Source organism: Halichoerus grypus, chromosome 11 (genome assembly GCF_964656455.1).
Source record: "Halichoerus grypus chromosome 11, mHalGry1.hap1.1, whole genome shotgun sequence".
NCBI classification, from domain to species: Eukaryota; Metazoa; Chordata; class Mammalia; order Carnivora; family Phocidae; genus Halichoerus; species Halichoerus grypus.
In genome coordinates, this window is record NC_135722.1 from 15,969,041 (window position 1) to 16,039,131 (window position 70,091).

General features: G+C 52.3%; 1 protein-coding gene and 1 long non-coding RNA gene across 5 annotated transcripts; one reads left to right on the forward strand and one right to left on the reverse strand.

Annotated features, from left to right (window-relative positions):
- Window positions 1-24,451: 24,451 nt before the first annotated feature.
- On the reverse strand, window positions 24,452-34,412 carry LOC118539292 (uncharacterized). The gene is made up of 4 exons (XR_004919098.2): window positions 33,293-34,412; window positions 32,997-33,091; window positions 30,534-30,749; window positions 24,452-24,625 (listed from the first exon to the last, which is right to left on the reverse strand). It is a non-coding gene; the product is annotated as an uncharacterized LOC118539292 (long non-coding RNA).
- CHST1 (carbohydrate sulfotransferase 1) lies at window positions 31,828-48,828 on the forward strand. Of its 4 annotated transcripts, none has more exons than XM_078058126.1 (4): window positions 31,828-32,230; window positions 44,563-44,745; window positions 45,417-45,513; window positions 46,663-48,828. In XM_078058126.1, exon 4 carries the CDS (start codon window positions 46,705-46,707, stop codon window positions 47,938-47,940), a length of 1,236 nt encoding a protein of 411 aa, XP_077914252.1. In that variant the 5' UTR covers window positions 31,828-32,230; window positions 44,563-44,745; window positions 45,417-45,513; window positions 46,663-46,704; the 3' UTR covers window positions 47,941-48,828. The 4 variants fall into 4 exon arrangements, with proteins under 4 accessions (XP_077914252.1, XP_035953618.1, XP_035953617.1 ...); XM_036097725.2 differs by having other exon boundaries at window positions 44,618-44,745; XM_036097724.2 differs by having other exon boundaries at window positions 44,624-44,745.
- The last annotated feature ends 21,263 nt before the right edge of the window (window positions 48,829-70,091 follow it).

Genomic DNA, 70,091 nt, shown 5'->3' on the forward strand with positions numbered 1-70,091 from the left:
CTTGCTCTGGGAACCGCCCGGCCCTATTTTCCATCTCGCTCATCTTCCTTCTCTTTATCCTCCTCCTCCTAATTTTTACCTTGTCTCTAAGCCTGGAGGGACTTCAAACTCCCTCCTGTTTTTCTAGGATAGGCATTTCAAATTCCAGGCGAGCCACTGGAGTTCTGTAGGCCTGTTCTTCTCAGTCATTAATCTTGAACTGCTGGGTTGCCAGTGAAGGGCGGCAGGGCCCGAGTTTAACTCTAGTGACAGCCTGTCTCAGCAATGCCATACTGCCCCCGCCCCTGCAGCCAGGAAACACGGCCACGTCTTCTTGTCAGGTTCATTGTGCCACTTGAACTAAGGTCCCTTCAGTGGCATTGTTCCTCTGGGGCCGACGGAGGACGGAGCAGGGGAAGGTCGGAGGAGCTGGAAGGCCTCCTGGGGGTGGAGGGATGGAAGAGCTGGAGCTAGGAAGACACTCTGAGCCCCTCTCCTCTCCAGGACTTCTCTCCTTCCTTGGGATCCCTACTCCTCTACTGGGATTCTAGGTGGCCTCCTGAGCCAGAAGATGTAAGGGGCAGGCAACGGTAACCTTGCCTTAAAGTAGATGCCGTTGAGCCATTTGTAATTGTTTTGAGTTTGAGGATTTGCTAGGACCCTCAGACATTGGTAGCACAGCTATCCTTTAGAGCCCGCCAGGAGCGTTAGCTTAGGGTCTGAGTTAAGTTTTCTCATTCCTTTGGGAGGGGTGATGGGCTTTAAAGGGGAGTAATGGGAGAGAGGATAAGAGCTTCAGGTTGACCCTGGTGACTCGGGGACGGAGACATGCCCGGAGGAGGGTGGCTTATGGGTCAAGTTAGCAACCTGAGTCTCGTCCTGGGCTCTAGGACATGTTTAGCTCTCTGTGGCAATCCTTGTGTCTTACCGGTGCAGAGTGGATGGTCCTGTCTGTCCTCCCAGCGCACCCTGGACCTTAGATCTTATGTGGAGAGAGTGGGTTGGATCCCGTGGGGGCAGGAGGAGGGCTGAGGTTGCTATCTCTACTCCAGGGTCTCGGGGGAACAGGACTGGGGGTGGGGGCAAGCAAAGGGGGCTGGCCTAGATGTCTGCTGGGGTCTCTTCTGGCGGTCACGTTTTTGGGGTTTATAGAAAAAGGCTGGAGAGAAGGGCAAAGTCTACACCCTCTGTCTCTTCAGTTCCTCCTTTCCAAAGACAGGCACTGGGTTGACACAGTGTGATAAGGAGTCAGGCCCTGGAGACTCCAGAAATTGAAAGGGGACATTGGTGGAGGCCAGCGTGGGCAGCAAGTGGTGCGGAGAGATAGCAGGTCCACTAGACCGGGACTGGCCCCCTGGGATCTGGAAGGGGGAGCTGGGCCCAGGGTAGGAAAAAAAGAAAAAATAGAAACCAGACCCAAGGACCTGAGGATGGAGACCGGGGTGGAGGAGGAGAGAGGGAGAGGGGAGGTTGGGAGCTTTCTGGACCGGAGGCTGCTTACTTACCAGAAAGGAAGCTGCCTTTACTGCCCAGCCAAACTCCCCTTTTGCCGCCTGTGAGGGAGCACAGAGAGATGAGGTTGCAAGATGCGTGTGTGTGCACGTGTGTGTGTGTGTGTGTGTGTGTAGAGAAGCCAGGGCTTCTCTTTCGGGATGTGCTCTGCATAGCTGGACGCTGGCTCCTGGTGATGGATGGCATTCTTGTCCTACCATGCAACAAAGAGGATGCTGGGGCACAAAGCTTGCGGAAGTGGGGTCCAAATCTCCTCCTGTTGCCCTCTCCCTTCAGTTCCCCTCTAGACTTGAGAATAGGCCCTAGTTTCCATCTCCAGCCTCCACCTGTGATTCAGCATGTCCCTGTCCCCACCTAGGTCGTCTAGTCCCCCCGCCCCCCCAGCTGAGCGGGGCCACGAAGATGTCCTCGTTCTTCCTCTGCCAGGCACTCTGCTCGGCTTCCCGCTGCCCATTCTTCCCTTCTGACAATGACCCTCTCATCCCGACTTTTCTCCTTTGCTCCCTTTTTATATGATTCCTATAATCTAAAAGGACTATATGCTCATTATAGGAAACTTGGAAAAGCGCTCATAGAAAAGTGCGTAAGAGAATAAACTCAGAAGCTCGCTGTGCAGAGATAACACAGCGCTTTGATCTGGGTTCTTTTTCCTGATCTGGTGCTTTATGCAGTTAAGCCTGTATCTACTGTCCATATGGTAATCTGTCAAGCCTTTTCTCTTTATAGCATATGGATTTCCCTATGCCATTAAAGATTCTTCAAATAGATTATCAATAATAACCTATCCTAAGGAGTTGCCACTATTTATTTGATTGTTCAACTTTTATCAGACAGTTATTACATTTTTTACAGTTTTTTATCATGGTAAATTATGCTGTAATGAGCCTCGTAGTACATAATTCTCTGTCTGTAGTTTGGATAATTATTTCCTCCCCTCTGTTTCAGCCTGGGAAGTGTTTCTACCTAACTAGGGTAAACTCTAATCCAGACCCCACCTACAAGGCCAGCTCTGGGCAAAACTGCAAAAAATCTGCATACTCCCTTTTGTGTCTGAGGTATCCAGTGCTTTCCTGAGACCTGTCCTTCCTTTAGCAAGGGGCCAAGGAGACCCGTTTGAGTGGGGGGGTCTTTCCAGCACCAACTATTGCTCCCTTCCCACCAAAAAAAAAAACCCACAAAAAAACACCCCAGAAAAACAAAAGCCCGACCCAACACACCCAAAAGCTATCTGACTTTTGGTGGAGGTAGATTCTCTTGGCCTGGTTCTGTTCAAGGTGGGTTGGTTAATATTCTCTATTACCCATCTCCCTTGGGCCCTGACCGGGCACGAAACTCCTCTGTCTAGCTGGACAGATGGACCACAGCGAGGCAAAGGCCACATTCTTCACTCTCATCCCATGCCGCAGTGGGAGGCTCTTCCCCTGTCCTCCTGACGAGCTGCTGCCCGTGGAAAGCCCCACACTTGCCTCGAGCAGATCCCGGTTACAGGTCCACGGGGAGGGACCCACTGTCTATTGGGGCCAGAGATATACATTGTGAGCCAGAGGCTTGGGACCCAGATCTAAAGGGCAGGGTGGACACAGCCCTGTCCCGGTGGCTGCGAAAGGGTCCAGGAGTCCTTGGTACGGAGAAACACCGGGTCCAGGTTCATCAGGGAAAGAAGCCTTTGCCGTTTGCTATTTCTGTGATGTTTGACTAGAGCATGTCAGTGTGCTTGTTCTTTGTTCATTTTCATTCATTCATCAAACATATATTGAGTGACTACTATGTGTCCAGGCCCCGGGCTAGATTATGAGCAGGTTTAGGAAAAGAAGTATGACCTGGTTTCTCTTGAAGAAGCAGATCATTTGAGGGGGGATTGGTAGGCACACAGATTCCTCAGATAGAACCAGGAGATAATCATGGGAGTTATAGGAGCAGGTGTTCCTTCCAGCTTTGGGATGGAGGTTCTTCCCACGAGGAAGCAGGATTCCACTAGGGCCCTGAAGCAGGCGGGGGCGGGGGGCAGGGGTTTGAGTTGAAGAGGTGTGAGAATAGGCACTCCAGGCAATAGGGGCCGAGGTGGGAGGAGGGAGTCTGGCCAGGGCCCCGTGAGAGGGGAGGGGCCTGGGGGCTTTCTGGAGTTTGTGTCCTCAGGTTGTAGCTTCTCTGACGAAGCCCGTTCTCATAATACAGGGATGTGCTGGAGCTTTGGCGTCACGAGGGTGAGGGGGGAAGACGACAGAAGGAAACGTGGGGAATGGATTTAAACCTTAGTGAGTAGATCCCTGGCTGCGGGCCTCGCGGAGCACTTCGACGGCTGAGCCCCCTTTGACGTCTGGCCCCAAGTCCCACCTTGGGAGGAGGCTGTTTCATCCATAAACCGCAAGCACTCGAATAGTGTACCTACCCTGGCCAGGCTCCAGACCGGGAGCTTTCCGGGTGTCCCCCTGAGTCCTCCCGACAACGCCCCCCGCCCCCCCCCCCGCCAGCCGCAAGCCCCACTTCACACATGGGGAAGCCGGGGCTTGAGTGTCTTACATGGGCTCACAGGAGAACCCAGGTGGCTTCTCAGGCCCGCACCCTGGTCATTCGGCCAGAGTGCCTCTTGATCCGGATGTGAAAACCTGATGCCCAGAGAAGCCAGGAGGTGACTTTTGTCTGTGAATCTCTTCATACCCAGGGTGGGTGGGGGTGGGGGGCAGTGAGCCGGTGAGAGCAGGGTGCCAGGAAGGAAGGGAAAGCGAGGAGAGGGGAGGACACCAGAGAGCTTTTCCTGGACATGACAGTGTTGCCAAGCCTAAGGCCCTACGGTGTCCGTCCTTGAAATACTTGAGAACCAACACTCAGTCTCATCGAATGGAGGCCACTTGATTCTGGACCTCAAAGACACGACAGTCTTGATATGTCTTCCGTGGAAGTCCTATGCTTGCCTCCTCACCTTGTGAAGAAGGCAGGGGTGGGGGGTGGTGGACGACACTGTCTGGGGGGTGTCTCCTCTGAGGTGACAGGGTTGAACAATGGTGCTTGAGAGCATGGATTCATGCACTCGGCTTGGGTTCGAATCCTGGGTCTGCCACCCACCAGCTCTGTGACTGTGGGCGAATTCTGCACCTGTTTCCTCATCTGTAAAATGGGGATAATAGTGCCTACCTATTGGACGTGTCGCCAGGATGAAATGAGTTAATGTGTGTAAAGTGCTCAGAATGTCACTGCCCATCGTGGAGAAAATGCTGGGTGAGCGTTTGCTATGATTTCTCCACTCTGGTTGAGTGCTTGCTTCTCAGGGAAATAACTTCAGGTTTTTCCAGATCTCTGTGAAGCTGAGACCTGATAGCCACCATCAAAGTGACTCCTCTGGGCTTTGAGGAACCTGCCGTTGTGGCTGAAGCTCCTTTCACCCTGCCCTCTGTCTTGAACTCACGTATCACAGAGTATTCAAGTACTCTTAATCCTAGACTCTTCGACCCAAAGGGTTTCCTGAGATCGTCTGTCCAAATCTTTTGTTCTTCAGAGACTGAGATAGGGAACATGACTTCCCCGGAGATGCCTAGTCAGCTTGGGGGCTTTTGCTGCTCTAAGCCTTTGGGTTCTTAATCCTGTGATGGTGCCCCCCACAACCACAGACACTTGGCATCAGAGGTGTTGGGGGCCCTGCAGGTCGGAAGCCTCAGGATGGAGGGGAGGCCACCTGGGTAACCAGCAGAGGTTTAATTAGGTAAACCGTGCCACTGAAAATGCTCCTCACGTTGGTTTTATAAGGCACATTAGCATGCTGGTGGGCAGGGCAAAGAGGGGCAAGAGAGTCCCTTCTTTTCTTTGTCTGGGGGCGGAAGAAGCTGTTTCAGTCAGTGGAAGAAGAGATATGGCACTTTGGGGAGGAAGGGAGAGGCTGACTGAGGGCAAGAGCAACTTTCAGCCCTACTGGGCTGGTGGGCGGGAGAAGGGGCAAAAAGGGGAGAAGTGCCAGGTCGGGGGGAGGTCAGGAGGCTCGTCTGACATCGTGATGTGCTTACAGGAAGATGGAGATAAGCGCTGGGGCCTGGCAGGGATGGTTAGCAGGGACTGTTGACAGTCTCCTCCCCCGTCCTCCTCCAGCCCCCGCCCATCTCCACCTCAGGCTGCTTAGGGGAGCATCCGAATACTCTTGTTGCAAAAGAACTGCTCCAGAGTCTGTCAAGCTCGGGCCAGAACGTGGGAGCCCCCTGGAATTACACTGCCCAGAGGTTTGATCCCATAGGTCCGGGATGGAGTCTGGAAACCTGCATCTTTAACAAGCTTGCTGGGTATTTCTGCTGCCAGTGGTCCGTGGACCACATTTGAGAAGACTGCTTTCTGGAATCTATAGTGTCGAACAGACTGTCTGGGGGAGGGCAGTAGGCAGCCACTTGGAAGGAACGACGGATGTTTATTCGACATCTCACTGACGATCTAACATTTGTTGACCCTGTGTTTCCTGCCCTGTGCTAGGCCCTCTAGGAGCTGCGGAGGTGCTCTGCCCCCAAGGAGTTTGGAGATGAGCTGGGAGGACAGACCAGGACCAAAGTATTCGAGTGTGACCCGGAGTGGGACAAGTGCTGTAAGAGACGGACCGACAACACCCGGGCTCAGGGCTGAGCGTCAGGGAGGGTAGGCTGGAAAGTCTTGTGGCACTGGCTCGGGAAGGCCCGGGCTGCCAGGCTGAGGAGTTTAGGCTTTGTTCTGCAGGAGGCTCGGAGAGGTCAGATTAAGCCCCATGGAGGTCAAGTGACTTGCCCAAGGTCACACAGCTAGTTAGCAGGAGCAAGACCAGTCTCCAAACCCACTCATGAGAAACCTCTCAAGGAATTTCAGTAGGGATGGAGATGATATGATTACAAGGGCTTTGGGGACCTTTGTCTTGCATGTAAGATGGATCAGGTGTGAGGGTTTTTTTTTATTATTATTATTATCGTGGAGGATGGCTGTGCTGGGGGTTGATGGCTACTTTAGGGAACAATTGTAAAAGCCCCTGTTGTAGGGCCTTCCGCTGCAGTGGAGGGACTCCGTGGTGTTAGACTTCCTTGAACCTGCCACAGCACGTGGTATAGGACGAGTGCCACCAGGCCTTCGCTGAATGACTTTTTAGTAGAATCTAAAGAGAGATCTTGGTCTCCCTTGTTTATTGGTGGTGGAGAGAACAGGTGGCCTGGGACAGGTGAGGCCCTCGAGCCACTTGTGCCTCTGACTCTGAGGTCAAAAGCAGCTTTCAGCTCTGTCTGGAACATCTACCCCTCCCCTCCCCTTTCTCTCCCCAATTCATCCTCCATGGTTCACTAGGAACTCTAGAAAATTCATGCCTCACGGTTCACCCGCGGGAATCCACAGTCTGTGAAGGGAATATGCATGAGTGAGGGAGAGTGAGAGTGAGAGGGAGAGCCAGTGATGAAGAGCTGGGCTGCTAACCCCTCCTACCTCTCCATAGTCTAGGACAGCTCTGTGGGTGTATGTGGGGGAGGGGACGAGGAAGTTTTCCTCTTGGCTGTCCAGAGCCTCTTGCTTACCTTCCAGAAGAGCCTTGGTCACCGAGTCAGTACCTTACTGGGACAGCAAGGGAGGTAACAAACATCCTGCTCCTACCATTCCTAGAGGCAGATGAACTTGTTCGGGATGGCTGGGGCAAGGCAGCCAGGAGCCGGGGCATGGCGCAGACCCCACAGTGACCAGAGAGATCAGCTCTTCCTCTAATCCTGAATTGAGTATAGAGAAAGAGCCCTAATAGATGATTTGGGTTTGAAGTCTGGTCTTGGCTGCTAACTAGCAGTGTAACCTTGGGCAAGTCATTTGACCTCTATGGGGCTTAGTTTCTTCATCTGAAATATTTGAACAAGACGTAGTTGTACGAACCTTGGGCTCATTTTCTCCTTACCAAAGAGGATGGGCCCCACACATGAGCTTGGAGATGTGCTTTGGGAGCTTGGTGGTGAGGGGCTCTGGCTATTGGCTTGGGAGGGTTGGAAAGGTGAGATGGTTTCTCCCAGGAATCTCACCTCCTGATCAGGGACCTAAAGAGGAAAATGAAAGGGGAAAAAAAGAACTTGCAGAGTTTACTTCTGACATGCCAGCCTGGAGCAAGGACCTATCCTCCAACCTTATGCCACACCCTCCCTGCCCTGGAGGCTTCTGGCTTGGAGCTCTGGTGGTGGGGAGGCTCACTAAGGAGATAATGGGAGGATGGAAGGTCAAGGTGTGGAGTGGGGGTGGGGTCAGGAATAGAGTGCCTGCAATACCCTCAAAAGCAGAGAAAATACTTTTTTCTCACCCGGGACGTGTGTTGGTGCAACATCTAACCTTCCAGCTGCTTTCTGAATTGCCCCTTCAAATCCATCCTACGCACCCCTTCCAGATTAATCTCAAAGCCCTGCTTTTACGATGAACCTCCCCCACTCCGCCACACAAACCAAAACATTTTTGATTCCTTGCAAAAGCCAAACCAAAATAACCTGTTCTGGTTCATAATGCCTGACACTGAACTTCTAAAACACTTACTATCTCTCTCACTGGTTTGGCGCCTCTCTACTGTGTAATCTGTAATTGTCTCTTCAAGGTTTCCAAGTAAGTTGGAAACCTATTGATTCATTTTCTTATTCATTGCCTTGACAAACACGTATCGAGTCTTTATTGGGTGCCAGGCCGTGTGCTCTGAGAAAAATGTCTCCTTGTGCACAAGGAGTATGCCTTATCTAGAAACAATGACAGACAAAGGGAATTACAAAGTAGCGCGATCACCAGACCCTTTCTGGACGCTCTGCTAGGGAGTGCACGGGATGGGAATGGAGTCAGGGGCCGAGGTGTGTGGTGGTGCGGATGGAGGTCTCACAGGGGAGGAGATGTTGGAGCAGGGCTCACCTTGAAAAATGCATGGGGAATTGACCAGGTGGGGCACTGTGGCAAGGGGGGGGTCTTGGTGACCCAATGGAATATTCAAAGTGTGGAGGGGGTGAGAGAAAGAGGGAGGGCATCAAAAGGGAATGGCAAATATCTGGAGCATGGCGTCTAAGTGAACACAGCAAGTTATGAACCCGAGGTGAGGAGGGGCCGCATCCTTAATGGTGTGTCTTCCTTCCCCAGAGCTCAGGTTCTGAAGGCAGTGGGAGCTCCTGAAGGTGCCTTCAGTTGGGAGTTGGGGTGGGGGTGTGGGGGGAGTGGAGGTTCATATGGTACAGGCTTCTTAGGGGACCACTTTAGCCATCTAGGCCAGACATGATGAGCGTTTGAGCTACCTTCAGCTGTGGGCAGGCAGGAGCCAGGAGGGGTCTGAATGGCAGGAGTCAATCTGACAGAAAGGATCTCCAGTGGTTCTTCCTCCCTTGAGCTTCTCATCCCGCCTCTTAATCCAAATCATAGTATCACAGACACAGAACAAAACCTGGGGATCCTGTGGATCAACTTGTCTTCCATCACACAGTTGGGGAAAATGGAGGCTCGTCAAAGGACATGCTTTGGCCAAGGTTAAGAAGAGAAATGGGTGCTGGAAATGCATGGGGCCCATGATGATGTGCTGGTTGGATCTGGAGGTTGAATCTACCTACTGGTGATTTTGTATCTGAGGGCTGTCTCCTTTCCAGTTCCTGAAAAAGAGTGAGGCCCAATTCTATTAAGGGGATAGGAGTTCAAGTTGGGCCTGGTCACGGGTAGAAGGGAGTTAGATAATGTGGAAGCAGCTCCTTGTGATGCTATGAAGGCACCATCTTGCTTTCTACTGAGGGAGGCCGAAACTCAATTTTAAAAAGGTGCTTTTAACAGAAAATCCCTATAGCGCTTTTGCTCTGTCTAATACTAGGAACAGTGATAAAGAGTCCTAGTTTGAGCTTTTGAAACTACGATCTAGAAATGCAATCTGAGGTCTGTTAGATACTTCCTGAAAAAGAATCCAGGAATGAAACCACGATGGTTCTCCAACTATCCCCAGCTAGAAGAGTCAGGAATTTCTGCCGTAGTCAGAGTGAGCTTTGGAAGACAAACTGAAAGCTAGGTGGTCCACGGCCATCGAAGGCCCCTGAAATAGAGCTGTGGCGTGAGAAAAATCCAGGCTTGGGTGTGGCTTATGAGGGTTTTAAATGCCTATAAGGTGTGAATGAACAGAACTCTCAGAATCCCTGGAGAAGGGCTCTGGCCCACCCAATGATTTAGTTTCTTGATTACCATAATTACGTATCCATAATGCATGCTATAGGAAGGGAAAATGGCAGCTGGGTCCTGGACTATAATAGTCTAGGTCGGGGTAAGCCATGTGCAGCCTCTGACATGTTTCTTAATAGCAAAGGTGTTGGGCACCCAGTAGACTGCTTACCTAGGCTGTCACTTACAGTTTTTTTTTACCCAGCGTTTTCCAACCATGCTATCACATGGCAGAGAGAAGGCAAGCGCATCCCAATCTAGACCATGCAGGTTTTCGAAGCCATAGCGCAGCTGATGTGATTGGAACAAACACACAAATGACTGGATCTGGAGTTAAAGATCCCAGATTGGATATTCCAGCTGTGGTTGGCTGGGTCACATTGCTAGGCCTCGGTTTCCTCATTTTGTAAAATAAGTCTTTGTAAGACGAACACTCCTTCTGCTTCAAGGTCATTCGACAATTACGCGCAAGAGCGCTTTGGTACGGTGTTGGTCTTTGGTGTTTGGCAGGGTGAAGGTGAAGGCCGGAGGGAACATTAGTTAGGACAGCTCAGCAAATGAGTCTAATTAGGTGAAGTGCCTTGTGGCCCTGTGTGTTCAATGAGTGGTAGTGTTTGTGTCTTTCTGGAGGGGAGAGCTTTTAGTCTGGTTGATTTTGATTTGTTCTCTGGACACCATGGAAGGCATGATTTCCCTCAAACCGTGTCCCGGCATTTTCTCATCATTCTCTTTTTCTCCTTTGTGCTTCTGCATGGTTTGGTACCCTTGTTACTTTCTGCTTTGGGAACACAGAGCCCTGTAGCCTCACTCCCCGTCACTCCCTGGGAGAAAGAGGGTGGGGTGGAGTGTCCCCTCTCTGGCAGCAACAAAGGACAGAAGAGCAACCAGGAGAGGGAGATGGGCTGCCACCCTCATTTACGAGATGAGCTAGCTGATCCAAGGAGACTGGTCAGACCAGTGAGAGAGCAGAGGGCAGTCCTGCTTGGGACTGAGCTTCCGAGCACTCAGCCTCAATACACTCTTCCTAATCTATGACCCAAGCCCTCCCTGAAGGGATCCAGGTATTGCCCTCTGATCCAGACTCCTTCCAAGCACTGTCCTTGGCTCCCTCTCTGTGGCCAGTCCAGGAATGTCCACACTGACAATGTCTTCCTCTTCCTCCTATCTGGGTCCCTAATTATCTTGCTGATCAAGACATGTTTTCCTGGTGGTCTGAATTGTGCTCATATAGTGTAGTCTAGTCTCCTACTTCTAAAAAACAAAACAAAACAAAACAGAAAGCAAACTCCTCCTGCCTCAACATGAGTGATCATATCCAGAGATGCTTACGAGATACCTTTCTCAGGCACGGTATTTAATGATTCCTCTCTAACTTAATAGCATTTCCCCTCGAGTGAAGCTGTGTCTCATAGCATGTCTCACCACCTTCTGCCTCTTGTCAAGTCGCTTATATACGTGTCCATGCCCTCCAGCCAAAGGTCACCGGAAACACACCTCTGGTTACACAAACTTGGTTTATTGACTCACTGCAACAACGGAGAAAAGCACTTTATGGGGAATAAGGGCAGTTTCGGTAAGAAGATGTTAGAAAGGACTTATTATAGGATTTGGGACTGTTTAAGTGATTTTGGGAAGAGAGTTAAGGAAGTGAGGCTTTGCTTTAGATTCAATGCTGTCAGAAGACACGTTAATTCTATGATTGGTATCTTAATAGATTTGATCTAGAGGGAATGAAGTGAGACTCAGACCATAATTGGGAAGGAAGCAGCAGTTACTTATATTAATATTAGCCAGAATAGGATGTCCGATCATTGCTGTGGCTTGGAAAATATGAAGGGCCAAGTGATAGTGCCAAGTCAGGACCTGTCAGGGGCTACTTTTCCCTTCCTTGGTCCTCTTGTTTGGCCAAGGACAAAGTAAGAGTGCAAGACATTCATCTATGATATTCAGGTCTTCACTGTGGCCAAAATTCTGCTGATTAGGAGGCTGTTTAGAGAATGTAGTTTGTAGTTGGACCCAAGTTAGTGTCTCCTGCTCCTTTGTGGCAGGGAGAGTTTCTTAATCTTCTGATGTGACACGGGCTACACAGTAGCTTTCAAGACTGCACAGAATACACCAGGCAGCTGTAACACAGGCAGTGATCAGAAACAGAACTTCTTGTTGGTTCTTGTAATTGGCCCTGAGGACAGGCACCTGGATTATTAAATCCAGGCAATGAAAATGTGTCCCAAACCCAACTGTTTTTTTCTAGAGATTTGGGTGACTTTTTCCATTTAGCCTACTTCTAGATTGTTCTACTTGAGCCTATAGTGTTTATATGGTGTAGCCAGAGGGTTTGCTGTAGTGTGGATTCCCCTGGGCTATCTAAGAAGAAATTAAGGGCTATGTGATCATCCATGACAACTCTGGCTAATACATTTCCATTTAAAATGGTTGGTTTGGCTTCCAGAGCAGCAGTTGTTAAATTGATGACATCTTACTAGGGTCGGGGGAGGTTTTGGACCATCTTTTCCAGCTGAACTATCCCTTCTGTGGGAATTGCAGTTTGCACAGTATGCATGAAGAGTGAGTCTGCTGTCCCCTCTGGCAGTCCTCCCAGGTAGCTTGTGTTTGTCTCTTTTTGGAAGTTTGTGGACATTCTTTTCAGGGAAACATGATCCACTGAAAGGCTGGTAATGTTAAACATCTGAAAATCTCTCAGATTTGTCCGGAAAAGGAAAACTTAACGTGTGGCAGGTGGTATAAGCCTGATGTCCACAAAAAAAGTAATATCCTGGCGGGGCACAGACCATATTGGCAATGTCATTTATCCCAACAGGAGAGAGCCAGGTATTTTTTTTTTTTTTTTTTTTTTGGCCTCAGGGTGGGAAGCTTTCCTGAGCGGAGTTAAACAGCTTTTGCAAAGCACGATGGGGTGTCTCTGGAGAGAACGAACTATTGCAGCAAGAAAATGCCCAATATTAGTCTCCATTTCTGATGGGCTAAATTTTGCCGATAGGGTTATAATGACCTAAACAGAAGCATATTCCTGACCGGGGCCAAGGTCCAATTTTTTTAAACATTTAAATTTGGGATTAATTGTATGAGGATCAGAAGGACTTGTGGAAGAAGATCTATCTTCTGTAGTATTGAAAGGAACAGTTGTTAAATGTTTGTCACCTAGCGTCAGCAGTAGTTATAGGCTGAGGAAAACACAAGGGAGTTTTATTTTTTTCTTCAGGGGCAGAAGACCTCAGGGGGTCAAAAATAACAGGATTTAGATAGGGAGGTCACGTTGAGAAAGAAGTCTTTTAGTTAGTTAATAGAGAGTGTCGAAGTATAGTCCTATACAAGATTATCGGTAGAGGAAAACAAAATGGCGCCAAAGAATCCGAATTAATCTTGTTTGGTGTCTCAGGTGGCAGTTATCCACTTCTTTGGTCAGCAGCCCGTCTGTTGTCTCAGGCAGAAGCTCTCCTTTTCTGCAGGCAGCTTTTTTCTTGAGGTTTCATAAGAACACTCGGTGTGACATCTTCCAGTGGAATGGGTGTCCAGTTTGGTGACGTCTGTCTTTGAGTAGGGAAACACAAAACCAGTGATCAACAGCTTGGCATTTTCCTGCTGTGTTAGTTGTTAACAGTACTTGATAAGGTCTTTCAAGGCTCCAAGGCTATTTTTGCCTGGCTACTTCAGAATACAAGCACCCTGGACCTCCTGCTTTCCGGTCACACAGAGATTGCTTCAGGGGGGGGGGGCGAGATCCAGGAGTCCTCGATGTTTGCCCTATTATGGAGTCCAGGGTCCTGGGCCAAGGCAGCGAGAGCTTGAGCTGAATCTCATTTGAACCTCTATTTCTGTTAATACACCATTACCAACATACAAACAAAGTTGGGTTTATTGACTCATTGCCGTCAAAAAGAACACAGATCATGGACAACGGTGGTGTTCCTCAGTGGGCTTTTTTTCTTTCCCATAAGTCCCCCTCGATTGATCTGGAAGCTTCAGGAAGACAGAACCTATGTGTGGTGTTCCTCATTGTGTTTACTCAATGTGTGACTCAGCAGATGCCCTTAAAATTAGCAGCTGGGTAAGGAAATGAAGGGATTTTAGCCTCTTATGGAGAGGCCTGTTACCTGGCAGCCTGAGAACTTACCGTCACTCCTCTTTCTCTGAGGCTGAAGGGGCTGAAAGGAAGACAGACAGATTCATCGGTGGGGAAGATGAAGATAGCACTCCAGAGAGAGCAAATCCCAAACTGGGACTCTCTTTCCAGTTGTTTTCCAAGAATGGGAAGTTGAACTTCTACTCCTGGACTGAACTGGGACCATGGAGACTGTGCAGGGTGCGGCTCTTACCGGACAAGAGAGGCGGTGCCTGAGAAGGAAGGGAACTCACAGAGCTGTCTTTCTGGAAGAATTGATGTGACAACAACAGCAAGAATAATTACACTATTTCTCACCTGTTGGTCTTGCTTTCGATTGCTCCTTCTTCCTTTCCTTCCTCTGCTCTTGAAAAATCAACAATGCCATAAAATATTTGTGCCACTTTCATGCCAGGCATTGGACTTGGGTTATAAAGATGAGCAAGGCATGATGCCCAAGGCTCGCTCTTCAGTGATTTATGGGGTCGGGGGCAATGGCAGAGAAGTGATAACCAGATTACAACTTCCTGTTCCAGACTCTCTGAGCTCCAGATGACTTTTGGCTTCTTCTTTGGTTCTATGCAAGTACACAGAGAAAGAGGCATCATTTTGCTCCTTGATAGCCAAGGCGAGAGGCTCCTGGTGGTGACTTCTGGCCATCTGGAGGGAGAGAAAGGACTCACATACTGGAAGTGTGGCCTCAGCCAGCAATGAATTTCCAGCGGCCCAGCACCCAGGGCTCTGGAGGGATAGAAGGGAGGCAGGGTTGGAACAAGGAGTAGAGTGGCTCAGCGGTGGTTCAAGTTGAGTCAAGGCCAAGGTAATTAGGCTGGGAGTGAAAAATGGGGCAGCGAGAGTGGTCTGGCAGCTCGTGGAAGAGGGACCTGTCCCAACAACCCTCAGGACCCCTGAGCCTGTCCTGATCCTCCCCCAACTCCCTGAAATCTGGAGAAGCAGAGCCTGGGTGCGGGGAAGCACACTCCCTGGGACTGAGCTGACTCCTTTCCCCCTGCCCTGCAAGACCCTCACGAGGCCCCCGGGCTTTACTTTCTCCCAGGGCAGTCGTGTCCCTCCTCTCCACGTCCTCTCCCTCCAAATCCATCTTCATTAGTAACTATAAACGTCAGAGTCAGAGCCGTTAGAAGACTGTTCCTAGATAAATAATGCTTTTCATATTTAATTTATGAGTAGTTCTGCAGCCTCTTTGGGGTGTGCTGGGTTAATTAAGAGCTGAATTAGATGGAGCTGCGTCTCCCTAAGGAGACTCCATTAAACTCTTTCTGACCAAAAAAAAAAAAAAAAGGGAGAGAGAGAGAGAAAGGTAGTTGAAGAGAAGGGTCCCTTCTCCAAGGACACCCCCTTCGTCATGGCCTCAAAAGAGAGCCAGTTGGAGGGGAGCTCAGGATGCTTGTAGTTCAGCTTTTCTTTCTTTTACAGTGTGGAGCTTCCTCCAGCCTCCGAGACAGGTGGTTCCCGCATGTGGGTGGTGCAGGGAACTCAGCGTGGTGAGCCAGGTCAGCTTTTCTGGCTGGCATGGGGTTAAAGCCCTGTAGCCGGGAAACCAGCCTGGAACAGGGCCATTTGCCTATCGGACCCTGCCAGGAGCTGGATGTGGTGCTGGGGGGAGCTGATCCCAGGTCTCGGGCCAGGACTGTGGCTCTGAAATTTCAACCCCTATGCCCAGCCCTTTCACCCTCAAACTCAGTTCCCTTTGCTGGGGCTGAGCAGATGAGGGCCGTGTTTGTCCTGAGCATTTCATGGGCAGTCGGCGAAATCTCACAGAGCTCTGCCCTCCCCCCGGGAGGACTGGAGGTCTCGCCACTGGGGGAGGCTGCTGTGGCAGCGTTTCCCTGGTGGCTCTGCATCCCCCCGCCTCCACCCCCACTTCGTGGGATCAACCTGCAGAGCTCCAGCGGTTTGGTCCACCCCTCCCATTTAAGGGGAAGCAATAAGGACAAACTCTTAGAATGAATGGGTTACAGAGGTGGACTCAGAATCCTAGGCTGCTGCCACCAACACACTCAAATACACGAGTGTGTGTGTGTGTGTGTGTGTACATGGTCTGTGCATTCACAAGCCCTTTCATGGGCTATAGATTCACAGAGGGCTCTTACACCCCACCAAGCTGGTGGTCCTCAGATCCTCGGAGGTCTGTGGGGGGACAGATGTACAGCCTTGGATCACAAGCAGACCCTCCCAGTCTCCTGTTTCCCCTCGTTGTACAGAGAAGAGTGTCCCCACACCCCTGGAGACCCTGTCGCAGACCATGTGGTCAGGTAGAGTCTGCACACTTTCAGAGTCCTAGACCCTGCCAGCACCCCTGGTGTCCCCAGACATGGTCACCGAGTGCCAGACGATCACAGCCTGTGTCCTGACCTCGTTGCCACATGCTCACGTTCCTGGTATAAGCTTTGGGCTGCAGAATCAGTCTCTCTACCAAACATGCTTGTACATGCGTGTGCATGCGTGCACACACGCACACGCACACACGCACACACACGCACACACGCACACACACACTTCAGCACAGGGCTCGAGTCCAGACTGCTACTTTGTTATGTAAAACAGATGGAGGGCTCTTTATGATGGTCCCTCGGCCTCCTGAGCAGTTCATTGTAGGATTGGCAGCCAATGGACAATGAACCTTCTCGTGAAGAATAGGAAAAGCAGAACGAGCGGAGCTGAAGGGTGCCCTCCGCACAAGCAGGCGCGCGACATCCCTCGACCCTGCAGACTCCAAGCACACCGTTTGCTCCTTGGTCCATCCCACCTGGCGCTGCGACATCTTGTACTCTTGAGGACCGCTTTCCCTCAAAGGGCGGCTCCAGCAAATCAGACAGAAACTTGGCCCCACCTGCCCCTTTACCTTTGCCAGACCTGCAGCTGGTGGGAAGAGGCGGAAGCTTGAACAGGCTGGGCATTGTAGAGATGGGCGGAGGGGCTGCTGTGGTGCTCTCTGCATTTACCTGGTGTCCGATTTGTAGCTCCCCCTCCAGTTTCGTGGCCAGGTTCATATCGGGGACAGATGTGGCTTCTCTGGCTAGTCCTGTGGGGCTTCTGCTTGGGCACAGTTTTGTGCCCCCCCAGCTCCCCCCACAATGCCTCGCTGGTGTTCACCTGGAGATGGACTCCCCAAAGCAGCATCAAGGACTTCAGTTCTGACCTGAGGGCTGGGAGGGTCTCAGAGGTTGTCTCTCTCCACTCTCCTGTGTACAGAGGAAGAGGAGGGACTTGACCTTGGCTGCAGCTCCAGACCCAGGACTCCTGGCTTCTGTCAGCCTTCTTCCCTGCCCTGGTGGCACACGCCACAGCTCTTTCTCGTCTTTGCTTTACTTACCTTGTCTCGTCTTTATCTTACATAGGTGTATCTTGCTTTATACAACAGATAAGTTCTTTTAAATGTTGTCTGTGAAGAGGGATTTCCACATCAAATCATACTGGAAAGTGCGTCTTCCCTCCCTCGAGGAGGAGTTTGCTCTTTAGGCCCCTAAGTTTGTAGAGCTGTCGTTTAAAAGGGGCTTTACATGTTGCCTTTGATCCTCGAAAGAGCCCCGGGGATGGCAGGGCGGGCTGCCTCTTGTCTGCCTTTCGGCGGGAGGTCTGTCTGTCTCACTTGATCGCTGAAACACTCAGCTTGGAAACTGGATCGCTCAGTTCCATCCTGTGTTTTCCAAAGCACATTCCACAGAACACTGGTCCTGAGAAATCTCTGTGATGAAAGGGTTCTTCCGTCAGAACAGTTCAAGAAAGGCTGCAGACTCTCTCTCCCTCTTGGAGATTCGCCGCCACGCATCGGAGCCCATTAAAGGCTCTGAGAAGTCTTGCTATAAAAACCTGCTTAATTCTGCTTTTCTGAAACTTCTTTGGCCATAGGATCCTTTATTTCTGGTAATACCTATTGAATGGAAAGCACGGTGGGAAACATTTGTCTGGCTTATTTTCTGAGTTATTCTGGATTTTTCACCTCTCAAGTTTAAGGGAGGCCCACTGCCATCCTCCCCTTGCTGGGCTCCTCTCCCTTTCTCCCTTGGGCATCCCTGTGCAACCTCAGGGCAGAGGCCAGAGCTGTTTTCTCTGGCTCCTTTAGACGGGACAAGAGCAGGGAGGGCTCACAGTGGGGCTGGGCAGCGTGACCTGGCAAAGCTCAGGAGACCTAAGACGGACAGCAGGCCGGTGGAGGTGAGACCAAGCCATCCTGGGGCAGTGGAAGGGGGGCCCAGGTCCAGCTTGCTGGCCCTGAGTGTCTGGCTGGGCTCCCGCACTGCTCCACCCCCCACCTGGCCTCTCAGCCACTGGCCGGTCTGCCCAGTGCGCTCTGTCACCATCCATCATTCTCTCGGGAGCTGTGAGATGCATCTTCAGGGTCTTCCTCTCTTCCTCTCCTTGTCTTTATCATTCCAACCATAGCTTGGATTTCTTTTCTTTCACCTCCTGCCTGGACCCTCGGCTGAGGGGCTGTGAGAAGTCAGGTTTTCCTGTCGCCTCCTTGCCCTTGATCATACTGTCTGAGCCCTCCCCCACAATGTCCCGTCCACCATGTCTTGTCCTTCAAGTGCCTGACCCAGGCGCCTGTTGGATGACAGGGGCGGTGCTCACTTTGTGACCCCGGAAGTGAATCCAGTGCTGGTGATGCGATCTGCCCCTAGAGAAAAGGAGGGGATGGTCTCTCATCTTTCCTGATAACTCCTCTTCGAGTGCATCAAGGCCAAGCTCCCTCTGCTAGAGCCCCTTATTGACCGATCAGCAACTTGGGCACAAGGTCATGTCTGCCGGCCTTCCCCAGGGTGCCCGCAGTTGGCTTTTTGAATGCAAGGGCAGGAGCCCACTCTCCCCCTGTGACTTACAATGCTCAGCCCATTGTCTCCTCCTCTACAACCTTAGCCTGGCCATTCATCACAATGTACAAGAGGACAGCAAAGTGTCCTGGGAGTGACACCACACAGTTTGGTCTTGGAGAAGCTACTTTATGCCTCACAGAGCCTCAGTTTAAACATCCTGAAAATAAGGGACCTGGGGCCTTCCTCACAGAGATCTAGTGAGGTTGAACGCGGTGTTAGGTACGAACAGCTCTTTATAAACTTTAATAAAATAAAGGCAGCTCGTCCACTCCCCTCGCTGGGAATGGAGGGTTTCCGTGCAGATGAACTGAGGATGCTTGGCCATTACAGGTGTTTGATAAAGCGAACTTCTTTCCATTGTTCTTACGGAATCTTCCTCCTACTTGACGTCAGTCCCTGGAAGACCCCGGTCTCAGCCTCTGCCCCGAGTCAGCCGCCAGCATCTGTGTATTCTTTGCCAAAAGCATAGCAAGATTCGTGTCCCACCTTCTGCCCTCCTGAAGCACAGGATGGTCCCCTCTAGGACAGTGCCTGTCCCCTTGGACAATGCCCCCCCCCCCGGGGCTGGGACTGTGACCCCTCCCTGGGCACTTCCTCTGTGTCGAATATGTGAATGATCCATCCAGAAAAAAAACAGTGCCCACTTCCTGCCTGAACACAGGGTCCTTCTCAGTTTGTCTCCCCTGGGAATCCCAGAGCTGCAGCTGAGGCTCTTCTCAGGAAAGCCATCTGTGAACATATGGGGCACCCTTGGTGTTCTGTTGGGTTTCACCCCAGCCTCATTCCCACATCTTGCCCTTGGAAACCCCCCTCCTTGTAGGAACCTTGTTCTCTCTCCCTCCCTGCTTTTTTCTGCGGGCTTCTGGTTCTGGGCAAAGCGTACCAATCCAGATCAGCGCAGGGCAGCAAGGGCCCCCGGCGCCGCGCCCCCCACCCCCGCAAGCAGGTCAGAGGCCCAGCCCAGCAGGCCGGCCCAGCCCCAGGGGGTGGGCGGCAGTGTGGGTGAGTGAATGCCATTTGGAGAACTGTAGCTTGTGTGGGTGTAGCTGGAACCTCAGAAGGACAGTAACACAGATGCTGGCATTTGGGGCTGAGTCTTTCCTAGCTCCCTGAAATGAAGGGGGCAGTGGATGTCGTGGTGAATCATCAGACAGACTTGTTTGCAGTCCTGTGTGCAGGGTTCTGTCCCTGGGACAGGAGGCTTTCTCCCCCTCCAAGGCTCAGGCTGTGCTTCTCAGTGCACTGAAGGATGGATGGACGGGAGGATGTGCTGGTTCAAGACCAGGATTTGAGTTCCCAGTGTCCTGCTTTGGGGTCGGTTGGGAGAACGCACTGACCAGGTCATGTGGACCCCTCATTCTGAGGTCACTTTCTGCAAGTCATTTGGCAGCTTGGTGGCGGCCTCCCATGAGCTGGGGCCTGAACTGGGTCCGGGGTTTCCAGAGATGAGGAGTTAAGCTAGGGCCGTGACCTCAAAGCACTCTTCGTCTAGTGGGAAACACAGGTGCATAGATGTTTAAAGGGGCAAAATGGTAACAGATGGGGGTGTGAGAAGTATCATGAATTCCACTTTCCCAGGAGGGAGTTGGGGCAAAGGGCTGGCAGGGTAGGGGACCTGAAGCCAGACATCAAAGCTGGAAGTGGCCCTCGAGACAGATGAGGGAGAGGTAGAGACCGTGGGAAGGCGTCAGGCCAGGCTGTGGTGCTTGGGGTACATGAGGCAGGGGCAGCTTGGAGGAGGAGGTGGTGTGGGAGAGCAGCGGGCCAGCCCAGACTCAGCCCTGACCGAAGGGCCGCTCTGGGGGCTGTGTCAAGGTTAGCTCAGGATCAGAACAGGTGCCAGGGTCACCGCTGAAAGCCAGATTGCTCAAGCCAGTATTTTAAAAAGGCAGGTGGAACATGAGGGCTTCCCTGTGATTTCTTCTGATCCCTGGGCTGCTTAGCAGGTTAAGTGGGACTTGGGATTTGGCCTTCTGGGGGAACTGTCAGCCCATCCATAGGCCCTGGGGTCCCTGTGCTGTCCCAGAGCACCAGAATGAGGGTCAGCCAGACAGCAGGCAGCTCGCCCTGCCTGAAGGAGTGTGCCCTGAGAGCTCAGCCCCCTGCCTCCTGCGGGAAGGGGGGGTCTGGAGTGGAAGGGATGAGAGCCGGAATTGGCTGAGAGGCTCTGGGAAGGTCCTTCCAGGTTGCATTTTTATCACGAGACCCCTCATTCTCTGTCCCCATGGAGAAGGTGCTCACAGTTCTCTCTGCATGACCTTAACATTTTCCCCACTTGTCGAGGTTCATTTCTTTTCGTTTTCCCTCCCAGGGGGACAGACTTGGACCAAGAGCCTCCTTATGCAGTGCGGTAGCGGGCCTACATGGGGGCCTCCCTCTCACCTGGCTTGGCCTAGTCTCTCTTTGCAGTCTCTCTCACAGACACCCGTCTGAGCCCGGCGCTGCTCGCTCAGCACCTCCTCTGCAGGCTCTGGCCCTTACCGGCTGCCTGCAGCTGTCCCTGGGGACCCAGCCAGGCTCCCTCTTCCCCCCATCTCCTCCACTCTCCACTTCTGGCTCGAAAGGCCTTGCACATCTCTAGACAAGGCCTGAAGTCCCCATTCTAGAAGCCCAGATTTTTTGTCTGTTTGTTTGTTTCCAAGGTTGAGCAGACATGTCATTGGTGGAGGAGCCAATAAGAGGGAGGGGGAAAAGTGGGGAAGGAGGGGGCAGAGGGACGCTTTTCAGGCGGTCTTAAAGTCAACTAGTAAAGCTAATAATGATAACAACTAGCATTTATTGAGTATCTGCTATGTGCTTGCTACTTTGTTAAATGCTTTGTCTAATACAATTATTTCTCTTACTCCTCTCAACAACCCAAGGACGTATATTCTATTACTACCCCCATTTAAAATGGAGGTCTGGACAGGGGGTGAGAAGAACCTGCTGTTTACCTGCTTCTCTGTGGGGAGCGGGGAGGGCTTCCTCACCAAGGGGGTGGACTCTCTAAAGGCCAGCTAGGTCATCCCCCTGCCTCCAGCCTGGATTGCCTTGGAACACTTTGCTGGGGAGGGCTCTGGACCAAGCTGAGGGGTCTTGGGTGAAAGTCGCTTCTTTGCTACTTTTTGGTGTCTTGTTCTGGGTCCCAGTCAGAAGGTTGTTCTCGTGGCCTAACAGACACCCTTCCTACCCCCAGTATATCCCTGGATGATAGGGAGTGGCAGCAGGGGCCAGTGGAAAGAAGAACAGCAATGTTTCTGTTAGTAGGGCCTTGACCTAAGTTTCCACCTGCTCAGTGGGTTGAAGCAGGTGTCTGTACCCCAACAACCTTTCCCGGGGACCCTATTTCAATGTTCTTTCTGTGGGTCCCCCCTTTGCCTCAATGTCCTCCCTCCGTGTCAGGAGCTAGATCCCGGGCCTGGGGGGCCCTATCCTCTCCATACTCACGTGCCAGCCAGTAGGCCAGTAGGGCCCTCTTTCTGGCAGTCCTTGCTTGTTCTCTGACCCCAGGAGCGGGGCAGGGAGCTCTGTACCCCAGAGTGTGTCTCTTTCCTGTTTCCACAGCCTGACTCAGGGCCCTGCAGGCTGCGGTTGGCAGATTTTGCCCTTTAAAAAGATGTCTTTCTTTGAGCGAGTGAGGAGCTAATCATTAATGTGAAGAGACCCTTCTAGGACAGATGTATTCTGTGCTTACTTGGAGAATGGCTGAGCAAGAGCAGCTGATCCACTTTGGAGAGGGACAGAGATAACTCACCTCCAGGGGAGATTCTTTATTTTATTTTTTTTTCTGGAACGCCCAGGAAACCAGATAGGCTGGTTGCAATAACTCTGGGTGTTTCCCCACCTGCCTCTTGGGCTCTAGGGGGATGCTTAGACCTAGTGAGAGCCTCCAGGGGTTAGGCACTCTGGGGGTCTTTTGGAGACAGCATTTCTGGTGTGGATTGAGCAGGGCTAAGGATAAGAAGCAGGGCTGTTTTTAGAGACTCTTTCACCCCAGAGAAGGAACTGCCTACAGCTCTCACCTGCCAAGGAATGATCTCTGGTCATGGGAAGTTTCTTACCCATGCAGAGGAGGCCGGGCCTGGCCAGTGACAGGGGAGGTGGGTGGACAGAGTGGCCACAGGAGTGCTGGGGAGCAGCCTGCCCTGGGAGTGGAGACTCTGGGCACCCATCTCTGTGATGAGCCCACTGCCCTCTAGGAGCCATGGCACACTTATCTCTAAAACAGAGGTGTTAACTATTTGTCCCACCTTCCTCCTGTGGCTACGAAGGATAACGTGAGCCACTGATGTGATGCTCAGAGCAGACCTGCTCCAGGGAACTTGGGGACCCCCTTTCTTAGCAGAATGAACCTCTTCCTCTGTGTTCCAGTGTATTTGCCCCCTCCCCATCCCCCTTATTTCCACCTTTTGTGATCATGTGGCCTGGTGCCTCCCTTTCTGGCTTGTCTCTGCCCCACCTCCACCACACTGGAATGTGAGCTGGCTCAGGACAGGGCTGCCGCCTGGCTGGTCCTACTGCTCGGGCGCCTTGCAGGGATGAGACCCAGGAGAGAGGCAGGCGGGCCATCTGTGTGATCCGGACAGGTAAGAAAAATGGGGCTCCGTGATCCAGTGACTTGCCCAGAGCCACTCAGCTTTCAGGCTAGACCTGCCCAGGTCGGTCCTAGCCTCCGGGGTCCACTGCGGTGGCGGGGTGTGAGTCGGCCCTGAAGGCCCGGAAACACAGAGCATCTGGTAAGGTGAAGAAAACCCGGTGGGCGACACCGCTGAGACACTGGCCCACACCTGTCCTGCCCAAACTCCCACTATTTTTGTCTTCGTTTTCTTCCCTGTGGTAACTCTTGGAGACCTGAAGATGGCCCCAGTGCCCCATGAGCCTTCCTGCCTCTTGTCCCCGAGATCTAGAAACCAGGTTTCCAAAGCCCTCGACCTCCTGGGGCCCTCCCTGACTGTCCCTTTCCGCTTTCTGGACAACCCTTGTGCAGGGGGGATCCCAGGAGGGACTCGGAGCCCCGGCAGGGAGGGGCAGGTCCTCCCTCTCGGTCACCCTGTCTGGGAAGCACTTTATGAATTTTTATACGGGCTCTGCTCAGAAGATGCTACTCAGTGGGAGGGAGCAGTCACTTTTTAAGACCCACCTACTTCGCTCCAGGCTCAGGGCTGAGGCTCCTCAGCATCTCATTCCCCCCACAGTCATCCTGATGGGGCCGGAGGCATCATTGTTTTTCATTTCATAGATGAGGACACAGAGGCACAAAGGGACGAAGTGACTGATCTGAGGTCCCATGGCCAGGAGATGGCGGAGCTGGGATTTGAACCCAGGCACTTTTGGAGAAGCACCCGCTCAGCGGCAGTGAGCTCCAGCCCTGCATTTCTCGGTGGAAGGCTGCCGCTCGCCGCCCTCCCCCAACCCAGCCGGGCAGGGTTCCGGCTGCACCTGTTGGCCTCCTCGGCCTGGGTCTTCACTGAGTTTGCCTGGAGACGCCGTGGAGGGGAGCCCACGAGGCCGTGACAGCAGAGCGAGGAGAGGGGGCTGCATGGGGACCTGGACAGTTGCCCTCGGCTGGAGGGCAAGCCCGCAGCCCCCAACTTCCTTCAGGGGGCCGTGGGGGGGCTGGGCTCTGAGACGTCAGCGGCCCCTCTGCAGCCCCAGCTCGGCCGGGCTGGCTGGCCTGACTCTCAAGCCACAGAAGGTTCTGGATGGTTCATGGTGGAGCCCAGCCATGAGCTTTTCCTAGCGGGGCAGCCACAGCCCGATGCAGTCTGGCAGGTTTGGAGGAGGGGAGGCAGGCTGGAGATGAGGAGGGGAGGGGAGGGGGCTTTGGAATGTTTGGAGTTTGACTTTGGAATTAAACACACTGAAGCAGTGGGCATGGTGGCTCAGGAATCAGCAACTCTGGTGCTCTTGTATCATTTGTTTTAATTGTGCTTGGTGTTTGAATTTGAAGAAGTGGTACACTCCCGTGGGTTAAGGAAGGGGTTTATTGTGGAAGGTCTTCCTCCAGCCTGCGTGTCCAGCAGTGTGACTTCTCTTCCCCGAGGCAGTCACGGTTTCTGTGTGTCTCTCCAGAGATGATCTAAACACACACAAGCAGATATGTATAGAGAGTATTTTAAGACGTGTTTGCACACTATCTGGAAAATCATGTTTTGCACGTCGCTCTTTTTCATTTAACAGTCTATCTTGGCAATCTACATTAGTATACAAAGAGCTTCCTTAGTCTTTAATTATGGCTGGGTAATACTCCCTTCTGTGGATGTACTGTCATTTTTAAAAAATGAAATATAATTTACATGGAACAAACTGCACAAATCTTCAGTGGACAGTGCAATGCATGTTTGCATATGTATATACCCAGGTGACTGCCACCCAAACAGAGTACTTTCCATTACCCCAAAAGTTCCCTTGTGCCGCTTCCCAGTCTAAAGCCCTGACTAGAAGTTCTCATTATTCTGACTTCTAGCTTCTCAACCTCACTTCAGGTTCCTTATCTTTAAAATGGGCGCAATGTTGGAACTGACTCACTTGCCCGGCATAGTAATTGTCCAACAAAGGATGGATGTCAGGTTTATTTAAGTCCCTGGTCGGTATTCATTCTTCTACCTCTGCCTGGGCTCTCCAGTTACCTTCAGACTCTCTCTCTCTCTCTCTCTCTCTCACACACACACACACACACACACTCACTCACTCACTCACTCACTCACTCCTACACCCTCCTCCTCACTCACACATCGTCTAGCCATGGGGATAGACCAAGAGGGTCATTGTGCAAAGGCCAGGCTGTGTGAATGGCTCCATTGTTCCAGGGCTGAGTGCCCAGAGCCAGCCTGTATGGCACTGACCAGGGCTGGGCTGTCCAGTGGGAGGTGCCCATGGGCCCCTGACCAAGGGCTGACCACACCTGGCAGGACACCCACTTCCCCTCCTTTCCCAGAGGGAGGAGGGAAAGAGCCTTGGTTTGATCCAGGCCTGGGTCGGGGGGAGCCCAGAGGATGCCTCCCATTCTCTACTTGGCCTCCTGACTGGAATGCCAGGGCCTGGGGCACCTGCTGACGTACACGGTGACCTTGGCTCTGAGAGGCTGGGGGCAGATGAGGAATGGGGATAAGGTGAGAAAAGGGAAGTGGGCATTGAATGCTTGCTTATTCCTTTTCCCCTTCTGGTGTGCATGAACGTGGGGATCCTGAGGGTCTGGGGGATGAACTGGCCTGTAGGGAACCACCTAGAAGCAGGCCTCCGCTGCCAGGTGGCTCACACCCCAGAAACTGGTCCAGGACTTAGGACTGTGTTTGCCTTTGGGCCGGACTCCCCAGTGTGGGACTTCTGTGTGCTGGCATACAAGATGAGTCTGTCCACTTACCTGCGGAGCTTCTCCCGGATTCCTCAGAAGTGATGGTCTTGGCACCTATCTCTTGACCTTATGCCCTTTAATGCTGCCTGTGAGATCTGATGCAGGGCCCACTCTTTCCCTACTCCTCACCATCTGCCAGCAGGGAATGTACCAGAAGGGCTTCCTACTTTCTCAGCAGCAGCCAGGCCTGGGGAGGGGGTTTGCCTTGGGGGCCAACATGAGGTGAGCCCCCATGAGCAAGAGGTAATGAGGGGTGCAGAATGAGGGCAGGTGAGGGGTATGGGGTCAGGAGGCAGAACAAGGAGGGGCTGGCCTGGAGGCAAGTGAGGGGATGGGGGGAACCTAGAGGGTGGGGGCAAGGGTTTACCAGACAAGGATCCAGACTTCCTAGGGGCTTGATTTCCTCCTGCCTCAGGTAAGTCCCCAGACTGGAATTCCTGGCTGCTCTGGGAAGCCCATGTCCCTAGAGTCTGGGCCAGATTCCTGGTGGCCTCCCAAAGTCCCAGCACACACCATTAGTTGCTCTTCCTTCCTATCCCTGCCAGCTTGGGCACCTGCCTCACAGAGCTTAGGTCTCGACCTGTGCCTTGCCAGTTCTCCGCTGGACCATGCGCCCGGTCTGAACCGTCCGATCCAGGGGCTGAGGCTACTGTGGGCAGGAGCAGGGGAGGGAGCCCAGCCCTCCCAGGATCCTGTCTCTGGGCCAGCCTCCCTTGCCATGGAAATACTCCAACAGAGGCCTGGGAATTACCCAGGATGTGAGTTTTAATTGCAGCCCATGATCCTGTTCTATCCGTCCCCAACTCTCACCACCTTTCCCAGTCCCAGGGCCTGTGAGATATTCCCTGTACCCTATTTTTAGATCAGACACAGACTCCTTAGGCCTTGTTTACCTTTGGTCAGTCTGTCCATCTCCTCATAGCTCTGTGGCTGGGTGTCTCCGGTGGGGTACCCGGTGGGGCCTGGGGTGAGGGGAACCTGAGGCGGAAGTTTCCAGATGAACACAGGCCCTGTGGCCATGTCTCTGCTTCCCCAGCAGGCAGGCTCTGGGAAGCACTGGCGCAAGCTGGATTCTAATAGCGCCACCTGATTCTCCTCAGCCTGGGCCTCCAAGGGTGAGTGTGGCAATGGCCAGCAGAGTGGCTTAGGGAAGGTCAACATCTATGCGGGACCTCTTCTTCAGAAGGCAGCTGGAGCAGGCTCCTCCCTCAGCAGGAAGTGGACATCTGGCCTTCTCTGACTTCACCTTCCTCCCCGGAAACTTTGGGGGACTTGGATGAGACTGGCCTTGGCAAGACCAGTGCTGGACCATGTGATGCCAGAGGAAGGATGACGGAGCCTGGGGGATTGGCTGAGGACCAACACGGACCACTCCTGCTTCCCAACCACCAGGCCCAGAAGGGCAAGAGCCCTGGGCTGGCCAGGGTGGTCTGGGCAGCAGGTATTTTGTGGCTTGGCTACTTACCAGAAGGAAATCACTTAGTTTCCCTGTTTCCTCCCCTCCACCAAGATTTGTTGACATCCTCTAATTTACTGGGGGCATTTTGTTCTATAACTGGAGAATGAGAGGGACTGTCTGTTGGGAGTGGCTCCAAGAAGAGAAGGAGTAAGGAGGGAGCGGTGTCCTCCTCTCTGGCCCCTTGGCCTGCCTTCGAGGCCAGTGGTTAGATGGCGCAGTCATCAGCAGGACAGTCTCTTTGTCGAGAGGTTCTGGGGCCTGCACAGTTGTGCTTCCTGGCCCTGGGGACCTCGGACCCCTGTGTTAAGTTGCTGCCCTCCTCGCCTCTGGCCACCCAAGGTCTGGGGCTCTGGAGGCATCAGGAGTCACCCCTTTGCCTGGACATTAGCTTCCCCACCAGGGTTCTCATCCGGGAGGTAGGACAACACCTCGTGGCATTTGGCAAGTTCTAGAGCAAGAGCAGACAAACTCGACAGATGGCCAGCGCATAGGCTGGTCTGGGAGCAACACTCTACTCCTCTGAGGGATTCACAGAAACCCCGGAAGGTGGGCCACTGGGGTGACTTCTCGAGGGGCTTCGGCTGAGGACTTGATTGGGCAAGAAAGGGCAAGAACAGGAATTTTGAATTTTTGCCAAAATGATGTGGTTTTCTGAATCCAGGACCCGGCAAGGCCTGGCGACCTCTGCGCTCAGGGATGCGCGGGGGTCTTATGAGGAAAAACTGGGATCACATATATCTGAGTGACCAGTCCAGTGCCTGGCCCACGGTAAGACCCTCAAATATTTGTTTTATTTCAACCCCCAAAAAGCTCAGGTCCCTTGATTTATCCAGAAGAGGAATTCATCCAGAGCAGGGTAGAAGTAGGGGATAAGAGGTATATAAGAGATGTATTCTTTGAAAAGTAGGAGACCCAACTGAAGGCTCAACTCACTTCCTGTGTGGCCATAGGAAGTGAAGGTAAGTCACTTAACTTCTCTGGGTCTCAGTTTGCTCATCTGTGAAATGAGGGAGTTGGGTGAGCTTGCCTCCGAGGGCTCCTCCACTCTCTCCCGAATGGCCCTCCTCAGCAGCAGGCCCTCCATTTCATCTGTGGGGAAACTGAGGCTCCAGAGGACAGGTCCACTGGGCCTGCCCGCCTCTACCCAGATTTTCTGGTCAGAACTCTCTGTATGGGAGCCGCGGGCTCTCAAGCCTGCAGTCTGGGAAGAGCCAGGAGCCATCCTCCCGGGGTTTGCTGCCTTGTCAGCGTCACCGGTGAGACAGGGGAAATTGAGGACCACGGCGGCACATCTTAAATCAAAGCCTGGGCCATCAATCTCCCAGAACAGACTGAAATCACAAGGTGGGTGGCACAGAATGCCCCCGGATGGACCGGCAAGAGATATTAAAAAACTGAAATCTTGAGCCCCCAAATCCCTTAACCAATTTCCAGACACCCAGGGGCCTGCATGCTGAGGAGAGGAAAGAGCATGCTTGATATTAGAATTCTCCAGGAGGGCCTGGGGGCTCTATTTCAGGAAAACCCCTCTGGGGACCTGGGGGCTTCTGAAGGCCCTCTCCTCCTGCTCTTCCCTGCAGGCACCCGCACTAGCTGGGCTGGCTGACTGTGGCCTGGCAGAGGGGTGAGTGTGCGCGGCCAGATGGCTCGCTCCGGGGTTGGCTCCATTGCTCAGCAGCTCTGCAAACCTAGGCAAGCTGCTTAAACTCTTTGGCCCTCAATTTCCTCATCTGTAAAGTGGGAATGGGAACACCTCCTTCCTAGGGTTGTTTTGAAGGTTAAACAAAATAATCCACACAAAGCAAACAGCACAGCGCGCCTGGCACGAGGTAAGACCTCAAACATTAGCCACTAATATTAACCTTTCTATTATCACACAGATAAGCCCAGTCTGGCTACTGCTGCTTCTCACAGGCTCTCCTGCTCTTTTGCCTTTTTATACCCTATCCATCCCTCAAGCCTCAGTTTAACTGCTGCCTCCTCCAGGAAGCCCTCCCTGAACAACTCCCCAAGACTTCATCTTCCTCTGACTTCCAAGGCTACCTATTGTGCACTTGATCACATTGGCCACGAAGGTTCTTTCCCACTTCACTGTCTGGGATCCCAATTCCCCAAGCAAAGGTCTCTGCTTTTGTTTTCTGCCTCTTCTCCCCCCCACCGCCCCCCCAGCATGTCACTTGCCACAGTACGGTGTGCACAGTAGGTGCACATGAAACACGCATGCTTGTTATTAATTGGGAGATTTCAGGAAACTGGAAACAGAATCTTGGTGTTCCTGAGACCAGGACCTATGTCTATTTTTAGAGTTTAAATATTCTTTAAAAAAAAAAATTCCAAATTCCACTCTGTCTTTACATTACAACCACACCAATCTTTTCATGTCAGCCAGATGTACATTTCCCTCCTTTCCACCTGAAATACACCAGAATTTGAAAAATGAGGCGCTGGATCTGAGAGTGTGAGATAGAGAAGGTGTTCTCTAAACCCTGACTATTCTTGTCAGGCCGAAGTCTCAGGGAGGGATTAGCTCTGGGTGAAAGTGCAGGTTCTGATGGCTCAGCTCTGCGCTGTTAGAAGCTGGTTTTCTACGGAGGGACAAATGGAATTTTGAAACACGAAGTCCTTGCTTCTGGAAGGTCAGCACTCTTGTGAGCCATCCCAGAGCACTGCCACTCTGTGGGGGGCTGGCTGGGCAACGGATCTAGTCACCTTGAAATCGGGTTGGAGGACCAGAACTGCCATCCTCCTGGCTGCGGTGGGTGGAGGGCAGGTGGGGCAGAGGCAGGGCAGGAAAACACACCAGAGGTGATCGGGGATCACACTGGGTCACACCCCGGCTTGATGGGGATCCGCTGCCAGACTCGAGGTGGGTGGGCTGGGGGGGTGGATTTACAATTAAGAATTTGCAATTGTGACCAAGACAAATGACCCTTGGTCTGGTGGGATCCTGGGGGCGGGGGCCTTCCTACCATCTGGTTCTAGGTGGAGAGAGTTTCTTGATGGTCTGAGTCCTGGGTGCCCCAGAGAAGTACAGGGCCCCCATGATCCCCTGGGTGGGTGAGTGAGTGACGGCTACCCTGAACACCCACCAGCCGGTAACAGTAACAACACGGTGCAACTATTAAGCACTCGCCATGTGCCACACACTGTGCTGAGTGCTTACATGCATCTTACCATCTGGCCCCAGGAGGTGAGGACCAGGATCTCCATCATCCGGACCACGATCTCCATTATCCCGACCAGGAAACAGGTGCCAAGGCTTTCCCAGGCTGCCTGGAGTTTTCAAACCCTCCGTGGCTCTGGGGCGAGTCTGGGAGTGATGGAGAGGCTACAGCTGGAAATCCGAGATTCAGATATGGGTGCAGATGGAAGCTGACTGCCTTTCCCGGCCTGAGAAGATAATTGTTTGGTCGGAGCTGAGGAGCAGCACGGGGTCCGGCGGTACAACCACCTACCCCTCTGCAAATGAGGAAACAGGCCTCCGTGGGGGCAGAACTGGGATTCTCTGCTCTGCTCTCCAGCCCAGGGGCCGCTGATCACGTGGTACTCGGCCTGCTTTTCCCTTCCACTCGGGAGAGGCCAGGGGTCCGTTTGTCTTGTCACCAATGAGTCCCTGGTGCCAATGTAGGCCTGGCCTTCGGGAGATGTTCAATCAATATTTGTGCAAAGAACGAAGGACTGAGGTGCTCAGCCTGCTGGCTCTGGCTGTGAGAGCAGATCTCCCCTCCGGAAGGGCCGCAGTGGCTGCACATTTCCACCTAGGAGTGCCCGTGGCAGTCTGGTGGGAAGGGGGTGGGACTGGCCTGGAGACTGTCCCCAGCAAATCCACCTAGGGGTGCCCCCACCAAGCCACCCCTAGACCCCGCCCAAGAGGCATAACTGGAGCAGGGCAGATGATTCATTTCCACATCTGCGAGGTAAAGGTGGAGGGTAACGGGCTAGGGGTGTGTATTGGGGGTGTTGGCACCGAAAGGTGGATGGCTCCCGTTCTGGGTTCTGGAGTCCCTCCGTTGTGCTGGCTGGGGACGGGGTAGAGGACATCTGGGCCCGGGGCCAGGTTGGGGCTCCAGCCGGACTTCCTGGGGGGCACTCAGGCCGAAGGCCCTCGGTGAGCGCCCTCGGTGGGAGGGCTGGGAGGGTATGGGAAGAGGTGTCAGTGGGCGGCCCCCGCCCTCGCCAGCCGACCCCCTGAACCCCGGGGTGTGGGTGTGGCTCTCTCCGGGCGGGGGTGGGGGTTGGCTCGGGAGCCGGCCTGCGGAGGGGGCGCCCGGAGCGCTGGAGGCTGGGGCCGCGCGGAGCTGCGCGGGGAGCGGGAGGGCGCGCGCTGGAGGGGTGGGGAAGAGCAGGGGGCGGGCGGCAGCCGAGGGGCGGGCGGCTTCGGGGGGGCGGAGCCCGGACCGCAGCGCCCGCCGCTCGCTCGGCGCTATAGCCGCCGCCGTCGCCGCCGCCGCTCCGCGCTCGGGTCGCAAGGCGGGCGGGCGGGCGCTCGGCGAGAGGCTCCCGCGCCTGCGGCTGCTGCTCTCCTCCCGGCGCCCGGGGCTGCGGCGCGCTGGGTCCCGGCCCCTGGCCCGGCGCCCCTCGGGCCCTCGCACCCCGGTCCCCAGTCCCGCGCCCTGCCCGGGAGAACGCTGTGCTCTGGCCGGGCCGCCCCGGGCTCGCGCCCCCGGGCCATGAAGAGGGGCCCGTGAGGGGCGCGCGGAGGCGGTGGAAGAGGAGGGAGGAGGGAGGCCGAGGAGGAGGGCGCGGAAGGCGGAGGATGCCGCCGCCGATGCCGCCGCCGCCACCCGCCGGCCCCCGGCGAGCCTGACTCCAGACCCGAGGATGGAGCCGGCGCTGGGCGCTGCAGCGGCTCCCGGTGCGCCCCCCACCAGGTATCGGCCGGGCCCGGCGGGCCCCGGGCGGGCGGGAGCGGACCCTCGCCGCAGCAGCGGGAGGGGCGCGGGCGCGGTGGGAGACGCCCCTCCGCTCGAGGACAGTCGCTGCCGGCGGTGCGGGCCGGGGGGGTGGGGCGGGGGTGGAGGCCAGCAGCGCGTTGGGCGCAGGAAGGGCTCCCCGGGGCCGGTGGCGGGTGAGCGCCGCGGCCACCCCAGCCCTCCCCGCCCCCATTCGGTGAGGGCAGCAAACTTGAGACGCGCGGCGGCCCCGAGGCGCCCCGCTCCCGGCGGCTGCGGAGCGCACTCGGGGGCTGCCCGGGGCTCACCGTCCCACAGTCTGCCCGGCTCGGGGCTGCTGAGGCGCCTCGAGACCCTGAGGTCCCACGCCTGCACCAACTTTCCAAACCAGGGCTGCGCCCGGAGGCAGGGGGCTGCCCCTGGCTTCCTGCCCCCGGCCCGGCTCCGAGCCCGCACCAATCACCCAGCGTTGAGCCGGATGGATGGTGCAGAGACCCCTACGCGAAGGCAGAACCACCCTTCTGCTCTTCTCTGGGTTACACCCCGGAGCAGCTCCTCCCAAGCTCCAGGAGCGCAATGCTTGCTTTCACAGTAATAGCCCTAAGTAGCCCTGGCCAGGATGCTAGGGGTTAAAAGGTAAGACCTGAGGATCGTCCTAGGGTGGCACCTTAGCCTGATTTGCCATGCCCCAGGGTGCTCCCTCCCCCATCCCAGACCTGCGGGTTCCCAGGATTAGGTTCCTCACCTCTGGTGCAGGTTTCCTTCCGATGGACTTAAACACTGTTCCTAAGCAGAAGGCTCCTGAGAAGGACAGCCTTGAGCCCTGCATCTTTTGGAGGGCTGGTAGGGCTGGGAGCAGAGGGGACCTAGGATTAGGGGCAGGAGGCAGGCCCCCTGGCTGCGAAAGTAGCTGCTTTGGCAAGGCAAAGGAACTGTATGCATTAATAGGAAAGCTGGTGGGGGCTAAGGGACCAGGTACCCATCTTTGGGGCTTTCTGGATCCCTTACGATGGGGCTGGCTGTCTTAGACAGAGCCCTTACCTGGGCAGGCGATTCCAAGGCTCCAGTCCTCAGCAACTGGGGACACTCACAGGCATCACCATGACCCTGTTTCTTTTTCCAAGTGTTCTCACCGACATGACTCACACATTGGATTCACCAGGGAGGTATCAAGCCGCCAACCTGTTCTCTTCCCCTCCTTCCTGGGTCTTCAGGGAGCAGCTGGGGAAAGGAGGGGGTGGATTTGCTGCCCTTGGGCCTTAGCCCCCTGTGGGAAGCCAGGAGCCTGGCACTGTGAACTTTCATTTCCCTGCTATGTCTCCACTGGGACAGGTGAGCTGCCCTAGGCCAGGCCAGGGTGGGGGCAACGGGGAGGAAGTCTCTGCTAATGATCCTCCCAACCCTGCCGGGGCTTTGAAATCCTGGTCACGCCCCCCCGCCTGGCACATATACTTAACAGCCTCCTCATCTCAAAGCAGAAACACATTTCCCCCCTAAAATCCGAATTTCCCTCTTTGCTAAATATTGCAGTGCTTTTGGCCAGAGGTTTCCTCCTCGGCATTGAAAGTCAAGCTCCTCTTGCAGACAGCTTTCCTCCTCCCTGGCCTCTCAGCTACCTCTGCCACGTTCAGGCCCCAAGTGGGAAGGATGCAGATCCCCCTTACCTCCCTGCCCCCCACCCACAGGGTCTTAGCTCCCGAGGAAGGGTGGTGCTCATGGTGCTGATGTAGGGGTCGTGTTTGCTGGCTGCAGACACAGACAGGTGGACATCTGTGCTCCCCTGAGTCTGCAGAGGGGCCCAGAAGGCTGGTTCTCACTGGGGGGCAGGCTTGTACCCCTCTGGGTTCCCCTTGCCCACGCCCCTGTCTCCTTCCCTTTGCCCATTGTGGCTCTCTCTTTACTTTTCTAACTCACTCTGCATTGGTGCGGGGAGGGAGCATTTGATATTCATAATCTGGTTCAGAGAAGGTCCCGAAGCCCTGAGTCACTGTATGGTTTCCATGGAAACAGACTTGTTCTGAGGACTCGGGTAGTGCAGCAGTGGTGGGGGAGAAGAGAAACATATAGTAAAATCGGGCTCCACAAGTGTGGCAGGAGTTGGGCCAACTCCCTTTGATGGGGGCAGGGAGAGGCTGGGCAAGGCTCTGGGGTCCCTGCAGGAGGGGCTGCCGCTCCCCACACTGGGGTCCCCCCATTGGGAGCTGCTCAGCTTTCCTTGCGGCTCTTGGCAGACTGCTACTTCTCCATGGGCCTCCTGGCTAGGTGTCCAGGCTCATCGCTGTCACCCTATGCCTCACTTTCCTCCTCTGTGAAATGGGGAGGAAAGAGCACCTACCTCTTGGGGGGCTGTGAAAGTCAAATATGTTGATATGAGGAATGCACTCATAATGGAGCCATAGCAAATGTTCAGTAAGTGTCATTATTATTAACTCAGGGGGTTGGAAGGAGCACCGCCTGTGTGGTCTCCTGGGTCCATCCTCTTGGGCAGGTGGTCTTGACATCAGGCAGGGCTGGCCTCTTGCTTTGGAAGAGCCTCCCCCAGCCGCCCCGGCTGGGAACCAGCCATCCATTTCTTCCTCCCACAAAGCATTTATTTAGGTTGCTGAGGGCCTGTCACCGTGCTAGGGAGGCCTGGCTCCTGTTCAAACCCCACCTGTCTAGGAGCCTTGTGGGAACAAATTCTCCAAGTCCAGATGGATGGGCAGCTTTCTGCCTCAGCCTCCTTGGGATCGGGCCAGAGGGAGAGGGACAGGACAGGTCCAGGCTCTGAGGATAGAGAGAAGAGTTTGGGATGGGGCAGCTCTTCCTGATCTTGGTGAGGCCCCTCCTTCCTGATGAAAGTGGGATCAGAAACTCTCCAGAAAGAAAACAGACTCTGCCCTCCCCCACTCCACCCTCCAGGTGAGAACTTCTATTGCTGAAGTGTTCCCAGCACACCCTGCGAGTCTGGACAGCTCGGGGCTCTAGCTGGGGCCCCTAGCAGATGTGTCATTGTCCAGCCAACTGGGAGAGGGGGCCCCCTTACCCCAAAGCACCTGCCCCGGCCGTGTCGGAGCCCTGGCTCGGGGACAGTGGGGGCACTAGGGGTGGCTCAGCCAGTCTCCCTCACCAGCCCTTCTCTGCCTTGCCACTGTCCTCTCCCTGACCTGCAGACAACCCCTGCTCCCCTCCTTTAAGGTGGACTGCAGCTCCGAGCTCCCTCCCTCACGCCCCATCACGACCAGCTCTCCGAGACCCCTCCGGATCTACCAGCCCTTTCTTCTGTTTTACAGATGGGAAAACGGAGATTCTGGTTTGCTCCTGTGACCCGCACCCCAGCTAGCTGCGGCCGCTCCCAGCTCCACCCCAGCCGTGGGGATGCCCTTCCCTCTTCCCTGGCTCTCCGGGTGGCCCCAGGTGCTGCCCAGCCCACACATCCAACCCCCCTCCCCCAAATAGCAGTTTCCTGCCAAGGTTCTTCCCCCGCCAGGTCTCTCTGGACCGCTTTGCTGTCCTCATTGGTGTTCACAACACCTTCCAATTTAATATCCTCTGCAAATTTCATTAACGGACTGTTTACTCCCTCTCTCAGGATCATTAATGAAGATGTCAGATAAGATCTGACCCAGTGCCGGGTCTGGGCAGCCCTGCCCCCACTCCCAGACTCTGTCCTGCAGCCCCTTCCCCCTGGGCTCGCCTCCTCCACTCAGGACCCTTGGGACCTGCCCCCTCCTGCTTTCGGCCCCATGACAAGTGCTTAGGGCCAAGTCTGTTTGAATTAATTTTGTAAGATTACTTGAGGCGCTGTATCAAATGCTTTGCTAAAAATCAAGATATTTTACCCTGCCTGCATTTCCTTCATCTACCGGTCTTGTAATTCTATCAAGAAAGCTATCAAGTTTGTCAGGCGTGATTTGTTCTTTATAAATCCCCACGGCGCCACGTGGGGGCACAGAGTTCCCGCGTTTTCTAAATGTTTAGAGATTCCCTCTTTGTGTTTGCTCCTTGATTAGAGCTGGAAGGCTGGGAGCTGGGAATTGTGGGGAGAGCTCGTCTCCTCCTCTGGGATGGGGGGCGGGGCACAGCTCTTCCCTTCTCTGGGTCTCTGCTGGGGGCGGCGAGTTGTTTCGTGCCCATCAAGTCCGGCCCGCGTGCTGCAGGCCCCAGGCTGGGTAGCGAGGGTGGGGATGGATGGAGGGCCTGCTGCTCTCGCTCAGGGATTCTGCAGGCAGATGAGCAAGACAGACAGACAAGTCTGCAGCCAGCATTCCGAAGGTATCATTAATTGAGTGATTGCCTTGAACCAGGCACTATGCTCAGATCTCATTTAAGCCCCTCCCCGGCCCTGGGAGGTGGTGTGGGCTCCCCTCCCCGGGTACCTGGGGATCAGAGAGAGTAAGGCTGTCCAGGACCCAAGGTCTGGGTTTTGCCTGCTGCTATGGTGCTCCTAACCACTCAAGGCATAAGTATAGGGTCAGGAGAGGTAATTGGGGTGGTTCAGACAGAGGGTTTTAGGAGGTCAGAGGGGGAAGGAGCGGAAGCCTTCAGGGAGAACCTGGGAGAGGTTGAGGACCTCACATACAATGCCCCATAGCCTGAGTCTAGTTCCCCACCCCGCCACTTCTGAGCTGTTGGAGCAAGTCACTTAACTTCTGGGAGCCTCTGTCTGTCACCTGTGTCATGGATCCGGCTGTAGTTCTGACTCCCAAGCTTGGAGAGAGGGTCCAATAAAGTGGGCATGAAAGGTTCATCACATGGGGCTAGGCCTTCAGCGAGCAGCCATCATGTCCTATCGAGGTACCTGTTGATGTGGGGGCAGAGACACTCATCCGATTTCAGATGGATGGCTCCCAGTGGGTGGCTCTCCCTACACGTCTTGTCCAGGAGACAGAAGGGTGACAGGGTGAGCCTCCCCAGCATCCTGGCACAGGGGCATCTGTGCATCCAGCTGTGGGCTAGTGGTAAGTTCTAGGCTTAGGGAGCAGGGAGACCTTATCCTGGTCTTGAGCCCAAACCCTAAACCCCATTCTAGACCATTTCAGGCCAGGTGGGAATAAAGACATTCTTTGGCATCCTCTTGGCTACGTAGGATTTGGACGTTCCTGGGCTTTCTGGCCAAGAAAATACACTTCCCTCTCCTTGCCTAGCCGGAGTGCTTCGGCTGCTGTCTGTCAGGTGTCGTACTGCACCAGCTATGTCCACACCCATGACCTCTTCCAGTCTTTATGATAATCTTCCTTTTTGTCCTTCAGCTGGGGAGGGAGAGCCCCCTGGGAAGTGGTGAGGTGGCACAGACCTGTTTGGGGTGCCAGGGAATCAGGCAGGCAGGGCCTTAGGCAGCCCCCATCCCGCCGGCTGACACCCCGGGGACCTGATCCTTAGAGATGGTCAACTGGTGTTGGGTGAGCCTAGGTCTGGGTCAGGGTGGATGCCCGGGACCCTGGCAGCCATCTTGGCCCTGGCACACCCTGTCCCTGCCCTAGTCTCCAGGTGCAGGGTGATGCTCTTACTCGCGGGCATGGCCTGGGAGCTTATGTATTGTGGTTAGGGCTAGAGCTTGGGGGTCCTTAGAGCTGAGCTCGAATCTGGACCCCACCACAGACCAGCTGCACACACCTAGATCGACCCCCTCATTTGTCCGTGCCTCACCGCTCCTCATCTGTGGAGGATGGCAGTGGTACCCGCGGGTAGCACCCACTTGAGGTGAGCCAGGACCGGGGTCATCTCTGGGTATGGGCTCCCACAGCCCCCTCCATCCTGTGTGAGAGGCTCAGGTGAGCCTCTCCCATGCCCAGCCCTCCTCCCCAGGGGCCAGCTGGGGAGGAGGCTGGAGACTCCAGCGTCTGGGGACAGATGGCCCCCCTGCCAGCCCCTCCAGCAGAAGCTGGGAGGATGGGCCGAAGCCCCGGTATCCAGGGGGTGGAGCCTCGGTACTATTCGGGCTCTGGCTGTGGCTGCTGAGGAGGGGTGGTGGTGGTGGGGGGGACAGGAAACCGGGGCCTTTCCGCCCAGTGTCGGGGCAGAAGGGTCCGCCTACCACAGGCCAGGCTGTGGTAGGACCAGCCTGAGGGAACCGGGCCCTTCTGACTCATCCGTCCTCCTCCTCTGTGAGGCGCCGGGCACACTGGGGCCTTGTGCCAGGTGGTCAGTCACTCTCCCCACTGCTGGGGAAAACTTTCCTCGGGTCGGGCCAGGACCCCGCCAACCCGCTGGGCCCACAGCAGGACCGCGAGGCAGTCTCTGCCACCCCGACAACAAGTGTCTCCAACCACACAGGCTGTTCGAGCTTTGGTGGAGGAGGCTGGGGCATCTGTTTTTACTTCCTTAAACATTTTCAGTCCATTACAGCTGGTCTGTAGGCTTGAGTAGCCCTTGAAAATCACACTCCTGGTTCTTACTTAATGAGCACGTGCTCTGTGCCCAGCACTGTGCTAGGCTCTTGATGTTTCTTGGCTGTCTCACAACCCAAATATTTGGAAGGTTCTGTGACTACCTTTCCCGTTTCACAGATAAGGGCAACTGAGGTCTACAGAAGTTACGTGCCGCGCTCGGGGTCTCGTAGCCATCAAGCCGTAGCAGTGGGGTTCAAACCCAGGCCTGTCCGGCCCCACAGCTGGGATGCCCAAATACCACCCAGTTACACCTGTGGGTAACTTTTCAAGGACGCTTGAGGCACCCAGGGGGTCTCCAATGTCATTATGTGTGGACATCAGAGGGATCTGCTCTGGAGATACCAGAGCTCCTAAGAGGCAGCTGAGTGTCTCTGCTGAGGGTGAAAAGTTGGTGGACAGTCAGTCACTTTCTGGAACCATGACTGTGAGAACTTGCCCCACTCAAGGTGCCTGAAGGAACTATGGGTTCTGCCTATGGGGTCCGTGGGTAGATCCAGGGCCCGGGGACTCTAAAGACTGTATACAACCACCCTGTTTGTGTTGGTGCAGATTCTGGGGAGAAAGTCTGCAGGCCTCCCAGTGTTTCAACTTGTGGGGGCATCACCCCAAAGGGAAGTACTATTACCTCCTATCTCCCCTGGGCTGACCCAGACCACAGAGGCTGATTCTGGACCCCATGGGATCTCCTTCCCTGGCAGGTTGCACTGGCTGAATTATGTGCTGGCATACCGCTCACCTTGAAGGATGTTCTGGAACACAGCCCCATGAAACTTGTCCTCGGGCTTATTAGGTACGAGCTCTTGAGAATGGCAGGCTGTGCTCAGGGCTCTCTCTAGGAGACCCCTCGGGAGAAATCTTTTACTGGATTTAGTACCAGGAATAGCTGGGCATCTCTTGAGCAGTTGGTGTAATTCTCATCTCATGGATCCTATGAAACATGAAATGAAATATTTCCCTTTTCCCGTTGGCCACCAGGTAGCTCTGATCCATCTGGGTAGCCCAGAAGTGTCTTGGCTCTTGTATGCTAATCTGGCTTCTAGTTCTTTCGGACTTTCATACCCTTGTTTTTCACTTACCTCATTTCACGACCTCACCTTTTTTTTTTTTTTAAGGAAGAAAAAAAAAAACCTTGCTGTTTTATATGTTTTAGCTTTAACTAAACAAACATCTCTGGTGGGTTGTTGGCTACTGCTTACCGCAGACCCAGGGATTAAGCACTTCCTTTCTGCAGTCTCTCCCAGAGGCCTGTTTGCCAACTCCTTCCTCCCCATCCTGTTCCCCCTGCCCCTTGTTCCAGTTCCTGGGGCTCCGGGGCCTAGGGCCCCTCCGTACTGGCTCCTGAGGCTGGTTGGAAATCTCATGTTCAGGATCTTTACTCTTTGCCCTCCCTATCTCCTCAGAGTTCCACAAGCTGTTTTTAGGAAGAAAAAGTGGGGAGGGGAGTCATTTCCCCAACTCAGGCTTCCGTTCCTCTCCGAAGCCCCACGTCCCCTGGGAGGTCTCCCTCTTTTTCAGCTCCTGCCCTGTCTTTCTCGGCAGCACCCACTGACTGCTGTCCTTCGCTGCCTGCCTGAGCAGACAGAGCCCAATTGTGGCCGAAAGGTAGTGACTTTGACCCTGGTGCCTTGGAAGTGGGGGAGGGGAGAGCCAGCTGGCAGTGCCCTGGGGGGCAGATTAGGAGGCACAGTGAGTTACCAGTGTGATTTCAGTGCCCCACCCCTCCAGGTCTTGCATGGGGTGGCTTTGCTCTCTCCCAGAAAGTTAATAAACTCAAATGGAACTGAGAGGCTCAGTGTGAGCTGCCTTCCTCCCACCGCGGTCTCCTCGCCCCTCCCACCAGGGCAGCTGGGGTTACCAGATCAGTGGTTGTATATGCATGTATATAAATACTCCCCCCACACGCATCCCCTTTTTAAAAACAAGAAGTAGCAACCTACCCTTGCACATGTGTTTTCTGGCTCTAGCTTTTTTATCTTGGGCGATGGCTCTGCATTCAGTGTATACAAATCTGTGGAGGCTTCCCTGGTACGGGCAGTTGAAAAGAAAATCCTAGGGCAGGGGAGAATACTGCTCGTAAGGGGGTTGAAACCTCTGAGGTGCCCATGGGTGGGCTTTAGGGGGTCCAGGAGCCTTCTGATTGTGTGTAAAGTTGTAGATACAAATGAATCTTTCTGGAAAGAGGGACCATGTCTCTCCAAGGGGCCTGTGGCCCAGAAAAGGCCAAAGCCACAGCTCTGGGTTGGATGGGGTTTTATAGAGTGGAAGCTGAGGCTGGGGGGGAGGCTAACTCAGCAGAGGGCGGAGCCCCTTGGCTCTTAGGCCCCATGGGGGCCGCCGTGGACTGGGCTGAGGGGATGGGGCCCAGCTGCCAGCCCAGCTATCTTGTTGGAGGATGACTGGGGCTTTCCTGCTCCCAAAGGAGCATCCCCCTGCCAGCAGTGAGGGGGGTCCTGACTCTGAAAATGGAGCATGGCGCCTTCCTGGGACCAGAGAACCCCAGTGGTCAGAGCTCGGAGGCCCTTAGAGTAGCTGGATCTATGGAAATATCGAGGCACAGAGGGGCCAGGGGATGAGTCCAAGGTCACCCAGCCAGAGAAAGCAGAGGCCGTTCCTGCCTGTGATACTAAGTTCAGTGTTCCTTCCTCTGGGATGAGGAATGAGACTGGGAGGACAGGCCTTCTGGATGAGGTGAGGCTGCGTGTTGCTGCTTGCCTCTTGGAGTGTGGGTGCACAGAGCAGAGGCCACAGCTCGGGTGGGGGTGTCATCACCACACCTCAAGGCATCCTGCAACATCACCTCCGCTGGCTGAATCCTCACACGAGGCCACAGCTAGAGGCCCCGAATTCCGAACCCAGCCAAGAACGCCCGGCTAAGAGGCTGTACTGCAGGATGTGGCCACTAGAGGGCAGCAGGCAAGCCGCTGCAGGGCTCAGCTGCAGAAAGTTCTCAGGCTGGGAGAGGAGCGGAAGGAAGAAGGGGCAGTGAGCAGAAGCCTGCCAGGCGGAGGTCTGGGCACCGCAGCCAGGAGGAGGGTCTGTCTCACTGTCAGAGTCGGTGAGATCTGTTCTCAGGTGCTTATGCGAGACACAAAGTGGACAAGACATTTAATGATGATAACAGTCATGTACATTTATTGAGTGCTTACTTTATGCCGGGCACTGTGTTAATTAGTCCTCACAATGTTAAATGTGAGTCCTCACAATGTTAAAATGATCCCCATTTTTCAGGTGAGAAAACAGAGGCCCGGAGAGATTCAGAAACCTGGCCATCAGTGGGGCTTTTGCCAGAGCCCATGTCCCAAGCAGGAGGCTGTGTCGTATTCTATGCCTGGCATTGACTAAATGCCTCAAATTCTTTAAATTCTTGTAACCGCTACTATGGTTATACCCATTTTATGGGTCGGGAAACTGAGGCTCAGAGACCGCTAGTGAATCCAGGTCCACACACCTGCTAAGTGATATCCGGGTGGGTGTGGTTCCATGGCTTGAGCCCTGAGGTCTGAATTCCAGTTCTCCAGTGGGGAGGTGTTTTTCACTCCCACCCTGTGCCCTAATCTGAACGTGGCTGACACTGAAATCTGAGCTTTCTGCTGGGAGTTCACCAACTCCCCGGCCTTCCAACACAAGTTACAGATTCTGGGCTCCTCTGTCTAAGGCTTGTCTGGATGTTGACTACCCAGAGATGGAGGAAGGTCATGCCAAAGGCTGCTCAAAGCCCAGGGAGGGGCCGTGGGGCTTGCAGGCTGGCTTGGAGGACAAGGGCATTGAAGAGTTCCTTGCAGTGGCCAGAGCTCCCCTGGGAACAGTGGGACCTGGCCCTGGGGCCTCTGGTTTTCAGGGCAGATGCCTCCAGCATACCAAGGAAGCTTGGCCAGTCCTGAGCCCAGCTCTGCCAGGCTGGCAGGAGAGGGAGGGGGGCATTTCTAGGAGGGTCTGACTTTCTTCATCTTCCTGTTCCCATGCCCTCGCTTTGCCCTCCTGGGAGGCAGGGGGATGGCCTGTGGCTGGGCCTTTGGACACAGTCCCCTCGTGGATGCTCAGACTATACCTTGTGAACCCGAGTCCCACTTTCTTAGGGATTTATACCATCGAGATTCTTCAGTTACTCCTGATTTATTAGCCAAGGCAGCAGTTTTGAATCTTGGCCTTAAAAGTTTCTCTGGGTTGGGGTGGGGAGAGGTGGTAGGGAGAGAAACTTAAATGCTCCCCTGGATGGGTGAATTCTCCTTTTGGTACCAGAATCTTTGAGTTAAGTGAAATCTCTTTCAGCCTTCTGTTTCCCGTCTTGGTGGAGACCAAAGGGGATTAAATGTAGTGGGTCAAGGAGGAGGATTCAAGCATGGCCTCCAGAGCACACTGCCTGGGCTGGAATCCTGGCTGTACCCCTTACTAGGAGTGTGAGCTGGGGAAATTCATCTAACCTTGCAGAGCCTCAGCTTCCTTATCTGTAAAATGGGGATATGACAACATCAACCACACAGGGTTAGTGTGAGGGCGAGAGGTGTTTTTCACTCCACCTTGTACCCTAATCTGTGATCCCCCCTGGGATAAACATCATGAATGCCCAGTAAGTGCTTGCTTCCTTCATGTTCCCCCCGCCCCCATAGTTCCTAGAACAGTGCCTGGATCATGCTCGATATCTGACAGATCTTTATGAATAAGTACAAAGAGAGTCCATCCTAATGATGTGCATTGGGGCGTTGCAACTGTAGACCCTTACTTAAATAACTTAAAAATATTACCTACACTATTATTAATGGTATTCACTACCTGTCTTTAGAGGCATTTGTTTTGGGGCACTTAGGCAGGGTGGGCCTGCATTTTGCAGGAGAATCTAATTTAATGCAGAGAGGCAGTTTTCTCTGGGCACCTCATCGAACCCTTTTGATGAAGTCAGCATTCTCTGTGGCCCTGGGGTGAGGTAGGGGTGGGATGAGGGGTGTGGTCAGGGCTGTGGTTTTCTCTGATCACACTGGAGGTTCCCAAGAGTCTAGACTGTGTCCTTCCCATATTTACTGCCACCTGGTGACATGGTACTCTTCCCTATAGGTACTGAGTGGAGTTTCAGACTTAAAATAGGACTCCTAGGATCCAGAGCCTCAGCTGGCTCACTGTCATCTCAGCTCAAGCTCTGCGCCCCTTCCAGAGGCAACCAGACTGCTTCAGCTCTGTTTCTTCTTCACTAAGCTGATGGTAAAGGGACCAGAGCACTGGCCTAAGAGTCTGACACAGAGGGATTCGAGTCTCTGCTATTCCTTATTTGCTTCTGCACATTTGCTTAGTCTGTGAGCCTCAATTTCTCCATCTAAAAAATGGGAGTGAGAACCCTGCCCTCCCAGAGGAGGCTGTAAGGAATAGCGTGGTGTCTGGAGTTGGCTGAGCCAAGCAGCACAGCGGGTTTGGGAAGTGAGGATCCACGAACCACTCCCCCAAAGGAGTCACGCCAAATAGCGGGATGTGGGAAGAATATTCACAAAGCACAAGTTTATCCCCTCAGCCATGAGCCTTGATCGACAAGACCTTGATCAACAAGGCCGGATAGCAAAGGGAAGGATCTGTAAGTGTTACATTACAGATCGTCTGTACCCTTGTAATACCTGGTCTCTCTCTTGCCGATTTACACACAGGCCTGGGACATTAATTGAATGCATGTTTGAAGGCCAAGTGCATGTAAGCTGGAGGAACAAGGTCAAATCTCCTCAGAGGGAAAGAGCGTGGGCTCTGGGGAACCTGTGAGATGTGCGTTAAACCAAGCATGTGAGCTCAGGCAGGTCACCCCACTCTCTGTGCCTCAGCTTCCTCGCCTGTGAAATGGAGCTAATCCTGGCTTCCACATGAAGCTCCTGTGAGGAATAAATGAGCGAATGAAGGTAAAGGGCTTAGGGAGTACTCGACGGATGCTAACCGAAAAAATGCTACAGTCTTGGTGTTTTAACTTAGAATCCGCGGACAGCATCGAAGTCAGGAACGCTCCCTGGTCCACTTTTGCTTTGAGTTTTAGGTAGCCGTTCTGCTCTCTGGTGTGGTTGGAAGAAGAGCCTCCTGCCCCAGCTGTCCCTCCCGAGCGGGCCTCGGTGTCTGGGCTATCTAGACGGAGCTGCCATTTCCACCTGGAGGTCTGGGGTGAGCCCCCCTGCCTTGTTGACTTCCACCGAACCCCTCTTGGGGAGTCACTGAGAAAGTCAAATTTTGAAGGGTCAGGCTGCTCTGTTGATTTGAAACGCAGAGCCAGTCGGGCCTGTGCTCCGGCCTAGTTTTCTGGAATAACTTTGACTCTCATACCATTCCACAGTTGGCTGCCGAGCACTGTGTCTGGTTGGGTCAGTCTGGTCACCAGAGCTGAACCGAGCTAGGGAGGCCTCAAGGTATTGGTGGCCAGTAGGTTTCTTTGCAACTCCCTTGGATGGCGGGTGTGGGGGATCCTCCCCGGGTGGTTGCCTGTGTGGGGCACCAACTCTTGGTCAGCTGGGGGTGCCGGCTTGCCAGCTCCCTGCCCACTGGGTCCTGGTGTGAGGGACTCGGACTTGCCAGGAAGGGATGCGTAGGGCGTGGGGGAGGTGGGTGGAGGGCTCAGGAGTCAGGGGGCCAGATCCCCTGGGATAAAAGGTGGCCCTGGGATAGCTGGAGCCCTGAATCGGTGATAGATCTGGGAGAGCAACCAGGGCCCTTGTCAGCCGGCCCTGGGGGGGGCAGTCTGTGAGGACACAGGACATAAGAGGGAAGGGGTGGGAAGGGCGATGTTGACACACTGACCTCCCCCCCTCAGAACGCTTCCCCTCCCTCTCTCTCTACAGTCTATTGCTCACAGGGCCTCTGCATAGGCTGGGACTGCCAGCTAGGCCAGGAGACCTGGCAGCTGCGGACTCCCCAGCTCGGAGCAGCCCCTCTTTGGTGAGTGGTGGAGCCCTTCCTGCCTTCACTCTGGGAGCAGCCCCAGCCCTCTGCCAGGGCCCGGGAGCTGAGCCAGCCTCTCTTGGGGGCGACTTCCAGATGCTCAGGCTGGCACCTTGCTCTGGACCTTCTCTGCTCTCCTGCCCCTGCCCCCCTGCCCCGCTCCCACCTTTGCTTTCTCCATTCCTTGAGATGCCCCTTCTGCTCCACCCCCTCATCTTCTCTCCATCCTGCCTGGTTCTCTGGGGCCATTGCTGGGTCATATGTGGCAGATTCTGCTCTGTGGACAGACAGCTGAGAGCTGAACGGTGGAGGCCCTTGAGGACTAGCCAGGGTGGGCCCCTCCCACCCCACCCAGGAGCCAGTTCACTCTGTTGTCAGTGGGGGTCATCTGCCCCACACCTGCCCCTTGCCCCAGTGGCCAGGAGCAAACCTGGAGGGTGCTTGGGGCCTGGGAAAGGATGCTTTTCAGCAGCCCCTGGGTCTTTCTCTGCTCTGGGCCAGTTGACTCTCGTTGACCGTGGGGGTCCCAGAAGTCCTCATCTGGGTAACTGGTCACCTGCACCCCTAAGTTGGGGTGGTGGGCTTGACAAGTTGTCCCCCTCTCCTGGCCCAGTGCACGGATCCTCATGGTGTGCAGGACAGGAGCTCTTTTTCCTCCTGGGGTGGGCAGGGGATGGAGGAAAGATGCCCAGTGGGGAACCCGGTGCCTGCTCGTGGGGGTGGAAGATGCAGGTGGGCCCCAGAGGTGCTGGCAGGGGTGACAGGCAGTGGCAGGAGAATGGCTCGAGGCAGGAACTGCTGGGCCCCTGAGTGTGTGAGCTGGGGAAGTTAGCTTCTTGCACAGTGGGGCCCCACTAAGGAACTCCAGGTTCATGATGGAAGTCCCCTGCAGCATTTGTTAAACTCTGCATGTGGGGAGTCTATTTGTTCCGTCCCCGGAAGCTCCCAGGAGTCCCCAGAGAATGTAAAGTCTAGCTTAGAAGCTGCTCAGTCCTTAGGCGCATGTATGAGCATCGGGCAGGGAATCCGGTAGGTCTGGGGACCCCCTGGAGACCAGCCCGTCCAAGGGAGCAGGCTGGGGCCCCTGGCGGAGTGATGCATCCCGTGGCAGGCTGCTCCCTGAATGCCGCCCACCTTTGCCCACAGACCTCGCATGGTGGAGAAGCAGCCCCATGAAGGTGCCTAGCCATGCAATGTTCCTGGAAGGCCGTCCTCCTCCTTGCCCTGGCCTCCATCGCCATACAGTACACCGCCATCCGCACCTTCACCGCCAAGTCCTTCCACACCTGCCCGGGGCTGGCGGAGGCGGGGCTGGCCGAGCGGCTTTGCGAGGAGGGCCCCACCTTCGCCTACAACCTCTCGCGCAAGACCCACATCCTCATCCTGGCCACCACGCGCAGCGGCTCCTCCTTCGTGGGCCAGCTCTTCAACCAGCACCTGGACGTCTTCTACCTGTTCGAGCCCCTCTACCACGTCCAGAACACGCTCATCCCCCGCTTTACCCAGGGCAAGAGCCCCGCGGACCGGCGGGTCATGCTGGGCGCCAGCCGCGACCTCCTGAGGAGCCTCTATGACTGTGACCTCTACTTCCTGGAGAACTACATCAAGCCGCCGCCCGTCAACCACACCACCGACAGGATCTTCCGCCGCGGGGCCAGCAGGGTGCTGTGCTCCCGCCCCGTGTGCGACCCCCCGGGCTCCCCCGAACTGGTGCTGGAGGAGGGGGACTGCGTGCGCAAGTGCGGCCTGTTGAACTTGACGGTGGCCGCTGAGGCCTGTCGCGAGCGCAGCCACGTGGCCATCAAGACGGTGCGGGTGCCCGAGGTTAACGACCTGCGGGCCCTGGTTGAAGACCCCCGGTTAAACCTCAAGGTCATCCAGCTGGTCCGAGACCCGCGCGGCATCCTGGCCTCCCGCAGCGAGACGTTCCGCGACACCTACCGCCTGTGGCGCCTCTGGTACGGCACCGGGAGGAAGCCCTACAACCTGGATGTGACGCAGCTGACCACGGTGTGCGAGGACTTCTCCAACTCCGTGTCCACCGGCCTCATGCGGCCCCCGTGGCTCAAGGGCAAGTACATGTTGGTGCGCTACGAGGACCTGGCCAGGAACCCCATGAAGAAGACCGAGGAGATCTACGGTTTCCTGGGGATCCCCCTGGACAGCCATGTGGCCCGCTGGATCCAGAACAACACGCGGGGCGACCCCACCTTGGGCAAGCACAAATACGGCACCGTGCGAAACTCGGCGGCCACGGCCGAGAAGTGGCGCTTCCGCCTCTCCTACGACATTGTGGCCTTCGCCCAGAACGCTTGCCAGCGGGTGCTGGCGCAGCTGGGCTACAAGATGGCCACGTCGGAGGAGGAGCTCAAGAACCCCTCCATCAGTCTGGTGGAGGAGCGGGACTTCCGCCCTTTCTCGTGACGAGGGCTCCGTGGGCGGGGGTGAGGGGCACATGGTGTCAGTTTTGATAAAATGGACCGTTTTTAACTGTTGCCTTATTTCCCCCTCCCTCTCCCGCCCGGTCTTTGTGTCCTTCCTGCCCCCCGACCCCCAACAGGCCCCGCCCCCCCTTCCTTCTGCCTCTTTTTGTCCCTGAAATTTGCACTATGTCTTGGACAGGAATCACTGGGGCGGAGGGGGCATGAAGCGGGGTAGAGCCCCCAGCTCATCCCATTCAGACACACGGCTGTTGGGTCTCTGCGTGGATGGTGACAATGTTTACAAGCACCACACTCACACATTCACATACGCACACATGCACACACACGGGCGCCCACGAGGAGAGATACCCCCAAACCATGGAACTTCTGCAGCATTTCCAGTGGCCCAGTGGTCAGGGTATGGTAGTTTTGCACTGTCTTACTTCCACAAGGTAAGAGGTTAAAAACAAAAAGGTCACCTCTCTCTAATTTATGAATGGTGTCTAATCCCTCCCCATCCTGCTTCCTGCCCCCAATGCCCACTGCCCCCCTTGGAGCAGAGAATCTGCCCCCCACTCTCCCCCCCCCCCCACGCCCACCCCCGCCTGCCCTTGCCTGCCGGTGAGCAGGTTTTTACTGTGAGGTGAATGTGGACCTTGTTTATTTTTTCCAGTCTGTGGTGATGCTGTCTGTTTGTCCATCTGAGTCTTGTGGCTGCCCCTGGACCAGTGATGGCTGATAAATCTTAAGGGTTTCTGATTGATCTTGGGGTCCATCTGTGATATTTCTTTGTGCCAAAAAGAAAAAAAAAAAAAGAGTGGATCAGTTTGCTAAATGAACATTGAAATGCTTTATCTGTGTTTTCTGTAAATAAAAGAGTGCAATAATATCTGGGCGTGATGGTAGGACATTCTGAAGGGCCGAGGGCAGGCCTGGGTGGAGCCAAGCGTTTCTGGTTTGGGGGACAAGAGAGAAGGAGGTGGAGGTGGTGATTCAGTGGCCGGTCTCGAGCTTTTAGAACTCATGTCACCCTATCACTGTCAACACTGAGTTCAGTGGTTCATTTGCACTCAGTTGGTGGAGATGAGGCACCTTATAGCCAGGGGTGATGTTCAAAATATTTAACACGCAGTGTGGCTTGCTGACGCAACGTCCAGAGGTCAGGATGAAGTCCCGGTGACCCCTTCCTGTGCCAGGTGTTGCCCCTTTAATTGCTGGGTCTGGGGCCTGGATGGCTCGGGAGGGGGGCCATTCCCGGGGTGGGCTGGCTCAGGGCAGTGGCTGCTGATCAGCTGGCCCGGAAATATTTCAGCATTGTACCCAGGAGTGCGGGTGTACTGGTGTCTACCCTGGCGGGATCCCAGCTGTGCCGTTTCCCTTCCCATCCTTGGCAGTCTAGCAGCTTCCTCCAAGGGCGCAACTTCCCCGGCTGTTTCAAGAAAACAGCTGGTCCCTGGGGTGGAGGTCACAGCTCTGTTGTCCTGGGACAATGAGAGCCCCCGGGATCAAGCAGTCCCAGTGGTCCTGGGCTTCCTGAGGAAACTCACTCCAGGGCTATAGTCTTTGAGTCAGGAGGATATGGATTTAGCAGCCATAGCAGGTAGCTGGGGTAAAAGGAGCTTCGTCAAGACAGGCTATGTTGTTTCCTCCAGACGTGACAGCGTGTGCTGGCTTAAGCCGGCCAGGGCCGATACGGTGGCCCCGGGATTGTGTGCCCAGATATGAGGGGCCCGGGCTCTTTCCATCTTGTTGCTGCTCCATTATCCTGAGGTGTTGCTCTTGCCTGTGTTGTCCAAGATGGCTCACGAGGCAATGGGAAGGGGAAGAACAAGGAAGGAGGGCACAGCTCTGCCATTTGTGAGCAAACCCCCAAAGTTACAGAGGTCACTTCCACTCACGTCTCATTGGCTAGAACCTGGTCAGCAGGGCCGCATGTAACCCCAAGGGAGGCTGGGAAATGTAGTCCGCTATCTGGGTGGCCATGACTTCTGAAGGGGCCCATGAGTCAAAGGCTCATCTCCCCGGGCTTCAGATTTCCTCTCTGCAAAAGGGAGTCAGTGTGAGTTACACCTGCGCGCTTCAAGAAGAGTTTGGAAAAGTCGCTCAGGACTGGCGGGCGGGGCCTGGTGCTCTCAGCCCCTGCTTCACGGTCTCCGCTTCTCCAGCCTGTGGTGAGTGAGCCAACCTATAAATTGGCTTCCTGGCGTCAGTGCTCAGGTGATCGCTCCCTCAGTGCCCCTGGCTAGCTGTTCTAGCACCCGGGGAAGGCCTCCAATGGACGTCACGGCAGGTCGGTTCTTCCCCTGTTACAGTAAATGGTGCTGTGGCACTTGTCTCCCAGGGAGGTCCCTTCTCTTTACTTGCCCACTGCCCTGCCTCGGACTATCCTAGAGCTGGGAGGCTTCTCTCCCTTGGGTGGGTGGCTTCGCGGTGGAACTGGGAGACACTGGAGCTGGCCCCTCAACTGCCATGACAGATGGCGTTAATAACATTGACCGGGGCTTTAGAGGCAAGTCCTGTTGAAGGATCGGATCACTCATTCAAGTATTTCTGACTCTTCTGTGTACAGGCCCTGGGGCTATGGATACTCTTTCAAGAAAGACTGTCTCGTGGGAGGCAAACAGATAAAAAGATGGTTACGGCATTGGTGAAGCACGGTGCCCCCAGGTGTGGGCCACGCAGGCAGGCCTGGGCCCCATACAAACTTGATCCTAGAAACCACAAGGCCACTGTAGTAAGTCACAGGCTTTTCCCCTAGGCCTCCCGGTGTCATTTGATGTATCTTTGGTCTTGGGGGCTTAGAGAAGTCAGGGAGGGCTGCTTTGAGGTGGTGCCAGCTGAAGCCAGTCTTGGAGAGGCGGGCTCTGGCCTTACACGGGGAGTGGGAAGATTGTTTACTGCTGAGTGGGGAGCAGGTGCCAAGGCACGGAGGTGAGAAGGTATGAGGCATTTACAGCAGTGGGGGCTGCAGGCAGGAAGCGGGGGGTAGACCGTGTTCCACATCCTGTTCCCAGCTTCTCAAGCTTGGAAAGTCCATTTTACTAGTTCACCCAGGGCAGTTCCGTCTTCAAGGGATTTATTTATGATGATCAGCTACACATGACAGAGGGTTTGTCTGCTTCCAGGACCAAACTCCTAGACTCCAAGACTCCTGTCCTTTCGGAGGTCCTGCGTGTCTGGCTCTCCCACTCCCAGCTTCACCCACACCAGGCTCTTCTTCACTCTGCACTCTCTCGTCTTCCCCTTTCTTTCAATTCCTCGAACACACTGAGGTAGATTGTTATGGTTATAGCCCCTAATTTGTTCACACCCGACTCTGGGCTTAGCCCCGTGCCTTGCTTTGGCCAATGTGACAACAGCAAGTGTGGTGGGTATGGAGACACGAAACGGACCTTTGGAGGCTATCGTTTTTGGCTTGCCTGGTGGGAGCCTTTCGCTGCATGTGAAGGAAGCCCAGCATAGCTTGCTGGGGAATGCAGACCATAAAGTGAAGAACTGAAGCTCCCCAGGCAAGGTCAGTCAGTTCTTCCCTGACTTGGCAACTGACTCAGACGCACAAGTGAGTCCTAGCCAAGATCAGCAGCAATGTGACCTGAATTGTTGGAACTGCCTGGCTGAACTCAACCCAAATTTCTGACCCACTAAATGGTGGGTTAAAAAAAAAAAAAGTGGTTGTTGTTTCAAGCCACTATGTTTTGGAGTGACTTGTTATACAACAAAAGCTAATGCCATTCCCTGTCCCACGGGGGCCTTAGCACAGACCAGACCATTCCTTATGCCTGCGTCACTTACTCCCTTCTTTGCCTAATTAATATCCACTCATCCTTTGGATCTCAGCTTAATTATCAACACTTCAGATTAGTTCTGTTGTCCTAAGTATAGGCCCTTATATAACTGATTCTATATCTCATATTTGTATATCCTGCTTATAGCCCTGATGGCACCGTGTACATCTCCTTTATAGCATTTACCACAGTTGTAATCACACCTTTTATTACAGGACCTGGCACATAATAGGTGTTGAATAAACACTGGCTGAATGGATGAAAGAGTGAATGAAACAGGTACTCCCCACTTGCTCACTCGCCTGGGACCTTCATGAAGAAGTGGGCAAGGCCTCTTAGGGATCTGGATGAGACCTGAGGCAGCTCATGCCCTCCCAGGCTGTTCTGAAAAGTTATGGGGAGTTGAAGGGCGCCTGGATGGCTCAGTGGGTTAGGCGTCTGGCTCCTGATTTCCGCTCAGGGGACGTGAGATCAAGCCCCGTGTCGGGCTCCACGCTGGGTATGGGGCCTGCTTGAGATTCTCTCTCTTCCTCTCCCTCTGCCTCTCCTCCACCGCAAAAAAGAAAACTTATGGGGGGTTGAGCTGAATTTTGTCCCAGGACTCAATGTCCACCATTTCTCCCCCACCCCCGGCCCAACCACAGTCAACAGTTCTTTCTTTCTTTTTTTTTTTTTTAAAGATTTTATTTATTTATTTGACAGAGAGAGACACAGCAAGAGAGGGAACACAAGCAGGGGGAGTGGGAGAGGGAGAAGCAGGCTTCCCGCCGAGCAGGGAGCCCGATGCGGGGCTCGATCCCAGGACCCTGGGACCATGACCTGTGCCGAAGGCAGACGCTCAATGACTGAGCCACCCAGGTGCCCCAGTCAACAGTTCTTTCTAATTCCGCACTGACGTCCCTGTTTCTTTGCTGCAGAGCCTCACCTGCCTGGCCACTTGTTACAATTTCCAAGGTAAACGCTCTGGAGGAGAATACCAGTGAACAGACACGTGTATAGAATTTTACAGTTTACAAAGCGTGCTTCCCTTCCTATTAGTCACACCTCTCCAGTGACTGACACAGAGGCACCTTTTCCCAGCCAGGAAATGGTGGTTAGAGCACCACGTAGGCAAGACTGGCCCTGCCCCGCTTCTTCTGTGTGTAGCGCTTTGATGGCTTAGATCCTAAGGAGTTATTTCCTGGTCTCGTCCCCACGCTCCGGTCCGTCCTGTCGAGTCTTTTCATTGCAGGTTTCCTCTGTTTGTGTGTTCCCACCTGCTCACTCGATTTTCTTCTCGCCAACAGCACTCCAGCCTCCTGGTCCCGCTTCCCTGGTGCTCCTGGGGGCTCCCTGGGCTCCACTTCTTATCATCCCAGAGGGTACTGTCCGGGACAAACCCCAGTCCCTCCCTGGGGAAGAATTTCTCCCTGCTGAATGCCTCTCCTTGTTGGGTAGGAAAAGATATGGGAGAAGCACCTTCACAGACATACTGAGAACACACATGCTTTCCTGTTTCCTGAGGGCTGGAAAACAGGTTGGAATCACATCCTCACAGGCAGGTGGTCAAGGCTGGGACCCATCAGGGAGTCTGGCTGAAGCCGTGGGCTGAGTGGTCACTGGGGTGGGCTTCATGTTTGTGTGTGTAGGTGCAGCTGGGGAGCTAATGCCAATGTTGAGGACCTGGCTGGTCCGGGGGCTTGCAGCCTGCCTGCTCAGGGCACACACAGACAACCAGCAAGCCTTCACAGAGTCCCAAAGTCCTCCATCGAAACCTCGGATCTGCCCACCTGCCCATCTCCCCTCTACTTGCGCTGTTTGCTTACAGGAGGTGAAACTGCAGATGACTTGTATTTGCAGTTGGGTCGTACTCATCTTGGGGACCATTGTGATCAAAAGTGAGTTTCCAGGTTCCGGTCCCATCTTTGCCCCTACTTGCTGTGTGACCTTGTGCACATCACTTAACCTTTCTGAGCCCCCTCGTCCTTACGTATACAGAGATAATCATTCTTTTTTTTTTTTTTAAAGATTTTTATTTATTTATTTGACAGAGAGAGACACAGCGAAAGAGGGAACACAAGCAGGGGGAGAGGGAGAGGGAGAAGCAGACTCCCTGCTGAGCAGGGAGCCCAATGCGGGGCTCGATCCCAGGACCCTGGGATCATGACCTGAGCCAAAGGCACACGCTTAACGATTGAGCCACCCAGGCGCCCCCAGAGATAATCATTCTAATACCTGCCTCAGAGGGCTACTCAGAACACTGCATAAGGTAGCGCTTTTAAGTGCAGAGCATGGTGCTTGACACACAGGGGGTGCTCAGGAAATGCTGGCTGTTACGGCCTCGGGTCATCGTCACCTCTAGATTAGATGGACTTGACCTTTCTCCCCCCTTTAGGGTATCTGCATTCATGCTCTTTTTCCATTCACAAAGGATCATTTTTAGCGTGGGGGCCCAGAACATCTTCTTCCTTTTGAAGACCGGGGGAAGCCCACTGTCTCCAGTGATGAAGGTTATAACGTTTTCTTAAGCCTGAATTTTTGAGCATCCTGGAGTGGGGCTGGGAACAGCCAGCCAACCACACCCGACCCTTGGAGGCTTCCTCCTCTAGCAAATGTCAGCATCACAGCTGCAGGCAACAATGCCTTCTTCCGGTATTGCTTCCTGCCTTCTTCCTTCTTTGGTAACACCTCAGCCTTCAGCAAGGTCACCCTGGCCTTGAGCTGGCTTTGGGAAGCCGGATATGACTTTGGGACCAAGCCTTTGCCCCGAGGGGAGCAGGAGGCATTTTGAACCATCCAGGAAAAGCAGAAAATTAGGGATTTACGTGACAGGAGGCTCAGCTGGAGACCTTGTTCACTGCATCTTGCTGGACAAATCAGAAATTTACCCTGAGCCTCAGTGTCCCAGCTATGGCCTGGGGGCAATGATCAAAAAGAATGTATCTTCTGCAGTAATTGACAATGTAGGTTACATATGTCCATTTAGTCAAGTTAAACAGATTGGCAAAATGCCTTTCTTGATTAAAAAAAAAAAATTCTGTTTATTCTAGTGATTACTGAGAAAGGTTTGTTAATGATTTCATCCTATGATTATGGATTTGTTTATTTCCATATAAGTTCTGTCATTTTTTTCTTTATGATTTTGAGACTTTATTTTTAAATGCATACAATTCTAAGATTTTATTTATTTATTTAGAGTGAGCGTGTGCACAAGCAGGGGGAGGGGCAGAGGGAGAGAGAGAATCTCAAGCGGGCTCCCCATGCCCAGTGCAGAGCCCAACACGGGGCTCGATCTCGAGACCCTGAGATAACGATTTGAGCTGAAATCAAGAGTCAGATGCTTAACTGACTGAGCCATCCAGGCACCCCTAAATGCATACAGTTCTAAAATTGTTATGTATTTCTGGTGACCTTGTATCATCATGAAGTGTTCATGTTTACCTGGCAATGCTTTTGCCTTAAAGTCTATTTTGTCTGATGTCAATATAGCAACACCTGCCTTCTTGGTTAGAATTTGTTTAATTTATGGTTCCAGCTTTTAGCCCATATACATGTCTTGCAATTGCTGATGTGTTTGAATTTATAGCTACCATCTTATTTTGTGCTTCCTGTTTGTCTCACCCATTATATGCTTTTTACCCCTCCTTTTGATTAGTATATATATATTTTATCTATTACATCTTTTCCCCTGCACTGATTAGAAATTACATATTCATTTCTATTCCTTTAGTGATAACCTTAGAAATAACAAATTCTTTTCTCCGTTTATCCAAATCTAAAGTTAATCAATATCTTTACCGTTCTCTTGAAAAACACACTTAATCCCTTAAATATGCTTTAATTCCACTGGCCTTCTTTTAAACTTCTCTGTGGTTGCTGTGATGCATTTTTAAAGCTAAAGCATTATATATGGTCTTCTGTTTTTTTTTTTTCTAAATCATCAACTTTATTAGGTTATCATTTGCACACAATAAACTTCACTCATTTTTTTTTTTAAGATTTTATTTATTTGAGAGAAAGACAGAGAGAGAGAGAGAGAAAGAGAGAGCAAGCACAAGCAGGGGGAACCATAGAGGGAGAGGGAGAGGGAGAAGCAGGCTCCCCGCCGAGCAGGGAGCCTGATGTGGGGCTCGATCCCAGGACTCTGGGACCATGCCCTGAGCCAAAGGAAGATGCTTAACCGACTGAACCACCCAGATGCCCCTAAACTTCACTCATTTTAAGTATACTGTTTGATAAGTTCTTTTTCTTTTTTAATTAGGAAAAATTTTATTTCATGCAACTAGTGTGCATGACAGTTCATACATTCATACCAGTGGAAAAACCATTTGATAAGTTTTGACAAATGTGTAGTTAGGTAACCATGATCACACTGAAGATATAAAACATCTTTATCAACCCAAACGTTCCCTTGTGCCCACTTGTAGCCTATCTACTTTCTCCGTTCCTAGCCCTTGGCAACCATTGAACTATTGCTGTCATTATAGTTTTACCTTTTATTGAATTTTGTGTAAATGGAATCATACAATATGTAGCCTTTTTTGTCTAGCTTCTTTCACTTAGGTGACGGTTGAGATTCATTCATGTTGAACGTACCAATGGTCTGTTTCTCTTTTATTGTTGAGAGTTCTTCATTCCCCTGTACAAATCCAAACTTCCACTTGGTATCATTTTCCTTTGGCCTGAAGAACTTTCATTTTATTTATTTATTATTTTTTAAAGATTTTCTTTATTTGAGAGAGAGATCGAGAGAGAGCACACAGCAGAGGGAGGGGCAGCGGGAGAGGAGAAGCGGACCCCTGCTGAGCAAGGAACCTGACTCAGGGCTCCATCCCAGGACCCCAGGATCACGACCTGAGCCAAAGGGAGATGCTTAATGGACTGAGCCACCCAGGTGCCCCAGTAAAGAACATTTAATTTAATTTTTTTTTTTTTTTTTTTTTGCTGCGGAGGCTGACTGATTATAAATTCTCCCAGACTTTGTTTGAAAGTCTTTATTTTTGCAAGAGATTTTTGTTGGCTTTAGAATTCTAAGTAGGTTGTTTTCAAAGATTTTGATTCATTCTTTTTTGCCTTGTATTCTTTCTATGAAAAGTCTTCCATAATTCTTAATTTTTTCCCCTTTGTATACAATATCTCTTTTCTCTGACCACTTTTAAGATTTTCTCTTTATCACTGCTTTTCAGGAGTTTTGATCATGATGTGCTTTGGTATGTTTATCTTTATTCTGCTTGGGGTTCATGGAACTTCTTGATTTGTGGGTGTATAATTTTCACCAAACCTGGAAAAGTTTCAGCGATTTTTTTTCTTCAAATATTTTTTTCTGTCTTGCCCTTTCCAAGACTCTGATGATACATATGTAAGGCACCCTGACATTGTCCCATGGATGACTGATATAAGTTCATTTTCCCCCCTAGCCTTTTTCCTCTCTGTGCCTAATTTGGATGGTTTCTAACACTACCCTCTCAAGCTGTCTAATCTTATTTCCTGCAGTATCTAATCTACTGTTAATCCCATCCAGCATATTTTTTCCATTTCAGATTTGTATTTTTCATCTCCGTGTGGCCCTTGGGTCCTTTTACTTTATAAATTTCCATTCTATATCCTCATTGTGTTCATGTTCTCCTTTAAATCTTTGAACATTTGTATACAATTTATAATGTTTTAAAGTCCTTGATGATGAATTCTATCCTCTTAGCCATTTCTGGGTCATTTTTATTAATTAATTTCTTTTTCTCCTGGTTATGATCATATTTACTCAATGCTAGCTTTTCCGTAAGCTTAGTAATTTTTGATTGCATGCTGGATATATCAGTCAAGGGCCAGATAAAGACGGAAATCTCATCAGTAATTTGAACAGGGACAATTTAATGCAAGTAATTATTAACTAGTCCAATGTGGTTAATTACTACAAGGGGTAAAGGAGGACTCTAAGGAGTATAGGAATAATGAATGCAGGAAGCCCTTCCTCTAGGGCTGAGGGAGTGTTGACAGGAAGAAATGAAGAACTTGAAAGAGACATCTCCAGCCCTGCCCCCTTTGAGTCAGACCTTGTTGGAGAGGGTGTCTCTGCCATATGAACACACAGCCTGCCAATGGAGAAGAAACTTGCCAGAGGGTTATGCCAGAGATTTCCATTTCAGCAATATACTTGATGGCTGAAACACTCATTAGAGGAGGCAGCTGGGTCCTAGCTGGTCTGCAGGATCTACCTGTCAGGTCAACAGGAGGCCAGGGTTCCAGGGGGCCAGTGCTGGTTCAGGAAGTGGTCTATTAGGTGTTTGGAGAACTTGTTGGGGAACGAGGGCCACTAGGCCTCCTAAACAGCTGTGGGGATAAACTACACCAGAATCAGGAAGAGAAACTTCTTTCTCAGCAATGATCTTGCAGTGACACCTCCCCACCTGCCTCAGCATCCTTCAAAGACAAAATCTAGCATAGCACCAAGTATTCAGGGTCCATCTCCAGTATCGTAAAGCAGGACAATGAAGGGTGCATTTAGAGCTAAGAAGCAATAAACTGGCATATGGACATTATGCATTTTCTGTGTCAAATGCTGGATTTGGGTGGATTCCTTTATAGAGTACTGGATTTTTTTTTTTTTTTTTGGCACAAAGTTAAGTTACTGGGGATCCTTCTGATCCTTTCAAGGGATAATTTTAAGCTTTATTATGATGGCTCCAAAGCAGAGCTACTTTAGTGCCAATTACTAACTTGTGACCCTTCTAAGGATCCTATCCAATGTCCCATGTATTGTGAATTGTCCCCACTCTGCATAGTGGGAACATGAACTATTCCCCTCTCTGTGTGGGTTCCTGGACTTGTGTAGTCTGCTACTTTCCAGTGTTTTTTTTCTTGACCTTAAAGAGTTTCACTCTATGCATGTACAGATCAGTACTCATTCAAAGATTCAAAGAGACCCCCTCTGCAGCTCTCTGGATCTCTCTCTCTTTCTTTCTCTGTGCATGTCCCTATTCTCTGGCAGGCTGCTTCACAAATTTTAGCCACATTGATCTCCTTAAACCTTGATATCCATCTATTCAACTCAGTGACACCATTGAGCTTTGTTTGCATTACTTGTCCCCTAACTGCAATCTGCAAACTGTTTCCAGAAAGTTTGCTGGGACAATCATAGTGCACATCTCATTTGTTTCTTTTCTTTCGGGGCACAGTCCCATGCTATTTGTTTTTCCAATATCTGAAAACATTTGTTTCTCTCTCTCCCCACCCCCACCTTTTGGTATATTTTCCTAATTGTTTATGGTAATAGGGAAAATCCCGAAGCAGTTTAATCAACTTCATGAGCAGAAGCAGAAGTCCCTTGTCGTGTGTTTTAATTTTGTATTTAAAAAAGTCTCTTGATACATTACTTTTTATATAATTTAAGCTTAGTCAATATTTAATTAGATTTACCCATATGATTTCTTCTTTCCTCTTAGAACTTCTTTCTGGAATTTCTTTTTTTTTTTTTTTTTCCATTATACAACTTTCATTGAGGGTCTGCTAGTGGCAAATTTTCAATTTTTGTATATTTGAAAATGTCTTTAACACTTGATTTTTCAAGATATCTTCTTGGGGTATGAAATTTTGGGTTGGCATTTATTTGTTTTCTCAGCATGTTAAAAAATAACATTTCATTTTCTTCTGGTTTCCATTACTACAGATGAGAACCAGCCATCACCTAGTGGTGCTCCTTTTAAGGACAATCAGTATTTTATTTCTGACTTAAAAAAAAAATCCTTCTCATTAACTTCGGAGTTTGAAGTTTTACTATGATGAACCTAAGTGTACTCATCTTTTGATTTAATCTACTTGGATTAATTGGGCTTTTGAACCTGATGTCTTTCATTAGTTCTGAAAAGTTCTCAACTATTAGTTTTAAAAATATCGCCTCTGCTTTGTTCTCTTGCATTTCTCCTTCTGGAATTCTAATTAGCCATCTATTATATGTACTTACTCTATCCTTCATTCTTATTTTTCCCTTTAATTTCCTATCTTCTTACATCTTGTGCTTAATCATGGGTAGTTTTGTTTTTTGTTTTTTTGGTAATAGTTTTCCAGTTCACCAATTCTCTCTTCAGCTGTGTCTAATTTGTAGTTAAGCGTGCACACCCAGTATTTGATTGCAGTTGTAATACGTCTCATTTCTAGATGTTAACTTTGTTTCTTCTTCAAATCTGCTTAGTTATTCCTTACTGTTTCTTGCTCCCTGTACATATTTTCAAGATTATTTTTTATTTCTTCAAAAAATGGCACACATAATTATTTTACAAGTTGTATGATAAGTCCAGTACCCGAAACCCTTGCAAGTTTGTTCTGTTGTCAGTTGTTCCTGTTGGTTCTCGGTCAGAATGCCTTGTTTCCTTGTGTATTTGGTTAGTTCTGTACTGTGGTTTGTGCATTTTTCCTTGAATTTCTATTTATGGAAATTTGTGAGACCTGGGATTGCAGAGAATTCTTCCAAAGAATATTTGTTTTCATTTTTTTGCATCTGCCAGGCCACTGGGGCCACTTACTGGCAGCCACCATGGTAAATAAAATTCTTGGTTTGTGGAGTTTGGGGACCACCCAGGTTGTGTGAATCCAGGTTATAAACTTTTGTAAGGGATGCCTGAGGTTTCCAAATTCTCAGTAGTACTTTTTCCATTTGCTACTTAGTGCTCAGTTTTAAGACAGTTCATTCTTCTCCGGATCCCCATGAAGGAGGGGATTGTTGGTATTTCTCATTTGTCCTTAGCCTGAGAGGGTAACCCTTGGAAGTCTCAGCTATTTGAGAGGAGGAACTCCTATCAGACTCTCCACCTTGGGCAAACCCTGGGCTTTGTCAGCTTAGCCCTGGGACACCAGAGAAACCAAAGCTATGTTTCTCAGGGTTCAATGAATGCTTTCTGGGCAAACACAGCTGCCACTCTCCTTACCTTTTTGGTTCTTGCCTTCATTCCCTGCATTTTTTGCCTTGTGCGTTATTTGCTTTCTTGCCAGCTTATTTTACATTGAAGAAGATTTTTCTTATTTTATAACAGATATTTTAGTTGTTTTCAAATGGGAGGGTCTAGCATGTATCTAGCATTTTATATTACCCCAAACTGCTGTACTGGGGTCACACTTAGCATCCTTCTTCAGTACCTAGAACATAGGTTCTCAGGCAGTATTTGGCAAATAAATGAGTGGACATGGGAATGAATGAAGATGTGCACACAGCTTTGGTTGCATGAACGGTTCATTAGCCATCTTGGAAACACCATGAGGTCAGGGACCTTGCCTAATGAACTCACCATTGCCTGAAACTCTCTGTAATGACCCATGCCAGCAGGTGTCAACAGATCTTGACTCAGAGAGGTCTAGGCGTAATGGGAAATCTGTCCTCATAAATGACACTTGTCTAATGCACAGAACAATTTTCCAAATCTGTGGGTCTTTGGGAATGGTTGGTTTTCAAATGGCGGGGTGCGGTTTCAATGGCCTGTCTCTGCTCTCTTGCTGGTTCTTCTGGGGCTTCCGGCTGCAAATATCCTCTCACAGTGATGGAGTTTTGCCTCTGGTTTTAGTGTTGTGATCTAAGCCCTTGCAGCTCAAAGTGTGGTCCATATACCAGCGGCATCTACATCACCCAGGCACTTGTTTGAAATGTAGACTTTGGGTGCCTGGCTGGCTCAGTTGGTGGAGCATGTGACTCTTGGTCTCAGGATTGTGAGTTTGGGCCCTACATTGGGTGCAGAGATTACTTAAAAATAAAATATTTTTTAAAAAAGAAATGTAGATCTTGGGCCCCACCCAGACTACTGATTCAGGAGCTTCATTTTTTTTTTTTTTTAAAGATTTTATTTATTTATTTGAGAGAGAGAGAATGAGAGAGAGCACATGAGAGGGGGGAGGGTCAGAGGGAGAAGCAGACTCCCCGCCAAGCAGGGAGCCCGATGTGGGACTCGATCCAGGGACTCCAGGATCATGACCTGAGCCGAAGGCAGTCGCTTAACCAACTGAGCCACCCAGGTGCCCCAGGATCTTCATTTTTGATAAGATCCCCAGGTTATTCATATGCACATGAATGTTTGAGAAATACTGCTCTAACCCAGAGCTCTCCAATGTGTGTGTGTGTGTGTGTGTGTGTGTGTGTGTGTGTGCAGAGAATGGATTATAAGCTTGCAGTGAGAAAATGATTTTTTATAGCCTTCAGGTGGCCCTGCAGGATGACCAACTCATTTCGATTTGCTTGGAGCTTTCCCAATTTTTGCGCTGAAAAAAACCACATCCCTGGAAACCTCTCAGTCCCAGGCAAACTGGGATGATTTGTCCCCTTACCAGACAGGGCCCAGGCATCCTGGTCTCCCAGAGGGAAGCAGAGCAGGAACTGTGGTTCCAGTAGTCTTCATGCTGAGGAACAACATCTGGCACCATGTTGGGCTGGGCATGGCTAAGGAGGTGTTTCGTTACCTGGACAACCCGGACACCTGTGTCAGCAGCCAGCTGCAGAGCACTATGATCCCCACTGTGGACAAGGGGTCCTTGGACTTATAAGAGAAGTTCACATTCCTGGAGGCCCAGTGCCCAGTCCAATGCAGGCCAAGTTATGAAGGGGGAGATAAAGAGGTTGGGCAGGATCTCCAGGGTAGAGCTGCTCTGGGAGAAGGCTCCAAACCCCCGTCTTTACGTAAGGTAGTGACTTAAGCCCATTTGTAGGTGATTTGTTCTTTTAGTGGCATCCATGTTAGCTGCAAAGAGAGAGTTCCAACAATACATGCACACTTGGCAAATTAGAACTTCATCATTATTTTGAAATACTTGGTATGAAATGTTTGATTGTGTTCATAATCCATTCACATCATCACAAGAAATTTCAACATTACATTTGTCAAAGAAAGAAAAGGAAGAGCTGTTAGATTCTCTTAATATAATTTCAAGTGTTATACATTTTTGAATGGTTATAAAATGCTTTTACATTTTTTATCATGTACTGTGTGAACAAAAGTTTCCTGTCAATAGTGACTTCCAAGAATTTCAAGAGATCCTCATTAGAAAGCCCCACCCAGAGTTACGTATGGCATTTCACGTGTAAAGCCTGATATTAAAAAAAAAAAAAAATGTTCATGGAAGAAAGCTCAAGGTTCTCATTAAATTTTTTGAAAAGATTTTATTGGAAAGTTTTATACATATTCAATATTTAATATCTCCTTATTCCATCGTACTTTTATCAGAATTATATAATATAAAGAAAATGGACTAGTTTTCCCACCTAGTTCCCTATAGATGCTCCCAAGTTACCTCCAGTTTACCCCAATGCACTGTGCAAATCTGACCACTTTCTCTGTGTGCCCAAGTGTGAGGTACCTGGGAAGTCTTGTGGTAACCCTCTGTGCTCCCAGTTCTCTGAACTGACTCGGGCCCCTCTCCCCCTCACTGGGGAGGCACGGGGGAGAGAACAAGGCTAATCACAACACCCTCCAAGACTTTCCTTGCTCCACTCTCGCTCCTCCCATCTTCCTCCCTCTTCTTCTTTAGTGAAAATCCAGCTGCCTCCAACGGTTGCTATGGCAACCCTAGTGCTGGCAGGAGCAGGGCTGTCCTGACTTAGGGATGGGCTTCCATGACAGAGCTGCCCCTCCTCTCCAGGGCAAAATTATGATGGTGGGTAGATGGGGTCGGGGCACTCAGGGACTGACCCAGCCTTCTGGATCATGGGACCTCTGCACTCAGAGCTGCTGGGGACACACCCTTGACCTGGGGTCTCTCAAATACCTGGCTCCCACACTTCACATAAAGCCTCGGGGTCTCTCCAAAGGTGAATTCACTGGAAGGCCACACTCTCTGATCACAGTCGGTTTCAACTGGCCTTTCTTCTAGGCCCCCAGGCTACATCTTACCTCACCCCTTGCACAACAGGCAGCTAGAACCTGAGTTTGGCCTCCAGAGTTTTGGAGTGTAACTTGATAGGTGCAGGTGGTGTGGGCCTTGTGTCTGAGCTTGGGAGTCAGAAGGATGCGGGTTCAAGTCTTGGCTCTGCCACTTTGTAGCTCTGGGAGCTTGGGCGAGTCATTCAACTATACTGAGCCTCAGTCTTTACATGCGTATGGTGGGATTATTAAAGACCCATCTCATAGGATTGCCATTTGTAGCTTCCAGGACCCCAGGAACATGAACTGCTTTTGTAAGTGCAAGGACCCGTTGTCCACAGTGGGGATCACAGTGCTCTGCAGCTGGCTGCTGACACAGGTGTCCGGGTTGTCCAGGTGATGAAACACCTCCTTAGCCACGCCTGGCCCAACATAGTGCCAGATGTTGTTCCTCAACATCTGGATATTAGAGTGACTCTTCAGGTACATCCATAGAAGCCCACAATTTAGCAACTCCCCCTCCAACCTCCTCTGCCAATTTAGGGCTCAATCTTCCTCTTCCATCTGATGGTATTACATGGAGATATTTGTGAGCTCATACTTTGTCAAGCTCTCAGCTCAACTCATGGCATTCAGTAAATGCTCAGTTAGTGAGGATTGATGTTACTATTTCCCTCTCACTTTCCTGACTGGTTTCCCTTCTTTTCCTTTTTTCTTTTCTTTTCTCTTTCATTTATTTATTTATTTTTTACAACAAATCCCGCCAGGCCCTGGGGGTTCAGGGGGCTGTGACCACTTTAGCTTTTCGTGTAAACCTGACTCTCATAGAAAACAATATCCCGAAGCAGAAAAAAGAAAACAAAAAATCAAACTGTGTACATAAATCAATAATTCTGCACCAAGTGAGAGTAATTAAGAAATGAAACCACTAGGAAATACCCAAGAGAGCTTATTAGAGAAAATAACACTAAAACTATTATCTAGCGGTTCAGAAACACCTACTCCGGGTGGTACTCAGCTCAGGGTTTGCAGCTGTGCCCCATCGGGCAGGGGCGTGCGATGACGGACCCTCTGGCTGTTCTCACTGGTTGTGGTAGCTCCAGGGGGATTTCCTCCGCTGGTTCTGATATTTATTTTTTTGGCAGTGGACTAATAACCATTGGCCGGTACCAAATAACATTGATATTCTTGTTTTGGGTACTTTCTCGGCAGATTTTACTATATCAAATAGTGTTTCAGGTTGGCTTCTCCAGGAAGCAGGCTCTGAGACAAGTTTAGTGTGCCAGGTGTTGATCTAGGAGGGTCTGTGGGATGAGGGCCGTTCGGAAGGGAGGGGAGGAAGCAGAATGCAGCAGAGGGAGAAGTCAGGCTGGGACAGCCCAGGCTCACCCCAAGGGGGCTCTGCAGCTGATGGTGGTCCAGCAGAGCTCTCTGAAGGGCCAGGATGGCAGAGGCTTTTCTCCACCCGCCTCCTTGGTCAGTCACTGGAGGTGGGCCGTCCTGGCAAGGGCATGTGCTCTGATGATGGCTCTGTGCAGCTGACGCGGATGCTGAAGGGGCACCGTGGGCAACAGGGGCACCACACCCTTCCTTGAAGGGGGACCTGGACTGTGCATCTCTGTGGTCATCACAAAAAGTAAACTGAGGCTGGGATGCGGGCCTGGAGCCTTGCTGGGTCACGCGGGACATTATAGTAGCTCCTTAGGTACATCCATGGAACCCCACAATTTAGCAACCTCCCCCTCTCCTTGCCTGCCAATTTAGAGCTCAATCTTCTTCTTCCATTGATTAGCAAACGAGCTCAGATAGGAAAGGGACCTGCCCAAAGTCTCCCGGGGCAAATCACAGACAGAATGGCTCAGTGAGCCTATGCCCTTGTTCGGGTCTGTTGGGCTGTCACCTTCCCAGCAAGGCTCACTGACTCTGGGAGCTGCGTTAGATACTCCTGTATGCACCTGGTGACTTTCCAGACTCCCCATCAGGCCACGAGCTTGCCAAAAGCAGGGCCGATGAATGAGACAGCTGTGAGGTGAATCTTATCCTTAGGAAGGAAGGAATGAGGTCCTTGGCAGCATGGTACAGGGAGTCTGGGCGCATTGTTGGCCACTCCTATGGAGAAATATTAGGGCCCTTCTTCTTTTAGTCTTTAGTCCCTCTCCCCTGGCCCCTAAGGGATGAACCTCCATCCAGGATTTTGGGGTTCAATCTCAGGAAACTCAGAAGTGATTTAAACCCACTTCTCGATTCCCGATGTGCATCTTTGGCCCATGCAGGGTGATCTGAGTGGATTTCTTTGTGACTTCCCTGTTCCACTGCTGGCTCCTTCCTCTGCACTGGATATGCTCAATATACTTGCTCTTATTTTTATGATTTTATGAAACCTATATTATTTTATGTGCATGGATTTTAATTTATGTAGATAGTATTGTGCTAAAAACCTAATTCTATTTTTTTTTCCCCTCTCAGCATTTTATGTTTTTAGAAATCTATCCAGGCTGTTGATTCTAATTGCTGTGTCTACTGCATTTATTCATCCCTCAGCAATGGAAGCCTAGTTTGCTTCTAAACCTCCCCTCTCCCTGTCCCCTGCCTCGAACAGCCCCACAGCAGAGATCTTCATCCTCTCCTTCCAGATCTGCATGACAATTTCTCTTGAATCTCCGTCCAGGAGGGAGTTTCTGGTAAAGGTGTATATGCATGCTTAAATTGCCTAAGTAGACTCACACTGCCTACTCTTAAAGGACCAAGTACTCATCAAGCCCCGGGGCTCGCTAGACCTTGAACTCTCTTAATTAGAAGAAATAATTTAGAAAATTATTTAAAAATATTTTTTTTGAAGGGGTGGGGAAGCACTTTGCCAGCCAAACAAAACACAGAAGATGGATTCAGCCCATGGTCTCCAGTTTACACGCCTGAAGGCGCTTTAACCTTGGCCTTTGCATGCAGAGGGCACACATCCCTGACATCTCCTTTGTGTCTCTCCAGGGCCCAGTCCGTGTTCACACCAACAAGCCTTGAGCAGAGCTTCACCCCCTCCTCAAATAGACGCTGTGTCAGAACAGGTTCCGCATGTTGTAAGGAAGAACATTTGCAGCCTTCCTGGCCTTACCTCTCTCTCCGACCCCTGTCTTCAGGGACCACCAGCTGTCAGAACAGATGAGATTTATCTAGTGGGAGGCGCTCCCTACCTGTGTTGCCCTTCCTGCCCAGCAACCCCTCCCTGAAAGGTGAAGGTTGTGGGGAGAAGACCTGGGGGGGGGGGCTGGTGGTGGTGGTGGGGGCTGTTTTAGTTTGAGCTGCTATAACAAAATGCCATAAATGCTTATAAATAACAGAAATGTATTCCTCAGAGTTCAGGAGGCTGGCAGTCCGAATTCAGGTCGGGTTCTGGTGAGACTGCTCACTTCTGGTGGTATCCTCACGTGGCATGAGAAAGAGGGTGCGCTAGCTCTCCGGTCTGTTCCTACAAGGGCACTCATCCCATTCCTGAGGGCTTCACTCTCATGACTTAATCACCCCCAAAGACCCCACCTCCAAAAACCATCACACTGGGGATTCGATTTCAATATATGCGCTTCCAGGGGGATGCAGTCGGTCTGTCATGGGGACCATCAGCCCTTGGTCCAGCTTTTCCAGCAAAAACAAAGATCGTTGTTGTTCTGAGCCTCTTGAGTTTGAGAGAGCCTTTGAGAGTAGGGAATGTTCAAACCATTGTGTGGCCTCAGACAAGAGCTGCAGGTGGGCAGAGATTCTTTATAGCATTTGCTTTTAAGAGAGAAAAGAATATTAGCTATAAGTCTTCTTGTTTTGAATCAGAGCATCTGGGGCTCTAGCCTGTGCAGCTATTAATCCCCACAACTCCAGTTGGGCTTTCAGGAGCTGGCCAGGTTCCCCTGCTGGCACCCGGACTTCCTAAGGCCAGACGCCCACCCCCCAGCCACCCTTGGCACAGCGGAGTAGAGTGGGTAGGATGTGCGGGTTCTGGAGTCCGGCGGTCCTGGGTACAAGCCTGACCCTGCTGCTTCGGACTGTGACCTTGGACAAGCCACTTCATGTCACCAAGCCTCAGTTTACTCATCTGCAAGATGTGAGGATATTACCCACCTCACAAGGTGCTCTGAAGTTTAGATGAGCTAATGGTTGTAAAGCCCTTTAGCAGAGCCTGGCACATGAACAGAACTTAACGGATGGGAAATTCAAAAAGCAGCTCACGGGATCTTGGGATGCAGGCGAGTAGGAGCAATATAGCAATCAGTAGCTAATGTCCTTGGGTCTGTCATGTGCCAGGTGCCACAACACCGTGGGCTGCAGAGGGGCCCGGGCATCTAGCGAGGAGGCAGAGAGAGGAGGAAGGGCCAGTGCACCGTGCAGCCTCCAGTGTGAGGGATGGTTTTATTTTATTTTTTATTTTTAAGGATTTTTGATTCATTTATTTGAGAGAGAGAGAGAGAGCAGAGCGAGTGAGTGAGAACAGGAGTGGGGGGGAGGGGCAGAGGGAGAGGGAGAAGCAGGCTCCCCACTGAGTGGGAAGCCAGATGCAGGGCTCGATCCCAGAACCCTGAGATCATGACCTGAGCCGAAGGCAGACACTTAAATGACTGAGCCACCCAGGCTCCCTGATGGGTGGTTTTTTTTTTTTTTTAAGATTTTATTTATTTATTTAACAGAGAGAGACAGTGAGAGAGGGAAAACAAGCAGGGGGAGTGGGAGAGGGAGAAGCAGGCCTCCCCGCAGAGCAGGGAGCCCAATGTGGGGCTCGATCCCAGGATCCTGGGATCATGACCTGAGCCGAAGGCAGACACTTAAATGACTGAGCCACCCAGGCGCCCCTGATGGGTGGTTTTTAAATGTTTCTTTGCCAAGCATTTACTGAGTTGCAACGTTGGAACCCACTCCCGCTGGTTTAAGCAGAAAAGGGATTTATGAAACTACATGAGATCATGCACAGAGTCATGGGCGGGCGGGAGCAACAAGCTTGAGGTGAGGCTCCCAGAGGGACTCAGGCCTGTGCTGCCCAGCTGGCTCCATGGGTTAAATGAAGGCAGCCACAGCCCAGGAGCCTATTTCGCTGCAACCTTGGTCTCTTCTGCCCCCGGAAGTTGGCCTTGTAACTAAGGCCACCCGGAGAGCTGGACCACAACACAGAAGTCTGTGCCTGTGGCTGCCCGGGCTTCAGTTCTGAACTGGGGACTCTCAGGGCAGAGCCCAGGCCCTGCACCTGCGTCCTTGCCGCAAGGGAGCCTGGGAACCGAGTTCTGAAATAAACTTGGGAAGGCAGAACCGACAGGGAATTTCCCCAAACGAGAAGCTTTTCCAAGGATGGATGCTGCACAGTCACAAATAAGGCAGATGTCCCTATGTCCCTACTTGAAGCACCATGTAGGGAATGTGGGGGCATGTGACAGAAGGGGGGTTAGACCCGGCTTTTAGAGGTGTTCCCTGTCTAGCGGGGCAGACCAACATCTACGTGTGTAACACTGCAGGTGACTGGAGGGGCTTACAGGGCGCGGACCATCCACCCACCCACTGCATGTCTGTGCCTGGCTCCGGGGGCCTAGTTGGTATGAGAGTATATTTGCGACCCCTCCAGTGACGGTGTGCCACAGTGGAAAGGGGAGGGTCGGCCAACCTGGAACCAAGTCCTGACTTTCCTATTGACCACCCATATGATTTAGAATCTCTTAGTTTCTCTGAGCCTCAGTTTCTTCATATGTAAAATGAGGATAGTCCCACCTACCATCTAAGGGCTGGTTTTCATGTTACTGATAATGTATGTCAACTGCCTGGTATACTAGATGTCCCATAGAAGGGAGTCGTTTTATGGTTATTGGCATGAGCGTGATGAGAGAGGCTTCTTTTGGTGGGGGCCTGGATGCAGTGTTTCAGGAGGTGGATGAGAGGTTGGGACAGACAGGAGGGTCCAGGGCCCGTCTGCCCTGGGCATTCTGGGATGTGTTACTGTTGCCTGACAAAGGCATCCTTGGGACTAAAGGAGCAAACGTTCATTTTTGAGCTTCAACTTTGATTGTCATTAAATAAAAGAAGTAGCCCTGTTGCTCTAACAAGTGAACAGCCCCCTCCCCGCAAAGGGTATCCTCGGTGCTTTTCTCAGAGTCCCTACTGGAACAGGACAGCGAAGAGCCAGACTTCGGGTTCTGGGCCGCTGGCTGGAAGGTGATCTCTGTCCTGCATCTGGGGATGTCCAGCCAAGGGCTTCAGCTCTCTGGGTGGGAACGGAAGTGAGGGAGTCATATCCACCCAGGGTGGGCAGGTTCTCGCAGGGTCAGGTCCCAGGTGTGGAGACAGATAGGTGTGGGGGTAAAGCAGGCGGCAGGCACATTTGACCCCTTTTCTCTGGTCTCCTCCGTACTCCTGTAAGGTACCAGCCCTAGGCTCTGCGTCCCTCGGCTTGTCTGACACTGACAGCTGTCTGGAGGACGCCACAGAGGCAGGGCAGGGACAACTCAGCACATTCCCAGTGGTGTATGTCTGGGGCATCTGCATCCTCTGGGTCCCAAATTGCTTGCTTCTTCCCTGGGAAACTGAGTCAACCCCTC

Coding starts and splice junctions, on each gene's coding strand:
- CHST1 (XM_078058126.1), top strand. CDS start 46,705: ATGCAATGTTCCTGGAAGGCCGTCCTCCTCCTTGCCCTGGCCTCCATC.